At 36.3% G+C, this 72089-nt stretch overlaps 3 protein-coding genes and 1 long non-coding RNA gene across 6 annotated transcripts; 2 read left to right on the forward strand and 2 right to left on the reverse strand.

The window, feature by feature from the left end:
* The first annotated feature begins 9929 nt into the window (after positions 1–9929).
* LOC148847840 (agamous-like MADS-box protein MADS1) lies at positions 9930–29459 on the forward strand. Of its 3 annotated transcripts, XM_088950341.1 has the most exons (10): positions 10341–10770; positions 10879–10979; positions 11154–11387; positions 25365–25446; positions 27146–27207; positions 27285–27384; positions 27491–27532; positions 27660–27701; positions 27793–27953; positions 29157–29459. In XM_088950341.1, exons 3-10 carry the CDS (start codon positions 11206–11208, stop codon positions 29158–29160), a joined length of 675 nt encoding a protein of 224 aa, XP_088806467.1. In that variant the 5' UTR covers positions 10341–10770; positions 10879–10979; positions 11154–11205; the 3' UTR covers positions 29161–29459. The 3 variants fall into 3 exon arrangements, with proteins under 3 accessions (XP_088806466.1, XP_088806468.1, XP_088806467.1); XM_088950340.1 differs by having other exon boundaries at positions 9930–10979; XM_088950342.1 differs by lacking the exon at positions 29157–29459 and having other exon boundaries at positions 10339–10979; positions 27793–27957.
* A 6371-nt stretch (positions 29460–35830) lies between these two features.
* On the reverse strand, positions 35831–39761 carry LOC148847841 (GDSL esterase/lipase At5g45670-like). Its single transcript, XM_088950343.1, has 5 exons — positions 39145–39761; positions 37268–37392; positions 36906–37151; positions 36559–36814; positions 35831–36211 (listed from the first exon to the last, which is right to left on the reverse strand). The coding sequence occupies exons 1-5, from the start codon at positions 39392–39394 to the stop codon at positions 35988–35990; spliced, it is 1101 nt and encodes a 366-aa protein (XP_088806469.1). The 5' UTR covers positions 39395–39761; the 3' UTR covers positions 35831–35987.
* Positions 39762–54865: 15104 nt separating this feature from the next.
* On the reverse strand, positions 54866–65290 carry LOC148847842 ((-)-germacrene D synthase-like). Its single transcript, XM_088951287.1, has 4 exons — positions 65275–65290; positions 56359–56438; positions 55894–56142; positions 54866–55159 (listed from the first exon to the last, which is right to left on the reverse strand). Exons 1-4 carry the CDS (start codon positions 65288–65290, stop codon positions 54866–54868), a joined length of 639 nt encoding a protein of 212 aa, XP_088807413.1.
* A 2539-nt stretch (positions 65291–67829) lies between these two features.
* Positions 67830–71173, forward strand: LOC148847843 (uncharacterized). The gene is made up of 5 exons (XR_016101167.1): positions 67830–68159; positions 68544–69647; positions 69866–70057; positions 70607–70787; positions 70878–71173. It is a non-coding gene; the product is annotated as an uncharacterized LOC148847843 (long non-coding RNA).
* Positions 71174–72089: the final 916 nt, after the last annotated feature.

Raw genomic sequence — 72089 nt, forward strand, 5'->3', positions numbered from 1 at the left:
CAAGCTGCTCTCGAAAAATCAGGATCTCGTCGGGACCGTGTTCCCAAGGAAAGCTACCCGAAAGAATAAAATATGTGTACCCCCCAGGAAGATTATAAGACAGAAGTATGGATTGAAGCCCCTCAGGCATCATGGTCGAAGGGCCAAACCGGTCTAGCATCCGACCTCGGCGGGAGGTAGACGCCAAACTGCCCGAAGCGACTCGACCTACTGGTTCGTAGTCCTCAAACTCCACCTCAGGATCACTGAGGCAGTCTGGGGACACAGCTCGGTTGGTGGAACCTACATCGGCCCTACTCGAAGAATCGTCTGAGCTATCAAATCTAGACATTGGGGAAAGACGAATTCAAGAAAGTACTCACCGGAAAGTTTGAAGAAAAACCAAAGAACTGTGAACTGTATAAACAGCCTTGACGCGAGCTGGAAAAGACTTGGACGCAAGCTGAAAGTTTGGACGCGAACTCAGTAGACAAACCGCAGAAGTGACAACAACCGGGGTCCCCCACTATTTATAGCTACAGTAACCAAGAATCGACCGTGCAGACCGAAGATGATCCGACGACCCACGTTCTTACCGACCGCACAACCCTTAAGGTCGAGACGTGATTGGCGCACGTCTTTCCGAAAAAAGCAAAATGTCAGCGTGTCTTTTTGAAACCGACATCGCTTCGACACGCATCATTTTGAAACTGACGCGCTGCACGTCTCCCTGACTGTCGACCGCACACGTACAGTAGTGGCGTGCCTTTTTGAAATGACCCGCCGTCACGTCCTAGCGGCACGAATTGGTTTGAAATTTAAAACGCGCGATCACAACCACCAGCGTTCTTGAGTAAGCACGTTTCCAGCCTTCTCGGAAACCGAAAGAACCCTAGCAAAAGCGTCTCGAACAGTGAAGGTTCGAAGGACGGGACAAATCCACCAGCTACATCGCGAAAACTCCCCGCACCATGGCAAGACCCCCGGCGCAAGGAGTGGGGGGCAATTGATGAAGGAAGATTTGGCCCGACCTCTCTCATGTGACACGTGGCAGAAACAACAGCTCGGCAAAAGGGGCCAAGCCTAGGCAGGAACAAGGGGACACACTTCGCCGAACTGACCCTTGTAACAGCTCGGGATACACTTCACCGAACTGACCCACTTGTAACAGCTCGGGATACACTTCGCCGAACTGACCCACCTTGTAACAGGTCGGGATACACTTCGCTGAACTGACCCACCTTGTAACAGCTCGGTATACACTTCGCCGAACTGACCCACCTTGTAACAGTTCGGGATACACCTCGCCGAAACTGACCTGCCCTATAGATACCTCCGAGTTCAAGACCGCCTCGCTCAGCACTTCGCATCACCTTCTGGGCATCAAAGCCAAACAAGTCGTACCATGCCTGACACTAGGGAAGTCCGTGCCCGAGGGCGCCATGCCTGACTGACTTGGGATCTGACGTTTGGCAGCAGCACTATAAACGGCCACCTGCCACCACCACTGACGCTGCCATCTCCAGTTAGACGGTTAGGCAGTGACGGTTCTATCTCAGCAGAAAGGACGATGGCCGAATTGACAAGCACAAGGGTAATCATACCCGATCTGACAAGGGCCTCGGGACAAGTACACGAAGTGACTATAAGAGCCCCCTGCCCCCCGACAACGGAGGTATGCAAACTTTGCGCTATCTGGTATTACCTTGCTTTTGAAGGATTCTAACTTGAGCTTCGGAGCCTCTACACCGGGTTCCCCGCCGGAGCTTTCCCATCTCCTCCGTTTCAGGTTCCCTGCTACCCCGTTCGGAAGCAAGGCAGCGGACAGCTAAGACCAGCCGGATCGTGCTCCATCACTAAAGATGCAAGAGAAATTAAGCATGAATTAGACTTATTCTTACATGTACAAATTCTGTACATAATTAGAGTCTCGAATAAAAATACAAACATCAATATGTACTGTAAACGAGACACTAGAGTCATCATGCGAGTTACATGGCAGTTCCATATCCAAACCGGATACTACAGTAGATGTCTCCTATTCGAAGATTCCTTTGGTTGCAACTCAGTCACTATTACCTTGTGGATAGTTAGAATCCTATTTGATTCTAAGGCTGTGTTTGGTTATAATGCAAATTTATTTGTACTAGTAAATGCATGAGAATGCAAATGTAAAAATTGCATTCTTATTTAATTTTGTTTTGGATTTTACTTCATGTATTAATTTACTTTATTTGTACTGCAATCAAACAAAATAAATTAAAATTTGTACTGCATTGCAATCAAACACAGAAGGCTCAGTTTGGATGGAGTACATGCATATACAAATATGTAAACCTTGTATTTTGTATTATTTTGTATGTATTTATACTCTTTCCAAATTTAGCCTAAATTTATCTTACATCTCTAGGTAGAGAGAATAAAATAATAGCTTCCTGCTTCTGTGTTTTCTTTGTCATTTAAACCATGAAAATTTCCTAAAGTTCAAGTCTTCTTAGATATTTTTCAGTATCTTACAAATTTTGATTTTAGAGTATGGGCATCACTTGCCAGCATCCCTTTGTTTGTTCTTTCTTAAAGTCGTAAGTTCAACATCTCTAGCTTGGCATTTATTGAAAATATCTATATCTTGTCATCATCTTAGGCTAATCAATACTTTCATCAAGACAATTTGGAAAATCTCTATGACAAGATATTTTTCAATACTTTTGGAAGAGATTTTTTTTTCCATACTTCCATGCATTAAGATAATTTCATTATGATCAATTTTCCATTAGTTAGACCACTTAGTAACCATGATGCAATCCTGATGGCATTTGAGGAAACATTCTACATATTTTTCTCTAACTAAAAGTGTTGCTAGCTACCTATTTATTTTGGCTGTTCTCCAAAAGGATGTATTACAAATATCATTTTTCATGATTCTCCCAGAATATACTATAACTGGATCAAATGCTAGTCGATCAATGGTATTAAACAAATTGAATTTTAGTTATTTTTAAGTACTGAAGTGGATAGGGATTTGGGTTTGGAATCTCTAATACAGATGATCATTTTATCAAATATAAAGACAGACAAACACAACAACTTAATTTTGGGGTGGGGGCTAAAATCTTACCTAAAGAAAAGATAGGTAAAAGATATATATATATATATATATATATATATATATATTATATACAACCAAACAGCATAACCACCTAATGAGGGGCATAAAATGTTTACTTAAAGCAAAGGAAGCTTTAAATAAAATTAAGGGTGATGCAAGTTTGTTTATTTAAAGAAATAGGGCAGTTTCTTATTTGGCAGGAAGAGATAAGATAGATTACCCGAAATTCCTCATAGCTTATTCCTAGTTGTTGTTTTTTTTTTTTTTTTCTAAATAAGCCATTTGGTTCTTCTACATGTACATATTAATCTTGTATTGCCATACTCTACCAAACCATAACAAAATTAATCAAGAAGATATTCAATTTTACACATTCACAGTCAGTCTCCTATTGCTTCTTTTACCTTTTCTTGTTTTTATATAATCCACATATTTTATGGAAATTCTCGTACAAATGACCTTTATTTTCTGTCTTTAGAAGGAATTGGCTATTGATGAATAGACAGCCATCACCCCCCCTCATTGTTTTATATCACCTAGGGCTGTTCATAAGAAGACCCAACCCGACCAACCCGGACCAATCCAACCCGACCAACCTGGATCGATCCAACCCGAGTCAGCCGGGTTTTTTTTCAATACCAGTTAGTTTTTGGTTGTAAAAAATCATAAACCGATGATTCGGGTCGGTTCGGTTTTCATGTGTGAAAACCAAAACTGACCTGAATCGAACCGACTTAGTAGTTAGTTCCTAGTTGCAACCCAAACTTGCACCACACAGTTATTGGCCTGTTTTCTCTTAATTTATGTGCTTTCCTTGTTGGATGATGTTGTTAGCTACTTCTCTGACGCCCAATCTACCAATTTATTACCATGGTTGAACTTAGAGCCAAAACCGACCCAAACCAATCCAACCAGACTCAAACCAATCAGGTTGGTTTTGCTTAACATAGGGTCAATTTCAGTTTCAATTTCAGGTAACCCGACCAGGTCGGGTCAGTTGGGAAAATCTCAATAAACCAACCCAACCCGACCCGTGAACAACCCTAATATCACCTATATATGTTCGAACATGGAGAGCCATTAGTAGCCAATATAAACAAGTAATTGATGTGTGTGTTCTGAATAATCTACAAAGAATGGATTCCAAACATATATGCATGTGAACACAAAAATAATGCATCATGTGTTCATGGGCCTAGTAGACATGTGAATTGGTAACAAGGTCAGTTTGTATTCAAAAGATTCCAAGGATTATCTTGGAGAAAATTGAGAAACTTGTCATCCTTCTAATATTTGTGCTGGGATTTCTTTTGGTTCCTTGAACTTGTAAAAGAAAGTTATAATAAATAAGCTCCATTCATATAACACATTGATGACACTGGGGATTTCCTACCCACTCTCTACCCGCCGTGAATTGAAGCTATACATCTCTATTATGAATTAAGAGATGTATGGCTCCAATTCACAGCGGGTAGAGAGTGGGTAGAAAAAGTTTGTAGGAAATCTGGGCTCCATTGATGAGGTTTTGTATGTGTTTGGTCCTTTAAGCATGATCTCTTCATAAAGTTCATTTATTTCTTCCTAAAAATGCTCATATTCTAGATATTGACATGGGAAGGGGAGCAAAAGAGCAACAAGAACTAGAAAGAAGTTTGCAATCCTTCAATCATTGATCTCTATCTCTATTATGACTTGTAACTAATAGAAATCACTTAATTATTGACCATTTAATTACTTTCTTATGGGCTTTCACCATTGAAAGATGAGCATTGATTGTCCATTTCTAGGTAAAAATGATTCTTTTCTTTCATCAGTCTCTCTAACCTAATTAGGTTTCCATTAGAGACATCTAACTCTTTTTAGTTAGTAATTGACTTTGAGAAAGCAATACATTTTCCTGATCAGTTTGGATTTAGATTAATAAAATGGAAGTAAGACATCAACAAAATTGTTATAGAACTTGGGGGTTTTGAGAACATCTTTTTCTCTACTCAAATTAAGAAATAATTGAAGATAACTTATCCATGATTGAGCAACGTACCATATAATCTCTCCTCATAAGCATTATTCTAGATGATGGATTAATCTTATAGCTTCATGGCTTCGAGACCACATCTCGGCCCCACAACGTCCCGTCCCTACCATGTCCCACAGCACATCCCCGCCATATATTGGGAACATTTCTCAAAGATGGTATCAAAACTGATGATATTATCATCGAGAGATGCTCTCAATACATAACGGGGATGTGCTGTACTGTGGGGCTGGATGTTGTGGGCCGGGGATGTAAACTCCATGGCACGGCTTCACCTAAAGTGTTTAGACTGTTTGACTTTGGAGTATGGAGCTTAAGACATCTCTTGGTTGAATGGAGAATAAGTGTTCCCATATGGATCAATCTTCCTTTTCTACCGGGGTTAATTTCTATTTGGAATTAAGGTTAGGTATTGTGGTCTACCAAGATCTTCGGGGGTGTTTGTAGAAAATTTAAATAAGGAAATTGATATCCTGCAGTCTGTTGAAGCACGTAAGGATTTAAATAAGGTGAATGCTGTAAATCCATCGTCTCTACATAAGCAAGGCAGTATGGTCAAAGATGATTTATTTATAGGTGACCATAACAAGCTATTTTGGGACCTAGATTCCTATTCTGGTAAAATGGCTAATTCAGCCCCACCAACTAAAGAGCTTTGGAAGCGAGAGTTAGCCCCACATTTTAATTGGCAAGTTTGATCAGTGGAAGAATTGTATTCTAGTGAGGCCCCAATTCCTAAGAAAATATATTTAACCCTTGTGGTTTTTCAATTAGTTAGAAGAAAGGATGACCAGGCAACTACCATTAATTCGATTCTTAGTCCATCCAAAGGAGGGTTTGGCATAGACCAAGATAAGGAAGATCCTCAGGTGACATAGGAAAACCATCTTTGTTCTAATCTGGTTAATAGAGAAAAGTTGACTATGGTTGTATCAAATGTTGTTCAAGATGATGAATTTCAATCAGAGGAAGAAAGACTAGACATCATGGAACTTAAAGGTTCAGTGCTATGTTTATATTTTCAGAGGATATGCTCTCTTGTTTTGCTTGGGGTAAGGTTTATGTTACAACCCCCCCCCACCCCTATTATGATTAATAATTTCCTCCCTCTTTATATAAAAAAAAACAAAAAAAAATGTTCAAAAGTTGGAAACAAAGAGTTCATCAAAACCATTACCACTTTACTTGGCCCAAGGTAAAAATAAAATACTTAACAAGAACTATAAATAGTGACACTATCATGCATGCTTATATCTATGTTAGGACAGTAACATACATCAGAGAAGAAATTGCATGTATTCTATACTACAATAAGTTGTAGTCATTTTCATCTTGATGGAGTGTTTCCACTAATTAAAAGTTCAGATAACTTGTAGGAGTACTGAAGAACAAAAATTTCATGGAACTCGATACAAGAATGTGCCGTAATATGTGTGTGTGTGAGAGAGAGATGGAAATAATCTTAGACACTTCATGTGGTAATTATAAATTTAGATGGAAATTAGTAAGTAGGACCGTTGCCTCTTTTGGGTGAAGAAAAAAAAAAACAAAACTATTCTGAAACTACTTCTATATATGTAGAAATACTAATTGAATGGGTGCTAATATAATTCAAATTTTGCTCAACTAATAATTATCTTTCCTCTACAAACAACAATAGCTTTGTTCTTTTTTTTTTTTTTTCCTTTAAATCTTTAATTTCTTTTTGCTCTTTTTGAAAACAACAACGGAAAGGATGGTGTGGTTGTGAGTTGTGACGGTTATGCTGTATTTATGGAATTAGGTATTGCATTAAATACCACAGTTTGGCATCTTTTGAAAGTCCAAGAAACACTTTATGCTGCATGTGTTCCCTTTACATTGAATTATTGGATTGCATTATGAACCCCATACAATTGGGTTGGTTTCTTTTCATTCTCAAATTTGAAATGAAGTAACAGTCTCTGAACCGAATGCCCTTCATTTTTTATCAAACCAAACACAACCTAGTTATTGAATTTTTTAATGTTGAATTTTGGAAAGTGATGGATGGTACAGCCAGATTCAAAATGTATGGGTGAAACCAACACTATTCCAAAAGAACTCACATTATTTAATGAATTATTTTACCACTCAACCAAGCAGAGAATTGGCTTCCATCAACCACTGACAAGATAAGAGAACCTTAGTTTACAGAAAAATGAAAAGATCATTATTCAAATATGAATCCTTATGTGGGTCAAAAGAGCACTATGAAGAAATAAAAAAAAAGGGTTTGTTTTTGTTAGGACGATTTCTTAAAATCTGATTCCAATACTTTAATTCAGGAAAGAATAAAGGAAAGTAGAATCAGAAACATTCTCTTAGGTTGCATTTGGTACCATTGTTGTTTCTTTCAGCAACGTTTTGATCAATACAAATTGGTGAGAAACATGTGTTGTGACATATGCTTTTTTGAAGATAAAAGAAAAACTTTAAATTAATGAAAAGAGGAGTGAAGATATAAGAATAAAAAGAGCTCCGCGAAACCATAAAAACTTTCTAGGCCCAAGGGCATGTACTCCATGTACAAAAGGAACCTAAGAGAACTGCATATGCATATGTGGGACTGATTACTTCAGCTACATGACTCTGTTGTCACATTACATATGAGAGTCATTTCAACTAGAAAAATGCATGTGTATGATTGATCATTGACGACTGTAGTTCAAATTTCAATTTTAACATTAAATATCTCTCTCACAAATTTGTATTGATCAACTCAAAAAACGTTTCATGTAGAAATAGCGATGATACCAAACATAACTTTAATCATAATCATATGACAGAATGCCCAGTTCTAGACAAATAAGCTGATGGATGGAGCTAGGCCGGGATTAGTGGAGCAAACGAATGATCTTTTCATATGGCTGTTTCACATTTTTTTCTTTTCTTTTTTCCCTATATTTTTCTTATAACCATTACTAAATCTTCCATAGATTTTAATTATTCAAAAGAGAAAATCAGTTTTGAACAGTTAATAAACCCATGATGTAACCATGGTCCAAATTAGTTCAAACATGGGTTCAGTACACATTGAATTAATCTAGAGTTGAGTCATCCCCTTCCCCGCTAAGCTACTTGATTCCAATTTTTGAACATGGGTTCTGCTCATCTGCCCAACTTGGTGCAGTTGGATCGACACAATATACAGAAAACAAAGCTTCCAATGTTTGAACATGGTCCCTGCCCATCTGCCCAACTTAATTCAGTTGGCATGACCCAATATACAGAAATAAACAAGGCCCTTCAATATTGTTTTTTTTTTTCTTTCTTTTACTTAATGATAATCAGATTTAACAAGTTTCTTCCTTGTCTTTCCATTAACAAGACCCTTCAGTGATGTTTAGTTTCTTCCTTTTGTATTCCTTGCATGAATTATCCATATTAAACAAGTTTAGTGAACTATCTGTTGACTGATAAGGCCTCCTAACCATTTTCAATGTGGAATTATAGCAAGGAATTAGTACTTGGTACCACCTATGTGGTCCTCACTCATCACTAGAGTACTCTAAATACTGGAAGATCAATCTCCCTGAAAGAGTTCTCACCTCTGTAAGCATTAATTATTGAATACTAGATGGAGACTTCTTTGTGTCTGAAAACATTAGCTGAAGTTGCATTGAAGATTCAATTCTTTGTGTCTTCATTGCCTCTGATCTTGATCTCCCAAGAGAGAATCAAATGTAACATGAAAACTTTGTTTTTCCTTTTGTTTGGAATATTGGGTTTTGATTAATGTTTCACATGCATACATAGAGAGATGATGGTGATGATGATGACTAGCACTAGCACTCACAGGACCACCATAGATGATGAACTTGATTAGTCCAACCCATAAGATAGCATAGCATTCTAGTTCATTGATCCTGTTGGACTTGTGGTCCAGGTCTTGAGTTGAATGGGCCTAAGCACCAAACTGTAGACATCTATGATGCATTGGACCATTTTTCATGGATTCAACTAATCTTCACTTAGCATCAGATTAATTAGAAGGTTAGGTTTCTGTTTTGATCATTGGGTGATCACTTCACTTGCCCATGATTCACACATTTCTGTTACAGGAGGCAGTGGGGCCATAGTCACAGCCTTCAATTCTGCTGAGGAGCATCATGTATTTTCTCACTGATCAATGACTTGTCATAGTCAACTTGGTGAGTATAAGAATACAATATTTCCTTATATTTACAGTATAAACCAAAAGGAGGTCCACGGACCCAATAATTGCTGAGGCGTTCATAGTCACAGAATCACTTCCTAGGGAGTTTAGGTAGTCCTAGGTTTTGATCATAATGAAACATAGCAACTTTCCGGGTCGGTCAAACCCATATACCATACAACTAAGGTTGTCAGTGGGTCGGTTCGGTTCGGGTCCATGTGTACCTGAATCCTATCATATTCATTGGATCTTGTCAGGTTGTGATCCATTTATGATACGGGCGGTTCTATACCCAGACTTGTCTTCAGTACTCGATTTCAAGGTCGATACACTTATTGGGTCTTCAAAAATCAGTTACAGGTTGGACCCAATTCCTAATTGGTCTTAAATCTATGGACCAGCTGAGTTGGACCTGGTTATACTGAAACCAAATCTCAGGGGCTGGGATGTGGACTATCCACGTAATTGGGTATTCTTTCCACCCTTACCAGAGCTGTTAATGGGTCGGATCAGTTCGGGTATGCTGGTATAAGAGCAAATAGAAACAGGTTCATCGGAATCCAATACGAAAGTCAAAGAAGGTTGGAATTCAAGAACACTAAAACAAGTATAAAAGTAGACGGGCTTGCTTGTTGGGTAGAGACTAGAGACTAGAGAGAGAGAGAGAGAACCCACAGAAAAGACCACAAGTGAGACGATGTGGTATGGCAGAGTCAATAGTCTCATAATTAGGTATGGGAGAGTTGCTACCTTGCTAGGCGTACAACAAGCAAGTGGGGTTTGGACCCGGGTCTTTGTAGGATCCGAATCCAAAGAATGACTATCCTGAGGTTCTGGAATAGGAGGGTAAGTGCCCTTTCTCAGCTTCTCTTGTTACCCCAAATGAATCAGAACGTCACACGGGAGTCATCTTCAGCTGTGTCATAAACATAGTAGATACAAAGATCAATAATTTACCGACGTCGGATCTAGTCCCAACACAAGGTCCCAACAACCGGTCCCAATGGCTATAATATATCAGAGAGAGAGAGAGAGAGTACGTCACAGTCTAATGAATTTATCAACTTACAGCTACAAATGAGAGATCAGAAATGAAATCTTGAAAAAAAATAATTTCAAAAAATCCAACAGAAAAAGAAAGGAGAAAAAGGAAAAGAAAAGGAGAGAGAGAGCTCCAGTTTTGTTTTTCTCTCAACTCTGCTCTTGGAATTAAGTATTAAGTTGGGTGCAACTTAACCCGGATGTCTTATTCAACCCATTAATAAATCGCTTTCCAGAAGTCCCTTTCCTTTCTCTCTCTTCCATTGCGCTCCTCCATCACACACACAAACATACACACGAAAATGGATGGTTATAGAGTCTGTTGAGTGAATCTGAAGACCCTAGCTCCATAGCTTTCTTTCTGCTCATTCATCATTAAAAACCATTAGAAAAACAACACAAAGAGAGGGAGAGAAAGGAGAGAAGAGGGTAAGTGGTTGTATTAATGATGATGAGTGGTGGAGAGTTGATTTCAAGCCTATAAATATCCATCTGTTAAAACAACCACCTTCCATTTTCTGCATCTCTCTTGTGCAGAGCTGTAGTCACTGGTGAAGAAAGGAGGAGGAGATTTTCCAGAGAAGAAGGCTTTGTTTCTGTCCTTTGTTATATCTTCTCCCTTCCGTTTCCTCCACAGGGTCAGTAAGCAAAAACATGAAACATTATCTTCAGATAACATGTCTATATTCTGTTGCCTCTTTCGGGTCCATCAAGTTTTCAGCTTCAATCCCAATTCAGGCCTATATGAGTCTTTTATTCTAACAGAATCATCAATATCTTGTTTTGTGCTTTTTGGGTTTTGCTTGTTTCAGCTTCACCACGGATTTTCCAAATCAAGCAACGGAAGACTCTCCCAGAAAAAAAATGGGAAGAGGAAAAATAGAGATCAAACGAATCGAAAACACCACAAACCGGCAGGTCACCTTCTGTAAGCGTCGCAATGGCTTGCTCAAGAAGGCCTACGAACTCTCTGTCCTCTGCGACGCCGAGGTTGCTCTCATCGTCTTCTCCAGCCGCGGCCGCCTCTATGAATATGCTAACAATAGGTACTACAGTACTCTTCTTCTTCTTCTTTCTTCTTAGAGCCTTTCTTTCACTACTGTATGTTCTCTCTCTTTTTTTTTTCTTCTTTACTTAGCTCTGTTGATGAATTTTGAGCCTTTTCTCTTTTTTTGATTTTCTGGGTTTTTGCCTTATAGGTTAAGGATCAATTTAGTCAGACTTGTACATGCTTCTGTGCTTTGATTGAGCCTGTGTTAGATTTTGTGAAGGGATTTAATAGTAAGAGCTTAATCATTTTGTGATGTTAGAGATCTTAGTTCTCTCTAACAAAGATTCACTTGTCTTTTTTTTCTTCCCTTTTCCTTTTGTTTTTTTTTTCCTGTATTAGCTTATCTTTTTTATGCTTCTTTTCTTGTTCTTTGCTGGATTGGTAGATAGATCCGTTGTAATTAGATAGAAATAGAAGTGTTGTAGACTTATACTTTTGTGGTAGCAGCAGAAGCAAAGTAGGGTTGGGAAGGTGTATGTAGGCTAGGAAATCAGCCTCCTTCCACCATTTCCATTGTTTTCTTTTTTTCTTTTATCTTTTGCTATTTCCTCTCTTTTCTTCATTTATTCCTCCTGTTCTCTCTCTCATCATCTCTATCCCCTCTCATCTCTCTCTCTCTCTCAGACTAAAGAAAGCCTGCATCAAAGCTGTCAAGCTCTCATTAGCCCATTTTCTCCTCGCTCTTGACTCTTCCTTAATAACACGTCAGTTCAATAAATTTCATTAAAAAAAGCTTCAACATTTCTCATATATCAGATGGGTTTCTCTCAAATCACAGCAAGATTCCAAACCCAAGTGGGTACCCTCAACAGACGTTCACAAGTGTTCTCCAGCCAATCAAAACACAGATAGGGTTTCTTCTGCTTCTCTTTCTGAACTTACATCATTTCAAAGACCATTTTACCCTCGTGGATGAATATCATTGGGTTGATCAGTCTGGTTAGGTTTGAAGACACAGAGATTAGGTTTGCCGATGTTGTGTTGTCTTCTTGTTGAGTCTTATTTACGAATCTTTGGTCACGTCACACGCGATTTTTTGTGTTCTTGAGTTCTGACAGGAGAGTGGCATCATGATTTCTATACTGGGGTTTCCTCCATTGTTTCCCCAACTCAAATTTCACTTCCAGATTGAAACTTTTTTCTGGGTTTCTCCTTTTACCCCATCTCACTTTCTTGACAAAGCATCTGCAACAGCTGAAGCTAAACGATGCATCTCAGACAGCTCTGCGCACACCCAGAGAGATCTCAGGCTCTCAGCGCTGAGAAAGGGAGATGAACACATGACGGATGCATGAAATTGATAATCATAAATATCACTAATCCGTCACCCCACAGTAGACATCAGAAGGGAGGTTGCACTTGGCGGAGAACTATTGTGGATTAGACATGCTTCAACAGATATTCATTGAAATATCAGAAGAGAGAGAGAGAGAGAGAGAGAGAGAGAGAGTTGTGGTGAAGGGATGAGAAGAGAGAAAGGTACGACCCAATGGGAGGTCTGTACTTGGGTCTCTCTGCATGCAAGATGCATGGGGAGCGTGCAATATTGGCTGCTATACGGATCACTTCTATACGATGCAGCCAGAAACACAGTCTTACAGAGTACGACGGACACAGACCCAAGAGTTATTTTAATTAAATCAGCTAGGAAAACAACAGAGCCTCTGCAACTAAAACCTGGAAACCCTAAAAAGTTCTTTAGCCAATGGCGATTTCGGGATTCTGTAAACTTCTCAAACTGGGTAGAAGTAATACACAGTGGTCTCATGGAGTTGCACTGGATGTATTTAGGTGCCCCATCACGTGGCACGAATCTGGAAGTATAGATCCTTCATCCAATCATGGTGTCGGATCTCCTGCCAGCGTGGCAGAGACAGCCAATCGTGTTCGAGGAAATTAAGGTAACAAAATGTTACGAGAAATGCTGTCTTGTCATCTTATTGTTCTACTTATTAATAATATCAGATCCTGTCCCATAAATCGTCACATTGAAAACTGTCTCTCAGAGCTCTGAACTCTGAAGCTCAGAACTTCTTTTATTTTTCTTTTCGATATTTTTTTGGGTTCTTTCCTCTTTTCTTTATTATTATATTAATTAATGTTGTAGAGGCTAATCTTAGGCTATCTAGGTTTTATATATTTAGAGGTTCAATATTCAAATGGATAAAATTTGGAGACTTTGGAAGATTGAATAAGGATATTACCACATTTGATCTTGGGCAAACATAAATAGTCCTGACCGTCTGTTCAAAGTAACATGATTTTTTTTTTCATTTTTTTGGGTAATCTGTACTTTACTAATTTAATGTACAGGAAAAAAGAGCCTTACGATGGTTGCAGAGATTGACTAGAACTCTTCCACATGTGAACCCACTTAATAATTTTCCATTTTTATTCTTTTTTTATTCTTTTCTTTTGGGAATTTCCTATATTTTGTGAAGTCTGAATTTTGGAGCCCTAAGGTATTCAGCATTCATTTAGTTTATCATAATTTGTTTGTTTTCCTAATATTAATCCCTTAGGCTATGTTTGGTTTGAAGGAAAAAGTAGGGAAATGTAAGGAAACCTTTACAAACCTTGTATAGGTTTCCCTTCCTTTCCCTACTTTTTCCTTTAAACCAAACACAGCTTTATCGAACGCTTTTCCATGTTGACGATGACAATTGATATGCATACATTACACATATACATACATAATATAACATAACATAACAAGGATAATAGATTATTAATTAGTAGAGAGTTAATAAAGGATATCTCCGTTAGATCTTTAGAATAACCAAAGTGATCATGGGTCATTTTTGAGGTGTAGATAATATAGGTAGCTAGTAATACTTGTAGTTATACTACAGATCTTGGTGTATCATACCAACCCCTACACATGTACAATTAAACCAACATAAGTACAACATATTTTTTCTTTACAAATTAAAAAAAAAAATCATATTCTTTTCTTTCTTTTTGATATAAATAGTGAAAGTCTAAGATCTCTTGACTAGCAAAACAAATGTCAGTAGATACCAATTCAAAGAGTCTGATGACTTGTCCAAATTGTAGCTTAGGAACAACTGCGATTGGAGAGTGTAAGGACTCTAATAACTTGCAGAAGAGTTATGGGCCGTGAATCCTATTTATATAATCTCCTTTTGTGGGAATGTTGGGCCACATAATTGACCCCAACGTCTTTTATGTCAGTCCTTGACTCTATCCAAGCCAAGCTAACCTCTACTAGCTTGGCAATAGTCTCCAATCAAACCTTTTTCTCCATGCGACTGAGTCAAAACACGTACACATAAAATAAAAACAATTTTATTTTAAACAAAAGTAATGGAAAAATCATTTTTATGAGATACGTGTGTGTACATAGAGAAACCAATCCAATGGTGGAGGTTATACATTGGCCAAAAGACTTGTACATCCAACCACAGATCACAAGGGCCTATAGCCACTCATTCCTTCATATCCCACATTCCCACTTAGCCATCAAGGCCCAAGATGATCAAGGTGCCAACAGCTCCATTGGGAAGAGTGCAAGTACAAAACCTTGTATTTGCACCGTACATATTTGCATTTGTACTCTTTCCAAACTGAGCCTTCACTCCAGTGGGCTTCATCAGTGGGTCGACAACCATATCCTTTATGGGCACATTCTCTACTACGATCTCTTTCCATTGGCAGACATCTAACAAATATCTGTATTGCAATTCAATATGCTTCCCTTTGAGTTCTATTTCACCATTCTTGATGGTCTGAATTGTTGTTTGATTATCATTGAATATTATGACTGGTCCTTGTGATGCACCATCTATTCTTAGGCTTTCTATGAACTTCTTAATCCAAATTGCTTTAGTTGTTGTAGTGTTACAAGCAATGTATTTGGCCTCCATTTTGTATTTTTCATCGCAGCCTTGTTTCTTAGTACCCCAAGAGATTGCTCTTCCTCTTAATAAGAATATAGATCCAGTAGTAGGCTACCCCATGCAAGAAAAGGTCTCAAATCCTTGTACTCATGCTAGACAGCCTTCCTTTCTCCTATTCGAATCTCAACTAGTCTATTTTTAGACTGATCTACAAAATAACAAGTAAAAATGCTAAAACATCAATAGACCTCACTTTTCTCTCTACTTCTCACCAGACAAAGCTTTAAAACATGGATATAGTTAGAGTTTCTACGAACAGGAAATCAAAAAATCCTAGTCCAAACGCTATGAGAAACAATACAAAATAGAGTAAGGAGGACAAAATCACTTAATTTCTTCTCTATTGAAGTCATTCTCTGTAGATTAATGGAGAAGGCGATCAAATTTGGAGGATGGAGGTCAGAGCCAGTTGTTGATTTGCTCTCCTTCCCTTTCTCTTTTCTTATTCTTTTGTTATGAGCATTGGTTCAATGTAGAATGCAACAACATAAACTGTACCTATTCTGAGACCATTGAAAATCCATGAAGATCCGGGCTGTTTAACTTGCAAGATGGTTAGTAGGTGCTAATCCAATGAATGTGAAAATCTCCTATATCCTATTCAGATAACTTGTCAACAAGGGTAGGGTCTTTCACATTCATTGGATTAGCATCTACTAACCATCTTGCAGGTTGAACAGCTCGAATCTTCATGGATTTTCAAATAATCCCACTTACTTTTCATAGAGTGGCTGTATTGGTAGTCCGTTTTGAATGTTTTCCTTGAATGGAAAATTTGACTAAAGTAGCAATAGTAAAATATGGTGATGATAACATTACTTTTCTTATACTGTTTCCCAGAATTTTCCCTTGCAACCAATTACTTAAATCCCCAAAATTTGTATGTATTCTTCTCTGTTGGTAATAAAACTTAGGAGTTGTTTGTCAATATACATGATTTTGTTTTTTACCACAAAGACAACTTCACATGCTTTCTTCAAGAATAGGTCACCAAAATGTTCCTGCTTGACTACCTTTTTCTACATTTAATAAGACCAACATATTACAAGATAGAAACTTCCGGTAGAATAAGCAATTTAAGTATGTTATCATGTAAATACATAGTACAATTTCACAAGGATTTCTTTTTCCTTCATATATGTTATCATGTAAATACTACTTGAAGGTTGTTTTCCTCAACTTAGCTATTGGAAAAAAAAAAAAGAATTTAGTAGAGAGTAGAAACAAAATGAATTCTTTCAAAAATTACATGTAGTTTATTCAATCAACTGTTATAAGCTAAAAATATAACCACATACTAGAAACATGCTGATAAGAAGATAAACTAGGAACACACTAAGCTACTCTTACTTAAGAAGAGGAGGAAGATCTCATCTTTCTCTTTCCCGCTCCCTTCCCTTTTCTTTCTTTTTTTCTATTTTTCTTTCTTTTGTTTTTTTCTTGAGGGGTGCATGAGATGTACACCTCTAGCACGCCTCATGTGGCATATGTCTCATATGCCTCTTGCACCTGAGGCACATGCCTCAAAGGCATCAGTGCCTCTGGCATACACCTTAGGCGTTTTGGGGGTGCCTCGCTTTAAGGCATGTTTCCAGGCATATGCCTCCTACACCTTCTAAAACACTAGTTAGGTGTGGCGTTGTTTTTGAATTCAAACTCAAACGAAGAAGTCCATGTCAACTAGAGAAGAGGAAGATGAGGAAAAGGGAGAATTTCTGCTTCGAGCAAAGATGTGCTTAGGGGTACTTCTTGGTTGAAGTAAGTTTTGGTGTTCATTTCTTTTGGTTTTTGTGATTGGGGTTGGATTGGTGAGCTGGTCATTTTTGGTGTGGTAGTTTTGTCTATGGTTGGCTCGTTGTGTTGTGGATCCTTTTTGTGGTGCTTCTTAGTTGGGTGACGTTGGGGTTGTTGGGATAAATGAAGGATTAGCCTTTTTTGTTTTTTCGGTGGTTGATTTTTCTTGTATTCAAAAAGTTGTATCTTCTTTCTTTTTATTACAATTTTTGTTTTTACCTTCAAAAAAGACTTCGTTATAAGTATAAAGTAGAGTGTTAGACAATCAAGAAACATGTCTAGAAAATGAGTGCTACAGAAATGTAAATCCTAAGATGGATGAGTGGGAAAATCGAAAAACTAAAAAATGATAAGAATAGGAATGAAATAATCTATAGGAACCTAGGAGTAGCTCCAATAGGTGATAAAATGAGAGAGAGTAGAATAAGATGGTTTGGTCACATACATAGAAAACCTCCCATAGCTCCAATTAGAAGAAGAAAAGGGGATAGAGGAGTTAAGTGTAGACCAAAAAGGACATTGATAGAAATAGTAAGAAATGATTTAGGCACTAATTATTTAGTTGCATATATGACTTTAAATAGAAGGTTGCAGTTGTAATTCTATAATTCTCATAATTAATGAAAGTTATGTTTTCCTATAAAAAATGACATTAAATAGAATTCATGTAGCCAACCCCATATAGTTGGGACGAGGCATGGGTGATGATAATGATGATGATGATGAAAAAAAAAAAGAATTAGTTCTACATGCCAATCTTAACCCAAAGATTTGGCCATTAGGTTTCTATCTCCATAAAGAGTCTTCTAATTCACGATAAAAAGGATCATTACCCAATGTTGGTCCTAGCTACCTAACCTTTGACAACCTCTCATTCCTTTACAACCACAACTTTGAAGCCAAAGCATTATGAAAAGATGATGTCAATTTTGAAGAATTTGACCTTGTTTTAGGTATTTCATATTTTCCATCTTGCTTAAAAGTTATCTTCTCAAATTTTTTAGTTTAAAAGTTACCCAACAATATTTTTGTCAGATTCTGGTCCCAAAATTTTCATTTGATTTGATAGAATTGTTCTATGTATTCTTCATTGTTTTTTTTTTTTATCAGCCTGTGTATTCTTCATTATCCCAAATTGAGAATAATCAATCTTATCCACCTGTCTTGTATTAACAATATCTAACTTGTATTTGGGTCAGAGATCCTATAATTTTTTTTTAATATTGGCTGTTATTCTATTTGTAACATTTCAACACCCTGAAAACTAGAAAAAAATAAGTTATTTTCACATTGGAAATAGTTTAGCATTATATGTTCTCATTGTACCTGTTCGCTCTTCAACTCTAATTAAATTTAATGACCTTATTCACCTTTTTGCTACTTTGAAATGTCTCATGCACACTACATATTTCAATTACTAGCACCCTTATAATTAATATCTTATGAGTTAATAACTCCTATGAACTAATAATATTAGGGTGGACCGACTAAGTTCCACAATTCTCTTGTATCTACTAACTAATAATTTTTAACAAGTATCCTATACAATATTGGATATTACGATGTATTTTTTTGTATGTATAACATATAAATATCTTTTATAATGTGAAAAAGAAATATATATAAATAATAAAACACTCTTAGATAGCATATGCAAAGCCTAATAGTATAATATTATTTGCTTTGCATATGACAACTATAACATTAAAGTAAATAGAATAAATATTTAAAGAATGACATTATAGTGGTTCTTTATATAAAAATTCATTTCCCTTTGTTTTTCTTAAAATTATTCATTATTAAATAGTAAGAAAAGTTGGTAAGACAATAAATCTCTCCTATCCCTACCTCCACACAATCTCATCCTCTTATCTTTCTACCCTAAATTTCATATGGAATTTAGTTCAAGGCCTTGAGTTGCAATTTATATAGATAATTCTTGTTTTCTTAATCTATCAATTTGTACATTAAAATTTCATTTTATAATCCAATGACCAAGCTTCTTTCCCCTTTTATTCTATCTCCCATTTTGAACTTAATAGCAATGCTTTGGAGATTGAAAGTAGGTTGTTTTATTTCAATAATGGATATAAAACTATAAATTCATTATTGAGTTGTCATTGTTTGGTGTAATGGTAAAATCTTAGGTTGTTAAGCATGAAATTGCAGGTTAAAGTCTTAGAGTAGAGTAGCCACTTTGCATAAAAGGAAAAGGTATTAAAGGCTAGGTTTGTATCTAGTTCACCCCTCCCAAGACCACACATAGCTAGGACCAAAATTGGGTAATGGCCTTTTTATATGGATTCATTATGGGAAACAAACTTAACTCTTTTTTTTTGCAAAAATTTTAGCCTTGGAAATGTATTCCTAATGTTGGAATTTGTTGACAGGAGTATACTTGTCCTTTTCTTGTTGCTATTTTCTCTCTTATATTTGTTTTACTTATCTAGGGACATTGTTGTATTTTCAGCTATTAGTGAATGATAATTCATACTAGGTCGATAGTGAGGAGAATTAGTTCGATATCTCCTTGTTGGTCTTCCTTTCACTTACACTTTTTTGAAGTTAGCACATGGTATTAGAGCATTAAAGTTGATTGTTACTATTCATGTCTCTCTTCTTTGTAGTCTAGAAATAGAGAAAACTCTTCACTTTGGACAAGAGACTTTAATGCCTCAAGTTGCAGTCTTGTGTGAGTTGGTGGTGCTTTTCTAAGGTCCCTCCACTCAATAGTTCGAAGATGGAAGCTTTGTGATGCTTCAATTTGTGTGGTGATTTTGTTGTGTTTGTGGTGTGGTGCCATCTTGTGGTAAGTGTGATGCTTTCCTAGTTTTCTCAAATAGAAATGTAGTGATTTTTTTAGTGTTTTTCCTAACTGAAAAGAGTGCTACAATAGATGTATACCAATTGTTTGATAGTTTACCTAAGTGAAAAATTAGTATTTTCTTTTTGCACTCATGGCTTCATCAAGTGGTAACACTAAACCCACTGTAATTGTTGCAATCTGATCTCATGAATTCATAGTTAACCACAATGAAACTTAATAGTACTAATTATATACCATGGGCTAAGTCGGTTGAAGTATCTCTCATCTCAAGAGGTAAGTAGAAGTATGGAGAACCATATTAATGTGAATCTCATTTTTCTAGACATGGCCAAGGAGATTTGGGACCGTGCCAAGTATTCATATTCCAGACAAGATAATGTTAGAAGAATATATTAATTATACCAAAACTTTTTTTCCCTTTATCAAGGGGATAAAAATGTTAAAGAATATTTTGCTTCCTTGAAAAGCTTAAGGAATGAACTTAATGTTTATCAATCCCTATCCATTGCTCTGAAGACACAACAAGAACAAAGAGAATTTGAACTGGTGTGGGCCTAAATCTTAGGTAGTGGTGATGTTCTATCCTCGTTTGAGGCTTTCTCCTACATAAGGAGATCCTTATCTCCACATAGTGATCACGTCCCATCTTTAGAGCAATTAGGTATGGTAGCTTCTAGAGGAGGTTTTACTAGAAGAGGAATGCATGGTAAATGTGGAAGAGATGGTGGTGGTCATAGTGGTCGTTAACATAGTTCATCTCATGAGTGCTCACATAGTGAAAAAGATGGTCACATAGTCAACATTTGTTATGATCTTTATGGTCCTCCATCTTCTTGGGTTAACCATGTTGTGGTGAATGGTGATTTTTAAAGCCTTAGTGTGATTGAAGATATTCCTACTTCTAGTGTTGGCAAGGATAAAGACAATCTCTGTCTCACGCAAGGAGTATGAAAGGCTTTCCTAGTTTTCTTCTTCTAGTAATGCCACTGCTACACTTATGAAGTTAGGTACTGCCTACTTTGTTTCTAGTTCTACACATTCACCATGGGCCATTTATTTTGGAGCCTTAAACCATATTACTAGCTCCATAGATATGTTTGTATCTTTGTCTCCTCCATCTCAAATTGCCACTTTAGCTTATGTCACTTCCTCCATTATTGGTACCGGTAATGCCTCTTGGCTATTTTTTTATATTCCCAACTTTCCCTCTAGTCTCTTGTTTATAAGTAAACCTGCTCAAGCCCTTCATTTTCTGGTAGCCTTTTATCCGCCTTATTGTGTCTTTCAAGATCTCAAGATAAGAAAGAAAATTAGTGGTCGCCGTGAAGTTGGAAAATTATACTACTTGGATGACCATGGCTCACAAAAGGCTTTTCACTCCTCTCTTATGCGACATCAATGGCATTGTCATCTTGATAATCCTTCTCTGTGTATTTTGAAGAAGTTAGTTCCAACTTTAGAGTTTGTAATCAGTTAGATTATGAGTCATGTCAATTAAGAAAACATCATAAAGTGTATTTTGTTCCCAAAGAAGATAACAGAGTCCTTAGTCCTTTTGCTTTAATTCACTCAAATGTTTGGGAACCAAGTCATGTGTCATCTTATGATGGATTCAGGTATTTTATAACATTTATCGATGACTTATTCAAGAATGACACAGATCTACTTAATGAAGAAGTGTTCAGAATTGTTCTCTATTTTTCTCTTTTCATGCTAAGATAATGAAACAATTTGATGTATGTATTAAAGCATTTTGTTTTATCAATGCTAAAGAACATTTTTATAATAGTTTTCAATCTTACTTTAACTCTCATGGTTCTCCTGTTCACATACTGTTTAGCAAAATGGTGTGGTTCAGAGGAAGAATCATCAAGTGATTAAAACCATTCATGCTTTGTTGATTCAGATGCAGTTCCTAAAATTTATTAGAGTGATGCATTTATCACCTCTTGTTTTTTCATAAACTATATGCCATCCTTAGTTTTAGATGGTTAGTCTCCATTTTCTATCTTGTTTCCTTCTTTTTCTCTTCATCTTCGTGTGTTTGGTAGTGTGTGTTTTGTTCACAAATTGGGTTTGGGTCATGATAAACTTGACTCTAGAGCTATCATATGTGTTTTCCTCAGTCACTCTCATACTAAAAAAGGATACAAGTATTATGATCCTGTTCTACAAAAAGCTTTTGATGCTTTAGGTGTTAACTTCTTTGGTAATCTACCCTATATTTATAGGTGTGATTCATCCCCTTCTATCCCTCTTCCTTCTAACTTCGGTGATGTAATTTTGTCCCTTACCCACTATCAATTCACAGAGTGTACTCTAAACATTATCGACAACCAAAATCATCATCAGTTGTTGACCCAACTTTAGCTTTTGACCTACCACCAAAGTCTTTATTGTTGACAGATCCACCATCTTCAAATCTTGATCTTCTTATTGCTTTTTGTAAAGGTAAGCATGCATGCACAAAGCACACCCTTTCTCAGTATGTCTCTTTTCTTCACTTGTCTCCTTTATATCAGTAGTTCATTTCCCTTTTATCCTTTGTTTCTCTTTCATGTTTTGTATAGCAAGCCCTCTCATCTCCTAACTAGAAGGCAATGGATAAAAAATCTCATTCTCTTCAATCCAACAATACTTGGGATTTTACTTCCTTACATTCTAAGAACTAGCTTGTTGGTTGTTAGTGGGTTTATACAGTTAAGCGTTGTCAAGATGAAAGTATTAAATGGTTCAAAGCTCAACCTATTGCCAAGGGATACACATAAATTTATGGTGTGGATTATTTAAAGACCTTATTACTAGTGGCTAAAATAGGCTTTATATGGGTATTCATTTCCTTAGCCACCCAATTTGATTGGCCCTTGTTTCAACTTGATGCCAAAAATTCTTTCTTTCCATGGTGATCTTTAGGAAGAGGTGTATATGCAGCAACATCCTGGACATGTTGCTTAGAGGGTGTCAAGGAAGGTATACCAATTGAGGAAGGCTATCTATGGGATGAAGCAATCACCACGAACATGGTTTAGTCACTTTAGCAATGTGGTGCAAGATTATGGTTTGAAACAATGCATTGTTAATGATTTTGTGTTTAGTAGGGATTTTACATTTGGGAAAATCATACTAACAATTTATTTTAATGATATTGTTCGTATTAGTAGTGATGTAAAATGGAAGTAGTGAGTTGAATTAGTTATTACAACAACATTTTCAAATTAAGGATTTATGAACTTTAAAATACTTTCTGGGAATTGAGGTAGCACAATCAAAGTGGAAAACTCTTTGTCTCAATGAAAGTATGTTTTGAACATGTTAGATGAAATCAGGTTGTTGGGATCTAAGCCGGTGAAAACTTCTATGGTGTGAAGATGACTGATAGTCAAGGGGAGTCATTAGAAGATCCTGTAAGATATCAGAGGCTGGTAGGAAAGCTGATCTATCTCACTATCACTAGGCCTGGGATATCCTTTAGTGTTAAAGTCCTCAGTCAATTCATGTAGAACCTTACAATTACTTATTGGAATGTTGTTATGAGGGTGTTGAAGTATCTTAAGGATGCTCCTGGTCATGGGTTATTGTACAAGAAAGGAGGAGACTTGTCCCTAGAAGGGTAACAAATGCAGATTAAGTAGGGTTTCCAAACGACAAGAAGTCTACTATAGGGTATTGTACCTTATTGTGTAGAGACCTTGTTACTTGCAAGAGCAAAAAGCATAGAGTAGTGTTGAAGTTATTGATAAAAAAAGAGTAGTGTTGAAGTTGAACATAGGGCAATTGCCCATAAAAACTATGATTTAGTTTGGTTGAAGCATCTTCTTCAGGAGATGACTATCATAATTAGTCAACCCATTAAATTGTTTTGTTACAACCATAGTTTTTAAGGCACCAAGGCGAGGCTAGGTGATTAATTAAACCCTAACAAATAAGAAAATAATAAAAAAAAATAGTACATAAACACATAAAATGAGTATTCTATTTTAATAATGCATATTTTATAATTATAATGTAAAAAAATCAAAAATATAAGTATTTTATAACATAGTGCACAAAACTACTTGGCGACTAGGCGAGGCAAGGCTCCAAGGGCACCTTGTCGCCTAGGCATCGCCTTGACAACTATGGTTACAACCAAGCCACAACACATATTGCCTCTAAGTCCCCAACATAGTGTTTCATGAAAGAACTAAATATATGAAAGTTAATTGTGATTTTGTGAGAGAGAAAGTGACAAGTGGATATATTATTACTCCTTATGTTAAGTCAGAAAACCAATTAGTTGATATCTTTACTAAAAGCATTGGTCGTTCAAGGATGAATTATATTTATAACAAGCTGGAAATTTTATATATATATATATATATATATATATGTATAGGGGGGGGAGTGTTATAATTAGTCAAAAGGGACATACTTGTTTTTTTCTAATTGTGTTTTCTTACTTATATCTGTTTTACTTATCTATGGGCACTGTTGTAATTTTGGCTATTAGTGAATGATAATTCAACTTGGTTGATAAGTGAGGAGAGCTAGTTCGACTTCTCCTTGCTGGACTTCCCTTTCTTCTTCTTCTTCTTCTTTCCATCTCTTTTATATGTTCTCTACTTTTCTTCTTTGCTTCCTTTTTATTTTCCTTTCACTTTACTTAAACTTTTTAGAAGTTAGCATACCTAAAATAAAAGATTTAAGTGAAAGTATTATGTTTTGCAAAGGAAAAGCATTAAAAAAATTGGCAATTATTTGTAATTAATATTCTCTAATAACTAATAAAATATCTCTTCAACATGACTATTAGTTATAGTGACTAATACTCTAATAGTTATTAGAGGTTCCTACTTACCGAAAAATTTTTATTATCCTTACACTCATGAACTTGACAAAACTAATCCTTTATCCAAAGAGTTCCCAAATGTGACTGTCTATGTTTTTTGTTTGTATATATCCAAGTATATCGACAATTATTATTCAAAAAGTTCAATTATCTTTCTTGTATTTATGCATTCATATAATGATTCAGACCTGTATACACTCTTACCTACATAAGATATTTCCTTATAGTTGCTTGCATTCTTAGGTTATTTTGTCATTGTTATGATGCATCCTTCATAATCCTGGGTATAACTCTCACTATGTAGCAAAAATGTCCGGTTTGCTATTTGTCTTAAGGTTAAAACTAAAAATGGCTGTTTTGGGCATTTCTATTACCATGGCTAATTCTTAACACATTAAAGTTGTAGAGTGCAACTTTAATCAGGCTGGGTTTCACATTCGTTAAATTTTGAGTTGGCCTGAGCCTGAACCCAAGCCTAATGTACTTAAAATTCTTTGAATCAGGGAAACTGAACTATACTCCTAATAAGTTGCTCAATTGGGTGATCCATTAAAACTACAATAATTTTGCAAAATTCATATGGTTCTATGTTAATGGGTGCAGTGTCAAGACAACAATTGAGAGGTACAAGAAGGCCTCCGCAGATTCTTCCAATTCTGGATCTGTTTCAGAAGCCAATGCCCAGGTAAGTTTCATTCTTTCTACTTTTTAAACGAGTCTTTTAACCTAGATCTGTGCAAGCTATGAAGATTCACATTAATATTTTTTGGATCAAAATAAATTCATTGTTAGATATTATTGATCAACCATTAATAGTACTTAGAATGTTTAGAATTTTTATTATTAGTCATTGGTCTTCAAGTCGTTTTCTGGTTGAAAAATAGAACTTGAGTAAATAATAATGCATGGCATGCATTAACTACATTTTCACCTTGAAATTTCTCTCTCTCTCTCTCTCTCTCTCTCTCTCTCTCTCTCTCTCTCTCTCTCTCTCTCTCTTCTCTCTCATACACAAATAGTTTTGTGTTGAAACAGGATTGTAAGGATTGATAGTAACAGGAAATAGAGAAAAAACATGGTAGAAAAGAACATCCAAGAACATAATGATTTTATGCGGTTTACAAAACTACATTCGTGCATGAATAAAAGTTCCACTAACAAAGGATCAAATGGGAAAGAAAAGAAACTCGCTACCTCACAAGTGAAATACCTTTCTCATTCAAGCCAAACTCTACTATGAAAAGCACACATCTCCAACTCCAAAGATTAATGCCGAAACCCCCAAAAGAAAACCAAATTAGCAACATGGGAAAAAACCAATAAAAAACAATTTCCACGGTTCCACCTTTTTCACCAAACCAATGGCATCAGATTGAACAATTGATCTCAACAAGCCTTATTCGATATAAAAGTTAACTGGCAAGAGGGGAAGTTAATCCATACCCACAAAAATTGAAGGTTCCCAACCAGATTCAAACTCTGGAACCCATTTGAAAAGCCAGAACAAAAAAAAAATAAAAAATAAAAAAAATATATCTTAAATACCTCCCTCAACCACACCTTCAAATAATCTTCCTCTGTGGAAAACCTAACAAATATATGTTTAGCATCCAAAGTGATAGCCCATATATCCTTCTTCAAGAAATTCAATGAAAAAGTGGTAGCATCAAATTAAGGAGTTTAAGCTTGCCTGTTCGAACCAGGCAACAAATTCAATGACAAGGATGTCCACAAGACTTTTAAATAAACTAGTGGTCAAATTTATCCACAGAATACACAAACATGCAAAAATTAGTGTTTAAAATCATTTTTATTCGTAAGAGGAACATCTCAGGTTTGATCAGAGATCCATTTGTTAATCATGATACTTCATCATTCAATCTCCAAGACTTACTTAGAAACAGTTAAATAGGCCGCTTGCATGTTCAGTCCAATGCAGTAACAGTTCAAACAGGTCAATAATATAGCCTGGCCCAGGAAGCCAAAGTTTCAATTTTGGAGATTAATCCCCTTATCAATCTTTTTGAGCATATCGTTTCCATGTTTAGTTGTAAGGTCTGTTCGTTGTACACATTCTCCTGTGTAGGAGAGCTCTCTGATTTCTCAATAAAGAACAAGTAATAAATGTATCATATACTGCATGTATTTAAATGGGTAAATATTTCATAGATATATATGTAATTGATGCCATGCCAGCAAGCAGAGATTAGACTATTTCCCATAAACTCTCTCTCTCTCTCTCTCTCTCTCTCTCTCTCTCTCTCTCTCTCTGTATATATATATATATCAACCATTTCCAACATCTTTATATTAATCATCATCCTTTCCGCATTTTCTAACTGAAACATTCCAACTCTTCTGTGCTCTATCAACAATCATATTAGTTCTACCAGCAAGAAGCCAATAAGCTGCGACAACAAATAGGCATTTTACAAAACTCAAACAGGTAAGTCTATCAATCTTTGTTAAGCTCAACCTGCGAGAGTTGTACAGTTATAATTTCGTCTACAATGCCATTTGCAGGCATTTGATGGGAGAGGCTCTAAGTACTATGACCGTTAAAGAACTCAAACAGCTTGAGAGTAGATTGGAGAAAGGCATTAGCAGAATTCGATCTAAGAAGGTATTTGATCTGATACCCATCAGTATTTCTTAAGCTGTACCCAATAAATGTCCTTTAGTTTGTTATAAGCTCATGTATGTCTTGCTAACATGTTGAAACCTCACAGAATGAGTTGTTGTATGCCGAAATCCAGTATATGCAGAAAAGGGTAATTACTACTAGGCTTACATTCATGTTTCTCTTTCAAGTAACTCTTTTCTCCATTTTTCATATTGTGTCACTTAACAACTTCTTCAGCTTTGAATGTCACTGATTATACATTGTATCTTATGCAGGAGATTGAGTTACAAAATGATAACATGTATCTTCGTGCTAAGGTCTCTCTCTCTCTCCTGCATTATATTCTTCTGTATGAATGTATATTTAGATGCTTATGATAATAATATAAATGAGCTTTCTGATGGTTAGATAGCTGAGAACGAGAGGGCACAGCAGCACATGAGCATGATGTCTGCATCTGAATATGAGGTGATGCCTCAGACATTCGACTCCCGGAACTTCCTCCAAGTAAATCTACTGGAACCCAACCACCATTACTCCCGCCAAGAACAAACAGCACTCCAGCTAGGGTAAACTTTTCTACCACCATTTACATAGTAGTATGATACAAATGAACTTGCACATATATCAGATGAAATTGGTGCAACGTCTGCATGCTCATTAAGTATGAATTTATGAGATAAATTATATACCTATGCATAAAGCTACAGCATATATCATATAACCTTATCAACCTTTTGTCAAAGGGTTTGGATCCCATTGAATGCTACCATGTAAAAAAGCTTTGGAAGATTCTTTGGATCAGAAAGCAGTAACGCCTTTCTCATAAATTCATATTTGAACCTCTATCTCATAACAAATAATGGATGTACCTGAATAAGTATGCTGATACCATAGTCCTTAATTATGGTAAGGCTGTAATAGTAAATTACTAGTACCTCCACCTCCACTAGGTTGGAGACCGGATCTCCTCTGCTCCTCACACCAATTTCACTGGCACATCCCACTGTATAGGGAATATCTTCCGTACTTATGTGTTATCAATTTATGAGAGATGTTCCCAATGTACGGTGGGGTGTGCGTGAGATCATCGTGAGGTGCCCTATGTGAGGAGCAGATCCCAATTCCTAGGTTGAAGAAATAAAATAAACAGTGTCAACTTTTTACCTTTCAATTAACCGGGAGCGGATTAGCTGGAGACAAAATCATGCACACCAGGATGAATTACCTATCACAGTTGAATACGTCGGTATTCAGTACAGCTGGGTTTCATATGAGGCCCACAATGAGCACTGGTGTGTTCAACCGTGATAGGTAGTTTAGCCGTGTATGATTTTGTCTGCAGCTCATTCGGACTGCTATCAACCAGCTTCACTGATTTTTGTGGCCAAAGGGTGTGTAAGTTATAAGGTAAAGTCGAAAATGTAAGTATTTGACTGAAGCCTCAAGGGTGTAAGTATTTGGTGTTAGTAATTATACCATTAGCGATCAAATTCGAACTCTTAACTTATTAACTATGATATGGTTTGCTTGATGCAATGGTAAAATCTTGGTTTTTCAAGTGTGAGATTAGCCACTTTGAGCTAAAATGCCACAGGTTAGCTAGGTCCCAATCTAATACCCCACCCTTTCCAGTATCCTGGAAGCCTGAAGCATTAGAACATAGCCTTTTTTTTACCATAACTGATAACCCCATCAGTGAGACACATTACTACAATTATGTCTCAACATAACTTAATCTAATTATGTTCTTTGTTTTGTCTTGCTTGCAGTTAGTATGCTCAAGGGACATATTTCTGGAGTTCCTTTTCTTTCTCTCTTAATTCCCTTCCTTCTATTGTCTTTCTTTCTTTCTTCGAAGCAGTATCCTTCCTGGGTGATATGCGTACCAAGAGAATGCTAAGAACCAGAGGTGAAAATAACAGAAATGAGGATCTTAGCATTCTTTCTACATGGGTTCTTCATAAATTTCACAATCAATCTTATGTTGGAGACAGACTTGCTGTAGACTGTGTATTTAGCTGAACCAAATATTAATTGGATCCTACTATATATAAAAGAAGCAGTTTAATGTAGTTCTTATTCCTGTGTGACTTCTTCCCTTTCTTCTAATGATAATCTGCATATCTGTCTCCATGGATTTCTTTATAACATGCTGTGAGCCTATAGTGATACAGGTAGCATCTTTTGTATATCAGTGTTCTATCCTGTGTGTGGTAAATGGATCTTAATAATTGATATGATTTGTATAATGTAATCGAAATTATCTTATCACATACTTGTTTATCAACTGAATCTTTGTAAAGAAAAAAAAAATGGAGTAAAAATACTAACCAAAAAGTTGGTAGGGAAGAACTAAATTCTAATTGGAAAATAAAAACCTTTAAAGCCACAAAACGTTTCTGATTACTGAAAAAATAAAAGGATTAATTATTTAAATATACCTTGTGTACTGAAAAAATAGTTTGACTAAATCACTGGTACAAATATACCTTATATGATGGCTCCACTTTACACAAATAGGCCTTCGAAACGTTCAGTGCTGTTTATACATGATGCCACATGCCTTCCCCTACCATGTCTTTCCAGTTTCATAGATTTTCCCTATCAAATTAGATGATCAACCATGGTGTGTTTATATCAAATTAAATCAACAGTAGTGGTGTGCCCATATCAAAATAGATCAACTGTGAGGTTGTGCGCATATCAAATTAGATCAACCGTGGTGGTCTACTCGTATCAAATTAGATCAACCATAGTCTGCCCATATCAGATTAGATCAACCGTGATGGTGTGCTCATAGCAAATTAGATCAACTTTGTTTTTGGTAAAATAAATTAGATCAACTTGGTGTGGTGTGGCTGGCATCTTTATTCTTTATTTAGTGATAATTCTTGAAGTATAATTAGAAAAAAAAAAGTTTAAATGAATCGGATCAATCAATTAATATCTGAATTTGAATCCATTAGGCTCAGTTTGGAATGATTACAGTTTTACAAATACAAAGTTTTACAAATACAAATATGTAAAATGAAAAACCTTTTATTTTATATTATTTTATATGTATTTGTGCTGTATATATTTGAATTTTTATTCCTTCCAGCCTTAATAAATAGATCGCTGGATTTCCGATGGTTCTTCCCTCCGAAAAATGGTTTGTTTTAATTCATTATTGGTGAAGATAGGATCTAGAGTTCATAACTCTAGGTTAGAAGAATATATACGATAAAGAAAGAATAGGTAGATCCATAAAGTAAAGAAGACCCATTGCTTGAATAAAACATATACGATTCGATCTTAGGAGGCTGAATGTTGTTAATACAAGATGGGTAAATCATAATAATGAACTAATGATGTTTACTGGGTCCCAATATACTACCACCCCAGTAGGGGTGGGGTGTCAATTGGACTGGATTTGGTCCAATCCAATCTGGTCCAAATGTCTAATAGGAATTCATTATAAATGGGCCAGGTTCAATCTAATCTGATGAATACTCTGGACCATTGGACCAGTTCAATTCAATGTCTGAATTATTCAATCTGTTCAAATTGGTTTCAATCCAAATTGGCCGATTGGCACTGTTCAAATCTGTTCAAATTGGTTTCAATCCGACGTAATCTAGTATAAATCCATTATCGGATAGGTAGGGTCCAATCCAATCCAATAAATACTTTACATGATTAGACCTCGACTGCTCCAATTGGTCTTTACCGAAGGCCCATCATGCCTAAGGCCCAGAAAAGTTGGCATCAGTGTTGTCCCTGCAGATAAATACAGATGCCATTTGAGTAGATAGGAACTTAGAGACCCTGCATGATGTTGGTATAGTGGTATTGCCTATCTCGTGAGGGACTCACCGGGGATCTTTGTTCCTATTGGACATAGCAACGATGCTGGAAAAGTTTCGGTTCATGTAGGTGAGGGCCCAAGCCCAATTCCAGATAACAATAAGAAGGGTTAATTACTTAAATATATTCTGAATTTTCTCTAAACTACTTAAATATACCCTATACATTAAAAAACTATTCAAATATATCTTGCTGGATGGTTCCACTTTACATGAATAACCATCCATTAGTGAGATGTTTTGGGCCACACTTTGATGGTCAAAATTGCCCTTTATCGACTGTTAAATTTTCAAAACATGTCATTAAAATTTTAGAACATGCTATAACTTTGTGTTCGGATGTTGAATTGGAATGGTCTTTTTTTATTTTAGGTAACTTTTAAGATTCAATTTTTCACTTGGAGGCCATAACCTTGCCCTACTATTTTTGCCGAAAAAAAAAAGCCTTTTTTGGTCTCTAATCTTAATTTTTAATATAAAAATTTGAAACAAAAATAAAAAAAAAATATATTTGTTATAGCAAAACATAATTATATATTTGAATATATGTATATAATTAATAATAATATTATTATTATGTATATATCAATGTTTTTAAAATCAGACCAGACCAGACGATCCGACCAGAAAAATCGGGAATTGGTCAGATCTCCAGTTCCGGTTATACTATAAACCAATTTTTTTCAAAAAAAATGTTGAAAAGGTTAGAGAACCACTGACCCGGACAGTCAAACCGTTCAACCCGGTCAATGGTTTGCATGTTACATACTTTATTTTTTCTGTATTAAAGAATAAAAAAATCCACCTATGTCCCCATCGAATTGGTAATTGGGGGTTAGGATTCGAACTAAAATCAATTCCGTTCTTCTCTTCTTAGCAGCTCACTTAGTTTGACCTTCAATGACCTATGGCAAGCCATAACGACCTACTGCGATCGACGATTGGCGGTTGAGGATCCACCTACAACAAACACAAGGTTTGCATTTCGTAGTTCTCACTCTGAGTCTGAATCTTCATTGAGCGCATGGTTTTGCAGTGGTGACCGGTGGTTAAATCAGTGGCGACCACCATTTACAAACTACCAGCAACCAGTGGCGACCCCCGATTTCATTAGTGATTTACAGCAGTTTTGCAACAACAGTTTCTTCTCCTCTGCCGACGAGTCTATAGTCGCAATGGCGATTTTAATCACTGGCGACCACACTACAATCCATCGGCAGCGATTTTCCCCTTCTCTCTATGACCCCAACATCACCACACCTCCATTATTGGCGGCAATTTTTTTTTTTTGTAATTTATTTAATTTTATAATATTTTTTATTATTTATAAATATTGTTATTGTCAATTTATTTATGATGTCATAGGTTGAACCATTTGACTTGGATGGTTGAACCGTCAAACTGGAAAACGATGCCTTGATCAGTTCTGTTTCCGGGTCAATTTTCAAAACCTTGATAGATATACACATTTGGGCATATCTCTAATATTATATACCCATCATATTAAAAAAACATAAGTGTGGCAAATAAAATTTATTTCTGTACACATAAATATAAAAATAAATGTAGAAAATTTTGGACATGCATCTTTACTAAAATTACCTTGTGCAAAGCATATGTACACTTGCTGGTACCTCAAATAAAGGATCTAAGGAGAGAGAATGAAAGCTTAACACCTTCTTGAAACAAAATTGAATGAAGTGAAAAGTAATAGCACTTTAAATTTCATTTTTTGTCATCACCATTAGAGATAGACCTAATTCAAAAGTAAGGGTGCTTGAGTAAAACTCCATAAAAATCATTTATTTAATGTATCTTACATATAGGATTTAATGAGAGGGAATGGGAGTTAATTTCTTGAATAAAAGACTTAATGAGAGGAACAAAATGAATTTAACAAAAGTATTATTTAAAATTATGTTTTTCCCCTCCAAATAGAGGTACTAATTTCAAAATAAGGGTATTTTAGTTAAGAAAAGTCTAGAAGTTAGACTCTTAGAGTTCATTCCCACTTTTAATAGTAATATAGATATGCCTAGGCCTGGGCCCAGGTGTTGTGGCCCAACAAGCTGGCCCAACTAGCCAGTCATCATGCATCCTCCCAATTAATCCATTAAAAACATTTAGACTGTGTTTGGTTTGAAAGAAAAGGTAGGGAATGGTAGGGAAATCTGTACAAAACCTTGTAAAGGGAATGGTAGGGAAACCTGTATGCTATGTTTGGATTGATAATGAAAATAGGAGAAGCAGATGTTGAGACAACCGTTAGGCTATGTTTGGTTTGAAGGAAAAGGTAGGGAAAGGAAGGGAAAGACAGGGTAACCTATACAAGGTTTGTAAAGGTTTCCTTAGTTTTCCTTTCCTTTCCTTTCCCTGCATTTTCCTTCAAACCAAACATAACCTTAAGGTTTTATTTTCCTTTCCCTCAACTTTTTTGTTTCTCTATTGAGTCTGGACCTAATAGTTACAGCATTGTAATGTTCAATGAGCACTAAATAAATATTCTGACCATTGTATCAAAAGTTATTTTTAATCTTTTTTAAGGGTAGGCTGGGGGTATTTTAAGGGATAGGTGTCAAAAAATTTTCCAAGTGGTTACCCAATGTGCTCACCATGTCTGCCTACCTGACCTGGACTTTCGAGACAGAAATCTGAAAAGCAATGTTTCGTGAAAATTACAGAGAGCCAGAGCAAGTGTGGACTGTTCAGCCACTTCAAGAACTCCCACCTCAAGCTTCCTTTTGTAGCTCTAGCCAGTTCTCCATGTTAGTTTATAGTATTCTCTTTAACTCTTTTCAGTAAGCCTCTATTTGTTTGTGATGCAAATCTGAGCCAAATACAAATTTTAGACTTGGTTCGATTTTGCATCATTTGTTTGTAACTATGATTTTCACTTCTGCCTGATACAAAATTTATACTTTATCTGTCATTTGTGCAAATTTTGCATCCCAAAAACTGATGTAAAATTTGCATTGCCTTCATCCTACATCAATCTCTCTCATATGGTGTTGAGATTACATCACCTTACTACCTACCTTATTTCCATGACCGATCTAGTAGGCACAACAAAATAAGCACGTTAAATGAGCATTTGATAAATATTTTGACAACTGTCAAAAGTGGATATTAATTTTTTTTCAAGAATAGGGTGGGGGAATTTTAAGAGACAGGTGTCAAAAAAATTTCTAAGTGCTCATTTACCGTACTTACAATGTTGTGCCTACCTGATCGGAACTTCTCACTTCCAAATAACCATCCTCTTACCTCCACTTGTTCTCATATAAAGTGGAGATGACTTCATTTTACCTCCTATTTTACTTTTTGAAAACAAAATAAGGCAGCCAAATCAAAAGTAAATCAGTTTTCACACTCACCCAATTTGCAGCTTCGTATATTTAACCAATACAAATGAAGAATTCGGATTAGCTGAATGCGATGACTGTTAGGCTTATTATGAAACCAATGATGAAGTACCATATCAGTAATAAATCCATGGGCTCCACTGTGAAAGATGTGAACTCTGTATTTTACGACTGATGCAAAACTTTATCATCGGTTCCACAGGGTGCTAAACCATCGTTCAGCCAAACCTTACTCACAAACGAAATAACAATTGCTCCCTGGAGCTGATTTAACGATTGGTTGACTCTTTCCAGCTGACAGCTGTTATTGTTATGCAACTCAACTTAGTGCCTATGTATTTGGGAGGGGTTTTAGTGACATCCCATAATAAATGTTTGGTTAAAAACCAGAAAGCCCAAACGTGCTGTGACTCAGCAAGAAAAAAAAAAGGCTTTCTACTTAACAAAGTTTCATTTAGTAACTTCTTCATCCTAAATGAAAACAACTGAATCAAAGCGTCAGCCCTCCCAAACGAACCCTAAGCCCTCGGAAAAGGGCCCATCATCTACTCTGTCTGAGTAGCTTGAGAGTTGAGCATATACCATTAATGCAGTTGATTTGGATTGTCAGAATAGCTTGGATATTCAATATAGTTGTTTTTAAATGAAACCGTGGGCTCCCACACAACTAGCATTATAAGGCTAAGGAAACTCTTGCGTTGTTGACATTCATGAATGTTGGATTATGTCATTCAGAATATTTCTGATATATAGCTTCCTCGGAAAAAAAAAAAAGAATAATACAGATATTAGCTGACCCATATTAATTACAATGGACCCATTAAGCTTTTCTTAGGAAACTAAATTACTCTCCTATAACCAACTCATAAAGCAACCCCTTTATGGTGAAACTACCTCCTTAAAAAAAAAAAAAAAAAAAAAAAAAAAAAAAGTGAAACTACCTTTAATGGGCCCAGTTGATTTAAAACGGGCCCGTATGACTTGCCAATGTTCCCACATCTGGACTACACGATTGATTGAGCACTAATTGGGTTGATAGATAGCCCACTTCCTTTTTAATAATAATGGCATAAGTGTGAACCAAACAAAGGCTTCAACCCTCGGTATAATTAGAACTTTTATTAAGTTGATATTAATTTATATCTTTTGAGGGGTCAGGTTATTTCCCTCCTCCAAGTACTCGTTAGTCATTAATAGCAATTTCATCTTGCTTGAAATAAAGATAAAGAAACAAGCTGTATCAACCTTCTACACATATTATTGAAACACAATTACTAATACAAGATCACTACTCTTACAACTTGGAGATATATACCAGCAGTCACAAGAGTACTAGTATAAAAGATTAATCATCATAAGTTTCATTTCATTAGAAACCATAGCATCTCCATCTTTAGATTGCAGCTAAGCGACGAATATCAATGGGGTAAGCATCAGAGGAAGACTGGGCGCTGTAAGACCTCCTTGCGACGACCACATTTGCAGCTTCAGTTGGATGAAAGGCATCCCAGAACAGATACTGATCCCTATTTTGGCATGGAATTTCAAGAGGAAGGCATGTAATCTGACCATTGTTCCTCCCCACACCACAGCATCCACTGTTTGTCACAGTAAACCCTGAAATTGAAGCATTGAAATATCATTAATGCAATCCCTTATTATATGCTTCTAAGATTAAGTACTTAATTAATCTGATCCCCTCCCAATTCTAATCAGATGGATCATAACCACCATCCAATTGGATGGAACAAATTGATGAGTGGCCTTGATCATTGCACCTTGTTCATGTTCATTAAGGTACACATGCAGAAGAAACCTGATCATCATGTTGGTATCCATAAATGGTTTCCATGTGGGCTGCTTTGTAACTGATGCAAATTTGTCTACCTGCCTTTCCCAACTACATATATAAAAAGAAGCAAAACAAAGATCAAGGGACTAGTTATGTGCATAAGATTATGTACCATAGGCTGAAGGATTCTTCATCATGTCCTCAAAAATCCCATAGGCATTTATGTAGGTGAAATGGGCACCATCTAGATTGCTGTTCAGATCATCAACTAGAGCTTTAAGCTTCTCATTGAATATTTGATTTGCAGAGTTGATTCTGCCAACACAAGTCACTCCATTGGGGCTGTTTTGAGCCAATTCGTTTGGGCTGCAACCAATCTGACCAATTCCTATCACTGCTACCTTCCTTGCTCCATAATCATACAATGCCTGTTTCATAAACAGCAGAAAGAATGTGCTAGTCCCAGGTTTATTTATTCCTGATCAATTTCAATTAGGTTAAATTAAACACTATACTGACCCTTAATTGCCCAGAGTACTCTTGAATTAGAACATTTGCATATTCTTCTGGGCTGAACTGCTGGCCTGTTGTGTAATACAAAGGCATGAAGTAGTTATTGAGGTAGTCATTACTGCCCATTCCAACTGTAAAGATGCATTTGCTTAGGTGGTCGGCTGCCGAATCCTCGTCGCCAAGTATTTCGACCAATTGAGCCACAGCAGTTTGATAATTTCTTACTTGTCCATTCATACTGATCCGTTCACCCTGTGAAAAGAAAATTTTAAGTTGTTTCATAAAGCTACTGTGGTATTACTGCTTAAAGCTCTACTCTTAATTTAACAAACTGACATGGGAAAGAAAAGAATTAGGAAAAGCATTACCAATTGCCTTCCCGTTTCATCTCTTATTCCTGCAGCTGCTGAAGCAAAATTTGCCCCTCTAAGGAGCTCTTGGCCTCTTATACTTGCATATGGTGGAATAAAATCATCAAACCCCAAGAGTTGAGCTGCATTCCATGAGCATAATTACAAAAGTTGTGGTTATGTGATGAGCGTATGACATTTATTTAGGCCTGCTTTATCTGCAGTGGAATTTCTTTTGCACTGGTGCAAAAGCATGGGAGTGCAAATTCTGATTTATTTGCATATCAATGTTTACCTCATTTTGTTTGTCTGAACTCTGAAAGTAAAACAAAACGTGAAGCAAAGTAAAATAAACCTAATTGAAAACTTATGTATTAAATGCCACATGAAACTAGGCCCAGAGAATGCTTTTGATTTCATTGGTTTTTGGGAATCAAAAAATTTATTAGTGTGTTCTTTAATGTGGATTGATTCACATTTTCTCAAGCAGGTCTGACACGTTATATCAGCAAAAGAGAGTGGTAATGGACCCACACAGTGATTCCAGTACTCACTTGTTAGAAACGGATTTCCTGATCTCAGAAGTCTCTGAAATCAAAACCATACCAGTCACATTAAGACTACCTAAGCAGGTGTTTGTCAAAATCAACTACTAACGAGTCATGAAAGCTACAGTAGTAGTCAATTCAATTGGGTCGAATTGTGTCCCTCTCTCTCATTCTCGGTGATAGAGATCATATATGGGGCTTAAGGGCATTGAATAGAACAGCAACGAATGACCCTAAACCCGCCAAACCCACGAGGTTGGCCGTGATTCTCGACCCATATATTTACTAGGTCTGCATCAAATTCAATGCGACATCACATTAGGCACAATTATTTCAAACCGCTAGCTTGGGATGTGGACTTGCGATCCATCATGCATTTATGGTATACGTTTAGTCCCCTAAAGCATCGTGGGCCAAGTTTATCAGGTGGTCGGCGAATGGGCCCATCTGTGTTTTTAACCCATCGTTGACCTGGCCGAACCAATGATGAAAAACTCTAAGAACACAGTCTTGGGCATAAACCATCCACCCAATCCGGATTTTTATTATTATTATTATTATTATTATTATTATTATTATTATTATTATTATTATTATTATTATAAAAAGTTAGAATGTGTGAAAATTAGCATACCAATTGTCCATGATTTAGCAAAAGAAAAGACCTGCCCAGCCTCTAAGTCTCTAATCAGTCAGGTTCAACCGATCTGATCAGAGACCGGATCTGCTCCTCACAAAAGGCGCCTCACAGGTGCCTTACACGCACATTCAACTATGCATTGGGAACATCTCCCATACTTATTAATTGTTATTTATGGGATATGTTCCCAATGCATGGTGGATATGCATGTGAGGCGCCCATTTGTGAGGAGCAGATCCTGTCTCATCTGATTATCGCTTTGCCTACTAACCAATCTTTATATGCTTAAATCAAGCACATTGTTACTCTTCAAACTGTTCTACAAATCTGAAGTTCATTTCCTAATTATAGTTCACTTGCAATGTAAAGCACTTGAAGCTGTGTTAAGGGATGTTTAACCAAAAATAATGCCCCAAGTCAGCCATCAAGTGTACATGCCCCACACATTAAACTCTCACTTTGCATGTGCGTAACTGGTGTGGGGCATTATTATTGGTTAAGCAGCCCCTCACACAGCCATTAGGCAATGTTTGAAAGGAGTACAAATATAAATGTGTACAATACAAATATATACAAAATACAAGGTTTTGCACTCTACATATTTGTATTTGTATTCCTTCTAAACTGAGATTTAAGTGCAACTAATCCAGTTTCAGTTTATTATGTTATAATTAAGCTTATTTATAGGAAGAGAGGGTATAGCTCACCAATAACATCAGTAGTAGTTCTACCATTGCAAAACCTTCCGGTCGGTCCGGCAGGGAAATCAATCCCATAGGGCTGATAATCGGCTCTAGCCAACGACGAAAGTAAATTGTTGTTTCCATTATCAACCAATGAATCACCAAATATGAAGTAACAAGGAACCTGTGGATCGGCTCGGAACGTAGGCGACAGATTCGTCAGTGCCACCAGGAACACACACATCATATACATTTTCTTGAATTCCCACGCCATCAAGAAGGAAAGGAAAGAAGCAAGAACGAAAATGGCAAAGATAAAGAGGAAGATGGAGTTGGAGAAAGAAAATGAGTGATGTGTGTAAACAAATTGAAAGGCCAAGCAGAGGAATATATATATATAGGAAAGGTGGGAAGAAGGAAGTGATGAGAGTAATTAAGCATGCATAAAATAAATCTCGAGGCCACGTTTTTTGCTTTTACGGTTGAGAGAGTTGGTCGTTGCATTAATTTTGGGCGGACATTGAACTGTGCTGTGAACAGTGATGTATCTCAATTCTCAACTTGATCAGTTCCTGAGTTGCTCAGATTGGAATGCATTCCAATACTAAGCAGATTAGATAGAAAGGGTTCGTGTCTTTGATAAGAAAATATGCGTAACTGGTGTAACTCATTTATTTGCGTTGAATGATAAGAGTTGGAGGCGTTATGAATTGCTGCAAGTGTCCTTGAATGCCAAAGTTGGATTGTCTTGTGGTGTAATGGATCAAGAAGACAGCCACCATTAATGGGAGTCCCTGCTCTTAGTTTTGGGTAAATCACAAGGACCCGAACCCCCCCCCCCCCTTCGTTTACTTAATTTGGAGGTGTGACTCATGGTCCCTTATATTAATTTTTTCGAAACTTACCCCATTAATGTCAAATGGGTCCTGAAGGTGTTAATTAACAGTGGGTGGGTTATTAATAAAATTAGGTTGCCTTTGGATAAGCTTCACAATTTGTGCTTTTAAAGCATAAAGCCCCAACTTTAGGCTTAGAAGAAATGTTTTGGATTTAGATTATTATGCTTTTAAAGGCAACTTTTATCAAGCACTCATAGAAAAAGCAATAGCTTATCCAAATGCAGCATTACTCATAAGTTTTTAATGCTTTTTAAAAGAAAAAGATGGAGCTGCTTAGAGGAGAGAAGGGTTGGTGGTGGCATTGAATATGGTGTGCAGTGGAGGTGGAGAATATGAAGATGAGGATGAAGAAGATAAAGTGCTTTTTGTGGTGGTGGCGGCAAAGAGATAAACTAAGCAAGTGGTGATGGTTAAAGAGAATTTGGTCCTGAAGGCAAGTAAACTGGTAGTAATTAAACTAGTAGAGATCTTGGTGTTATCATTTGGATGGTTGAGTAATCTATCAAATAGGTTACTACTTACTATACATGGCTTTAATTTTCTTTAAGAGACCACTTTGATGCCCTAGATCATTGGGTTGATTAGGTATATCATTTGGATGGGATAGATTAGATGAAATCTTAGTACATCATTCAGATGGTTGAAAATTTGAAATCCATTTGATTGATCTTCAGAACCCATTTTGACTTTCCAGGTTTTGGTTATTATTTGATATATCACTTTATATGGCCCACATTTTCTTAGAATTAATTTCTTGTGTACAATTTGAATGGCCAAGATTAGTTCAGATCTTTTGTTACATTACCTGGATGGCCAAGATTAATTTATTGCTCCTAAAGAGACCACTTTGATATAAAGGAATTTTGTGGGAGTATATATTTATCATCTACTATTCTACTTTTATGGTGCACATTAATTGACCTATAAAGGTTTTAAAAATGTCTGACAATGCATGTACAATGGACATGTGTCACAATCATGCTCATCAATTCGGCATGTATCGAATGCCACATGGTGCCTATGCTTGGCACCTTGACCCATAGGCATATACCATATCTCCTCAATATGGTAATGGAAAAGAAATCGGCTTCAGCGCTCACAAGACTATCCTCACACATTCGCACAGCCTTTTCACAAGACTGTGCAAACAGTGTAAGCACTGAAGCCCATTTCAATACAAGGGTTATGTGATAATTATAAAAAATAGTACCAAAGTACAATGTCCCAAAATTGATACTTTGCTCTTTTGAGCTTAGTATGAAAGGTATTGATATTTTGATATAGAAGTGTACAATTATAATGTTTATTTTCATTCTTGACTTAAAAGTATATTACCATGATCACCCATTAACATCTTTTATATATACCATCTTGGCTTCATAGGCAAAGCACATTGAATGTTGTATTTATAAGGTTCTACATTTTGGAAAATTTGGCCATTTTGGACCCTCAATCTGAAATGGAATTATTTGAAATGTTAGTATTTTGAATTAAATTTTATATATTTTAAATCATACTTTTGCATTGTATTATAATGTTTAAAATCAATAAACTCCACATGCCCCCCAGAGGCCCACACTATGTTGGTCTTTCACTTAATAATTAATTAAACTTCCGTTTGAGTTAGATTTCCCACTAAATTATCACAAATTAGCTAAATAAACACGGAAAATGGACAGAAAATGCCCCTGTACTAATCGTGTGATTGATGTATTAGACGTTTTTGAATGTCCAAATTATCATTCTGGACGGTTTACCCTTCTCTTCATTTCATATTTTAAGACAAGAAAAGGCATTTTTCCTTGAACAAGGTAAATAATTTTGTCGGAGTGAGTTTAGCATTAAATTTAGAAGGGTAATTTGGGTATTTGAAATTATCTAGATGGATTTTCCTGACAGAATGTTAACAGAGGTACTTATCTGCTTAACTTATAGTTTTGAGGGGAATTTGACACAATGGAATTTAGGTAGTTAGTTGAAACACCCCATACTACTTTTTTTTAATAAGTAAAACACCCCCATAGTAAGGTGGTATATGGAGTTTACTCATATTAATATTATTTAACTATTTGCATCATGTTAAAATTGGAGGCAAAATAAATGACCCAAATCCCAAATTCTCAGGAAAAAAATCAAAGTTGGTTGATACATCTGAAGCTGAAATATAGCAGTCATTTAAAACTATGTATAGAGACATCGATTACATAATTCCTTCCTGTAAGTATGTTTAGGTCTTCTTCTAACCCATTTGAACATCTCTCACCATTTAAGGGATTAGAGAGTCGAGATCAGAAAAACTAAATAATAATGATGATGATGATGATAATAAGGTATTTTAGTACCTTCTCTTCTTCTTTTACACCTGATCGACAAGGTGTTGATTGATGATGATTGAAGTGGTTGATATAAATGGCTTATTAATTTATTTTTTAATGAATAAAATAATTAATTAAATATAATAATAATAAAAAAATCAAGCTTCAGTTTGAGCTATTAAAAAGCTCACGATGAATAAGAATTTCATGCCCTAAGCATAATAAATTTTACATCTTAGAAGTGAGTCACATTGTCTTTCAGTTCCTCTACCCCCAACATTCAATGAAATTTAGGCCCTAATTAATGCTTTTCTAGCATTAGATGCGAGTCAACTTAGCACCAATTCTTTGAAAATATTGATGGAAGACATGAGAAGCTTAGGAGCAACTATATAAGCTCTTTCTTCAAGGTGAGAATGAGAGCTAGCTATGATCAGACAGGTAAGCTCACACTATAAAAGCCACGCAATGCTCATAGTTCATTTGTTAATTTGTAATGTAGGTAAATTTTGAACCAATCAGTGGAAGGACATATTAGGGATTACATGACTCTTGACTAGGGGTGACTACAAGCCGAATTTTTTATCAGTTATTTGAGCTTGTCTTAGTTCGATTTAAATCGAGCTTCGAGCCAATCTTTAGCTTGATACATAGACTCATTTGCTAATCAAGCAGAGCTCAAGCCTTATGAAGCTTGTCTCTTGAGGCTGACGAGCCTAATATGATAAATAAATATTTTTTTATTATATACATACATACATACATATATAAATACATACATACATGCATATATACATACATACATATAAATATAAATATATATAAAATAAAAATTATATATAATTATTATTTTTTAGAAAAAACTTGGCTTATAATCGAGCTAGATTCAAATTGAACTCAAAATTATAAACTTTAAACCAAACCGAACTCGAATTCAAATCTCTAGCTAATTGGAGCCTAAGACAATTTCAACAAGCTGAACTTGAATAGTTGACATATTTTGGTATTTGAGATTGCTGATACATTGTATTTGGGGGCCTACCCCAAGAGATGTCTCGCAATGTAAAGACAGAATCAAAGCCACAACAGGCTCATCATTCATCTGCTAATTTGTTAACTTAAACAACATTTGAGCCAACCAGTCAAGAGAACATTTGGGGTTACATGGTTCATCATGAGTGGAGGCTGCATGTTCTAGGTCAAAATCATTTAATTGACAGCTTTGATCCTTGAGATTAATTAATGATGCTTTGTATTGGGGCCTATCCCAAGAGATGCTTATTGCAACAGGTTGACAAGTGTGACGACAAAGTGGGCTTGAGTTATGAAAGCAACTCATCTGTGCAAAAGAAAATGACCCTTCTATGGGTTACTACTAAAAAATGATCAATTAATTTGTAGAAAAAGAAGAGGCAGTGTCCATAAAAAATTGCACCCCAAAGTAGTTATATATCGTGGGAACCTTATTAGGGTTCTTGTAAATTCTAGAATTATATGGGATGTGCAAGCAAAATATCCTCTTGGAATTCTACTGGCACAAAATTTATAACTGAGATGTGTAGAAGCTGAAACCAAGAATATGACGGACAATAAATTACAGATATAAATTAACTATTAATTCAAATTTCCTCTATGAAGTTTCCATTCCAGCACACCTGAAAGATAAACCATATAGAATGGAAATCTTGAAACCCTAGAAATTATACTTATTAGGAGAATACTACTGAAATTTGAGTGATCACACTCCCACCCCCCACTTAAGGCACTACTATGTCAATATACCTAATAAAAGAACAATTCACCATAGCCAATTTGGTAAATACGGGTCGGTATACATGGAAGGGAGGTACTAGACTTCTGAGGCTGTAGGTCGAATTGCCTGATTTGAAGAATTTCAACTGCATTGTGCTCAGGTTAGGGTTTATGTACTGAAAATTTTACAAATTTGCAACCCAAATTGCACTCTTGCCTGGAGCCAGACCTATCCTGTTATTTTCTGGCACAAAGTAGCTGCAGTGAGACTCAAACCAGCATATATATTGATATATGTTGCATGTGTTTATTAATTGTTAAAAACCAATATCAAGTGTTACTAGTGGAGCAACAAATCTATTGAAATTTATAAATTTAGGGCTGACATTAACAATGTGTAACCATCAACCCTTGAGGAGCAGATCCAGGCCCCAAGGGTAGGGCTGCAAATGGATCGGATCTATCTACATCCATGTTTGCGATCTGATACAGAACCTTTGGACCCAAATTCGATATATTAGACTCAGATTGAATTCAGATTTAATCTGCATCCGATTTATTGTAGTTAAAATAACAAAAATAAAAGGTCTTAAAAAATAATTACTTTTAATTTATACATGTATATGAAAAATATATATAAATATAAAATATTAAATTTATCAATTATAAATTCTATATAATTGTATATAATATCTATATACCTATAGACATAATTATACTATATATTATAATATTTTTTTTATTAAACTCAAATTTTAATTAAACCAGATGGAATTAAATCTTCAACCAATCCGATTATTAACTGATTACAATTTCTAGCAGGTGACAACCCTACCCAAGAGCAGAGAAAACTTTGGTTATCATGTTCAACAGCCTCTTTCTGTGTAGACGGCTCTCTCCATGTGACGTGTTAGTCCATACAATAATCATTCTCTTCGGCACAGTTACTGTTCATGAACCCAACTTATTTCCAATAACTAATAACAATAATTATTAATTAATTATAGTAATTAATAATGCAATAATATGCACCCACTTCCAGTAATTAATTACTAATTAATTATTAATTAATAACAATAATAATTACTGATTATGTTACTAATTAATAGTGTAATTATATTACTAATTAATAACAATAATCACTAATTAATTAAAGTAAGTAATAGTGTAATTATATAATTACTGTAATAATAATTACTGATTATGTTGCTAATTATATAATTACTGTAATTATTATTACAGTAGATTCCATTTCCTGAGTGCATAGAGCACCCATTTCCTTTTAATATATATAGTGTAACTATATATATACTGTAATAATAATTACTGATTATTACAATAATTTAATAAATATAAAATTAGTGATTATAAATAATAATTACTGTTATTATAAATATTGTTATTAAAAAATACTGTTAATAAATTTAATAACGCAATTTTAATAATTACTGATTATTACAGTAACTTAGTAAGTATATAATTAGTTATTATAATTAATAATTACTGTTATTATAAATATTGTTAATAAATAGATATTTACTTAAATTTTACTTTAAAATAATATTGTAAATACTGTTATTAATAAATACTGTTAATAAATATAGTAATTATTGTTATATTCAAAATAATTAAAAGTATTGTTATTGATTATTTAATAAAACATTATAATTACTAACTATTACTAATAAATACTGTTAATTTAATTTAATTTTGGTAATTATTAATTTAATGAATATTGTTAAAAATCCTATTCATAAATTTAATAATTATTGTTATATTAAAAATAACTAAATAATATTATTAAAACTATCATTAATGATTTTTTAATTAAATAGTATAATTACTTACTATTATTGATAAATGTTGTTAATAACATTCTGACAACCGATTCTTCAACCGTTTAGTTCGAACGGATGGCCCATTCTAACAACAAAAATTCCAAGCAAAAAATTACGGAACCATTCTGGCCACCGGTTTCCGGGTCGACAATTCAATCATCCAATTTGAACGGATAGTCCGTTCTGGCAAAAAAATTATAGGCAAAAAATTGAGTTTGTGGGTCCATCATACGTGTTATGTTATTTGAGTATGTGACTCATACGACCGAAAATGGAACAGTTTTGGCCACCGGTTTTTGGATCGACGATTTGGCCATTCGGTTCGAACGGACAGCCCATTCTAACAACAAAAAATTATTCACAAAACTGTTTTGTCCACCAGTTTTCAGGTCAATGGTTCGATCGTCCGGTTCAAACAGATAGTCTATTCTGACAACAAAAATTATAGGCAAAAAATTGAGCGTGTGAGTTCCATTGAGCAGCACCATACATGTTATGTCATTCAAGCGGGTGACTCATACGACCCAAAAATGGAACCATTCTGGCCACTGGTTTTTGGGTCGATGATTCGACCGTTCGGTTCGAATGGATGACCCGTTCTGACAACAAAAATTAAAAAAATAAAACAATCAAAACCATTAAACGAATCAATGGATTGACGATTTGACCACTTAGGTCAATGGGCCATTGACCGATTCAATGGCTTTTGGCCAGGGACTAGGATTGGGGGTAAAATGGAACTGATTATCTAGATAGTTTCCAATTAAAAAAAAATGGACAACCCATTCTAACAAAAAATATTACATGCAAAAAATTGAGTGTGTGAGGTCCCTTGAGCATTACCATACGTGTTATGTCATTTGAGCGTGTGACTTATACAACCTGAAAGCGGAACCGTTCTGGCCACTGGTTTTTGGGTCAACGGTTCGATTGTTCAGTTCGAATGGATGGCCCGTTCTAATAATAAAAAAAAAAAAAACCAAAAACCATTAAACGGGTCAACAGTTCAACCGCCCAGGTCAATAAATCATTGATTGATTCAACGATTTTTTGCTACGAGCCAAGATTAGGATAAAACGGAACCAGTTGTCTAGATGATCGATTAAAAAAATAAAAAACAACAAAAAACTATTGAATAGATGAACGAATTAATAATTCGACTGCTTAGATCAATGAAATTCAATAATTTTTTACCAATCGAGTCAATGGATCGACAGGTCGAGGATTCCATTCAATTCGTAGGTCCCTCCGCTAGTTAGTTTGTGTTATTTAATGCGATTGGTGAGCAAATTAAATCTGACTTTTAATATGTGGGGTCAGAAATTTGACTACATGAAACTTATACAAGCTATAGGTGTTATCTTAAAGTTAGAAATTCAGTTATTCCTTTTTCTTAAAAAGCTAATTAAGGGGATGCATAGCTTGCTGTTTCTAGAAAGCCCTTCATGAAGCTAATTAAGCAGATTTGATCAGTTTTTTTTTTTTTTTCAATTCCTCAAAAAGTCTTAAGCTTTGTGGTATGTTTGGAAAGCTGCACCAAGTCCCCAACAATTAATGGCAGTAGACTGCCACATTAATCGAGTGATCTTCGACCAAGACTACTGTCCATTGAGTGGTTAGGGAACAGGTTCAGCACCAAAATGCATGGTTCTGTCATCATCTTCTCAGCTGTTGAGCTATGGCTGGGGCTGAGGTCAGCTGTAACAGTGGTTAGGGTCAACCCATGTCCAACCTCTCTTTAATAAAGGAAAGGTTTACCAATTGTCAAACCCATTAAATCTCTTGTATGGAGAAAGGAATGGTTTAACTCAAACTGATCAGCAGCTGTGGGCCTGTGGCCAAAACCCTGCTATTCTCAACTAGGCTAATATGAAAAAGGAAGTTAGTTGTAATCCAATGGCATAAGCCGTATGCCCAACGGTAAGGGTGTCAATGGACTGGTTTTGGATTTGACTCCGTCCAGTCCAAAATCAAGTTAGACGGATTAGTCGGACTAACAAGACATATTGGATTAAAGTAATTCAGTCCAAAATATTTATTAGATTGAATTGGACCTAGTTCGTACATAATAAATTTATATTAGATTGGGTTGGATTGATACAATATCTGATCCATTGATATAAGATAAGATTATGTGTCAATGGACCAGGTTTGGATTGAAACCAATTTAAATCAAAATGAATTTGAACAAATTGAACAGGAACAAATTGGTCCAAAACATTCATTGGATTGGATTCGACCTGATCCATTTATAATGGACTCACATTGAACTAGATCGGATTGGACCAAATCCAGTCCAATTGACACCCCTACCCAATGGGGCTATTTGATCATGTTAAAATGAATGAATTGATTAACTCATTTTCAGTGAATAAATCATTAAATAGGTGACTGTACATATTTGTACTTGTACTATTACCAAACTAAATTAAGCCTAAAAGACACCAATAAGCCATTCAGTTACACTTATTTAACTCTCTTATTTGCCTTAATGAATTGTTATCCACCCATGCCTTGATTTGATTCAACTCAATAACATTTAGTGAAGAGAAAGAATAAAGAGCCATGTGTACAGAGGCTGTGCAAAAGAGTATTGACAATCTATTGTGTCGGAGTAGTCATGGTGAATTTGTCTTCGTTCTTGGAATCTACTAAATAGTGCAGGACAATAGAAATCGGTTATTCGGTTTCAAATTAAATAAATCAAATTTTTGAAACTGAAACTGTAAAAGGGGGAACCAGAAGGTACACCGTTTCCCTCTCTCAATTTCAAGTGTTTCTCTATCTGGGTTTCTAGAGTTTTCCTCTCTTTCTCTCTAAAAGGGGGAACCAGAAGGTCTTCTTTGGTTACTTATCTTTGTCTACCCTCCACCATTATTCTTCCATTTTCGGCCGTTTTTGGGGTGATTCCCCTCAGGGAGTTACCCCTATCCCATTTCTTTTCTTCTCTTTCCCCCTCTCTTCTCTGCTTCCCCCTTCTCTTCACTCCTCTCTCTCTTGATTTTCTTGTTTCACTTTTCGGTCTTTCTTCTTGCTCATTCTTCTCCTTTATCTTTTGTTTTTTCTTCATATTCTTTTATGCAAGGATTTTGATACAAGACGCTAACTCTTTCTTGAAGATTTTGGTGCTAGGCGGTGGCCTTCATCGCTCCTTTGGCTTTCACTGTCAATGGCTGTTCTCCAGAGTGTATTTCACTGGCAGTTATAGTTCTAGATGATTATAGTTCCAATGGTTACAATTCCGGCAGTTACAGTCCCGGATGGTTCTAGTTTCTTGGCGTGAGTCGCTGCTGTCTTTATACCTCACTTTCGATGGTTGGAGATGCATTCAATTATTTCTTATGTTGGTGGTTCTGCCTCACCTTATGTCGGTTGCAGAAGTTCTTTTTTGTTCTCCTTTATCCACAGTTTATATTTTGTTCTTTTTAAGGATTTGTATTTGCACTTTTTGCTTGGTACTGTCATTACTTCCTTGTATTCATACAGGTTTTTTAGTTTGAATGAAATATGATTTTTACCTTAAAAAAATGTAAAACGGAAAATCAAACTAAAACCGAATTTAATTTTTAAAAATCAAAATATAATCGAAACCATAATTTTTTATTCGATTAACTCAGTTTTTTAGTTAATCAAATTTTCAATCCTAAAATCCAAAACCAAAATTCTCAATAACCAAATTAACCAAACCAAAAAAAATGAACCAAATTTTTTAATCTGATTTTTTGGTTTTAACTAAATAAACGCAGACTCCTGTATGAATTAATTCATGACCCATGAGTGATTTTCAATGCTGGCTAAACAAGAACACATGAACCCATGAGTGACTTTAAATTCTCCATATCCCTTTACAAAGTTTACAATAATGTTGTCAACCTCATTGGATGAAAAATCGATTTGGTCACTGGTCATAGATTGAATGATCTGATTGTTGGGTTCAACAATTTAATTCTTTAAATAAAAACGTTAAATAAAAAAAATAAAAAAATATAGTCAATGGTTTCCCATTAAAATTAGCTTAAAATAATTGATATATATTATAAGCTATATTAGACACTAATACATGCATTTAGAATAGTTTCGACCATAGTTTTCAAAACCGGACCGGACTAGACGATTGGACCAGAAAAATCAGATATTTGCAAAAAAAAAAAGTGTTGATTTAGTCAGCAAACCGCTGATCCGGGCTTTCGAACCGTTCAACGGTTTTGACTGTTTTTTTATTTTTTATTTTTTATTTTTTTTTGTTACAACGGGCCAACCATTCGGTTCAAATGGTCAAACCCTTCAACCCAAGAACCGGACCCCTGACCGGTTCGTTCTCCGGTTTAATTTTAAAAACCTTGGTTTCAACAAAGCTAATAACTTTTGAAGATTAGGCAACCAAAAAGTGGGTACGTGTTTGGCAATGTTTATGGTTTTGCTTTTCAAAGCAAAAACAACTACCACATAACAAAATCATTGCCTAGTTAACCAGGGTATATCAGAATAGAATAGTTTATTACTCTTATTGATGGCATGAATGGAAGATCAAATTAAAATTAAATAATAGCAAAATACATTAGGCTCAGTTTGGAAAGAATACAAATAGAAATTTGTAGAGTGTAAAACCTTATATTTTGTATGATTTGGTATGTATTTGCACCGTATACATTTATATTTATATTCTTTCCAAACTGAAAATATTACAAGTATTCTAAGAGTGGTGATCCGATGAATGTGCTGTCATTGAATAAGTCATGAGATGAGCACCCTGTTAGCTTGTCATTCCCCGGCTGCTTGAATATAGAGAAATACAAAATTATTTTGATTGTAGAATTTTTTTTATACAATGAGAATGATGAACATAATCCGATGCTCATAACAGTTTTAAACTTAAGGCTCAGTTTGGAAGGAATATAAATATAAATATGTATAATATAAATACATACAAAATATAAGATTTTATACTCTACATATTTGTCTTTGTACTCCTAAATTGAGCTTAAAGATACAGCAATTTTTCCGTTCTTGTTTTCGGTTTTTCTTATTTCTATTATATATTAAATATTTATTTATATTATAAATCAAAATATATTTAAAATAGTGTTTATATTTAAAAATATATTTTAAATAAATATATTTTCCAAAAAAATAATTAAAAAATTTAAGGGCTTCGATTGCCCAACAAGAAACCTATATCCACCGAACCTGCCCCGGCAAAGATTGGGGTGGGGATGGGGAGTACGCCCAAACCTGCCCTGTTGCCATGACCAGAATCCTTAATCTAAGGCTTCCTTCGATTTGAATGTTAAATATGAATCCGATAAAAATTTTGCATCCGTTTAGCTTTAGCCATTTGCTTGTGACTGTAAATCGTATTTATTACCTGCTGCAAAATTTGCACCTTTTTCTCTTACCTCAATTCTCTCTCATATAAAGAATACAGCATTTTGCCTCCTATCTTATTCCTTGCAACAAATAAGAATACAACATTTTGCCTCCTATCCTCTTATCTTACTTTATATTTTACTTCTTACAAACAAACAAGACAAGGTGAAATCCAAAGTAAAAGCAAATCAGAATTTACATGCACTCTATTTGCAGCGGAAACAAATTAAACTGAACCATTTTGTTTGTCTGCCACCTTCATCATAGCCTCATTAAATATTTATTTATTTCGTGAGAAATTCTTGCAAGTTCTCAGTATTATAAATATCAAACACCGTTAGAAGCAGCTGCTGCTACGTACTGGTTTTGCTGTTGCTTCTGAGTGGCAGTTCATATGGTAATGGTAGCCCACTGCCAAATGTAGAACCATTTTCTTGATCAAACCAGTGGTGTCAGGTGAATGTCCAACAGGTGTCCAGGCAATCGAAATCGAAAGGCTTTCTTATCACAGAAAGAGAAAGAGAGAGAGCATCTTGATTCGTGTGGAGAAGAGGCTCAACGACCCTCATTGAATGCCGCATGAAGAAGAAGATGAGGATGGTAATGGAATTGAGATATTGAAGTAGCATTTATTCGATCAGGGTATCTACCATTTCATTTCCCACCATACAAACAAGGCTTTATATAGTTTACAGAAAACAAAAAAGTTCAGACATTTGAAAAAAAATTATTCTAATAAGAAATCACCTCTGTTAAGAAAATTTGCATGGTTCCTCAAAAACCCAGTGGAGGAATCAGTCTTCCACGAATTGGAAGGAGGGGGTAATTCTTCAAGCAATTTCTGACGTGGCAATGACAAGTTGAAGTCAAAACTCTCAATACGATGAATACACTCCCTTCAATTCTATACAAAGACAATGGGTACTAGAAGAACCATGCCCTCTTTTTCTTCTGACTTAAGATAAAAAGGTGTTTGTTGGAAACCTGTCCCAACGATTAATGGCAGTCGGCTGCCACTTTAATTGCTTGGGTGCCCTATACCCTAATCAACTAAGGTCTATGCTTCAGAGGAGTTGGGATAAATCATGCTTGGGCCTATATATACTCTTTAGAGGTACAAATAGGGCAGGTTCAACCCAAACCCAGGAGTCCGGATTTCCTCATAATACATGATCACACCCACCTCACAGCATGTAGCATTCTGATGTTCCCAATGCACAGTCCAAGTGCTATGAGGTGAGTGTGAAGAAGATTCTATGAGGAGTAAAAACCCAAACCTCCAAACCCGGATGAACCCAACCCAATCATTTACACTGGTTGGCGACGCTAGGCCTAAAAGATCGAGCATTTGTGTTATTCGGGTCAGGCTTTTGGATTATTCGAGCAGAACATAGATACCTCATAACTATTACAATTTACAAAGGTTACGCTGGATGTTCATTGTCTAATTGCTATATTAATTCACTTCTTTGAGCTGTATATAACAAAAGTGAGAGAAATTAAGAGAATAAGGTACATGTGATAATAATGGAGAACACAGGGGGACTTTTAGAAGATAAAAACCACAAAACCAATGGAAAAAAAAAAAAGAAGATTGAAATTCCTTATTGAAGGCAAAAATTTGGATAATCTAAATATTTAATGAAAACATATGAGATTGGGTTAGATTGGATTCAACAAATTGAAGATGCCCTGGCACACCGAGATAGGGCTGCAAACAGTATCCAATTGGAATTTGAATTTAATCCCATTAAAGGTTATCAGAATATCGATTTATAATTGGACGATCCGCTCCTATCCAATCCAATCTAATCTGATTCAATTATACACACATTGTGCTTTTACTAGATTGGTATAAGTATCATTTAAATCATTTTTACTTTATTTTGTTTAGTAAATATAATATTAAAGTTATTTTATTTCACTTTGCTAATAATATATTAAAACTCGACCATTTTTAGTAAATATAATATCAAAGTTTGATTGTCTGAGAGAAGAAAATATCAAAATAATGAAAATAAACTTGTTACAGCAAGTTATTTCTTATTATTGCATTTTTAAGTAGCTTCTTGTATTTGTAGTGTTTTTTTGGTATTTTCCTAATTTTTATATTTCTCTCTTTCTTTGTTGTATTTTCTGCAATTGTTTGTTGTTATACATTGTGTTGTATTTTCGTATTTTCTTCTTCTTCTTTTTTTTTTTTTTTTTTGCATTTCCTCTGTTTTCTACATATTCCTACTTTTCCTTTATTTTCTATTTTTTATTGTTTTTGTCAATTTGCTACAAATATAATAGCAGTTTGGCGTTTTATAACTTTAATGTTTAAATACACACATGACAGTCGCATGAAAATCTTATCTATGTTTGGTTTGAAGGAAAATGCAGGGAAAGATAAGAAATATTTACAAACCGTGTATAAGTTTCCCTGTCTCCCTTCAAAACCAAGCATAGTCTTAGGGTAAGGGTATCTTTAAATCAATTTCTTAAAACGCAGAATATGTTTGAGTCTTTTACCCATAAATTTATGCATCCAAATCTATTACTGATTTAGATAATTAGTGCCTTTGAATCAAATTCTTTAATTTTAAAGAGAATAGTATGGCTTTGGAAAGTGAAATACACCACCACACAGCCATATCTTTTCAATGATCTTTACACTTGGGGGGTGTTCTTTTTCTGGATTTTGAAAGGGGGGAAAATTGGTCAATGGGATTTTGATTCCCATTGACCAAAAATCCCATGCTCTTTTTTCAGATTTATGTGGGGACCAGGGAAAGTTTATTTTCCTAAGTATCACTTACCTCCTACGTCCATAAATAACTTTCGGAAAGTTGTCAATACTCGGATAAGACAAAAATACCCCTTGTAATAATGGACTTTTATGGTTAAAATAATCATTGTCTTATTTGCATGGAAAATAAAAGAACATGGATAAGTAACTTACCAAAAAACCAACGAGGCCTTGGTACTGTTTGAAATGATCTCTTGTTCCATGAATAGCCTCAAACACACCATGCTGTGTGAAATTAAAGGGGTTGGACCTTTTCTTTTAGATGATATGCTGGCATCACAATAGGTCACATTGGCGCCCCACATGCACATCTCGCCATGTATTGAAAACATATCCGTATACATCACGAGGAGATGCTCTCAATATACATACGAGAGGTGCTGTGGGGCATTTGTAGGGAACATCTCCCGTACTTATTACTTATCATGGGAAGATGCTTTCAATACACATGTGAGAGTTGCTGTGTGGCACTTGTAAGGCATCCCTTAGGGGGCGCCGATCTGATCAATATTTACACAATTGGAAAGGGCATGTGCGATGCACATGAGCGTACCCTCCATTTCATCTAAAAGTACCATTACAACTTTTATGAACAACAAAATTACAATAATATCTTTCAAAGTATCATGGTGGAACCCTGAAAATTATTCTTATTTAACTATATAACCTGGACATGAGGCCAGGTAAATATGGTGATGCATAATATAGCTAATGGCATATATATATATATATATATATAGAGAGAGAGAGAGAGAGATAGATAGATAGATAGATAGAACAAGTCTAAATTGGTACGTGATTAACTAGCAAAGATACAATGTGATCTTTCAACACTTTGTAGGCATTGGTGTATCCATCTTCATGCTTGTAGACCACATCTATCACCCGTGTAAGGTTAACAACACGCAGTAGGAGAGGCATTGCTATGGCAACCGGTCTGAGGCACTCCTTGTTCATGTCCTTCCACCCATCTGTGATTTTTTTATGGAATTCTTCGGTTACCTCTTGTCTTGACATACCATATTGCTTCATGTAGCATTCAAAGCCAGAACAAACATGCCCTCTCTGTTGCTCGAACTTCAGAAATAAAAAACACTATTGTTAGAAGTGATATGGCTGGCCTGTTTGGTTTGCAGGAATATAATACGGGTTTGGAGTCGGAGTTAAAAATATGAGTCATTCTGATTCCAACTATTTGGTTGAGCAGAATCATAACCATATTTTCATTCTTAGTGGAATGGCATTCTTCCATTTGAGGGAATGATCATTCCCTCCCCCTTGAAAATGAAATCCCATTCCAGCTGATTCCAATTCCTATCTGAACCAAATAGAATATGGGAATAGACCATATCAATTCCGATTTTGAGGGGTTGCGATTATGATTCCAATTCCCAATTCTGATTTTGGTTATCAATCAAAGGGACACTTAATTCACTTTACTTGTAGATTTGCGTTAAATTAACAAGTCTATAGTATGCCAAATATGCTAAGATCGATGTTTCAAATAAATCATACTATCAAGGAACCATACAACCTAAAAGCTTAAGCTATAAGGTGAAGCTATTAGGTGAGGTCCCTATATAGGTTTTATTTTCTAAGAAACCCCATTATGAAAAAGCCTATCAAGCTTGAAGTGTGGATAAACACTGGCCCATTCATACCTTGTGTTGAAATTTATCTACTTGTAACAAGGATCGAACACTAAACCATTTGATTAAATTGGCACTAATAGCATACCAAAGAATTGTTCAATCTAAAAGCTTAAGCTGTTAGGTGAAGCCCCTAAATAAGTTTTATTCTCTAACACATACCTCATTAGTCACGATATCATCCATAATACGACAGATTATGCATGAACTCTTAACAATATTGGGCATGTTCGACATCCACTCCATGGCCTCTTTTGTTGCAATTTCTCCCATTCCGACGAAAGATGTAACTGCCAAAATAGAATGAGTAGCGCTAACTACGGCGTTCTCCATATATTCTTCAAATATGGGAATCTGCCCCTTAGAGAACCATTTGGCTTCAACAAAGTAGGCTCTAACCAAATTTTTCATCTGTGAAAAGATCAAAATTGAAGTTATATACCTTTAAGCAGCAGTGAACTTATGTTTTTGAAATAAGCTAACCACATCCTTAACTTCTTCCATCCCTAATCTCAAGATGCATGAAACTAATCACAGAGGTAGAGCCCATGTATGACTTCTTCTTTTGTATAAAAGACAATATGATCTTCCTTCCTTTCTCATCTGTTCCTCAATTTCATTGTAAACACCTAAGAGTGCAAGATATACCACTTTCATGTATTCTGGTAGCTGATCAATTTCACCAATATCCCACCAAAATACATGAACTTATATATAGAATGATCAGAAGGGACACCAATATCCCACCTAAATACATGAACTTATATATAGAATGATCAGAAAGGAAGAGAATAGAAACTCTGCGCTAACAATTTACAAATCCATCCAGTATGTATTCACTTGAAATTAAATTCAACTTGTTACTTAAAATTTCAAACAGTAGTCAATAGATATTAGGGCGTGTTTGGTTTTTGGGAATAAGGGTCCGGAATTGAAATCGGAATTATCCGTTCTGTTCTTGTTTCTGATAGAATGACATTCCCCATTTGAGGGAATGGCCATTTCCTCCCCCTCTCCTGGGAATGAGAATCCATTCCAATTAATTCTGATTTCAGGTCCGATGATTCCTGATGTAACCGTTTTCAGCCACGTACCAATGTTTTGTGATGTAAAATTTTTTTGGCTAAGTACCTCGTTATTTGACCCGGTGGTGACGTGCCTTATTGATGAGTTACTTGGTGGCGAACTGCCTAGTGGCGAATTGCCTGGTGGAGAACTGCCTGGGGGCGAACTGCCTTGTGGCAAACTGCTTGGTAGCGAACTCCCCGGTGGCGAACTGCTTGGTGGCGAACTCCCCGGTGGTGAACTGCCTGGTGGAGAGCTACCTAGTGGCAAACTACCTACTAAGCAGCCTGTGACTTAATGGTGGAGCTTCTGGTGCAGCACAACCCGACTGCCCTCAGCATGAGGTGGTCTTCTTTCCTTTGTAGGCAGTGGGAGCTGAGGGACCTGCGAGAACTCCATCTTTTCCTCCTCTTTGTAGGTGGCGGGAGCAGAGGGACCTGCAGAACTCCATCTTTTCCTCCTCTTTGTAGGCAGCAGAAGCTGAGGGACCTGCGAGAACTCCATCTTTTCCTCCTCTTTGTATGCAGCGGGAGCTGGGGGACCTGCGAGAACTGAATCAGAGGACCCGGGGGTATTTTCCCAACGGGGGCTCTCCGACGCTTAAATTAGCACTCTGATTGTAGAGAGCTTTTAGGATAATATTGGAGAAACGAGAAAGCTAGAGCAGGGATTACCTCCACCTTTTTTCCCTCCCTCTCCCCTTTGGGGGGTGAGGTCTTTATATACCGGAGTCCTCGCGGGTTAGGTGGGTGAAAAGCTTCCAAACGGTAAGACTCGTCACATCCCGTCAGAACCGGGGTACGGTGGTGAACTCCTCGAGGTCGTCAGGCCGGCGCTTGTGTCAGGCGGCTAGGTCGGCACCTGGACCAGGTTGTTAGGGCGGCGCCTGCGTCAGTCGGCCGGGTCAGTGTCTGGGCAAGGTTGTTAGGTCGGCGCCCATGTCAATCGGCAGGTCAGTGTCTGGACCAGGTCATCGAGCAAGAGATCTTCCTGTGATACGCCAAACTACTCCTGTACCGAGCTTCTCTACAAGTGACGAGTTGCCTATGGCGAGCTGCCTGTGGCGAGTTGCTTATGGCGAGCTGCCCATGGCGAGCTACCTATGGCGAGCTGTTGCCTATGCCTGTGGCAAGCTGCCTGTGGCGAGCTGCCTATGGCGAGCTACTGCCTATGCCTGTGGCAAGCTGCCTATGGTGAGCTGCCTGTGGCAAGCTGCCTATGGCGAGCTGCCTATGGCGAGCTACCTATGCCAAGTTGCTGCCTGTGCCTGTGGTGAGCTGCCTATGGCGAGCTGCTGCCTATGGCGAGCTACTGCCTATGCCTTTGGCGAGCTGCCTGTGGCGAGCTGCCTGTGGCGAGTTGCCTGTGGCGAGCTGCCTATGGCGAGCTGCCTATGGGAAGCTGCTTGTGGCGAGCTACCTGTGGCGAGCTGCCTATGGCGAGCTGCCTGGAGGCCATACTTAGTTGGCACGAGGTGCCACATGTCACAATTCCACTGGAGGGCCAAATCTTCCCTCATCAATCGCCCCCCACTCCAGAGCTAAGAGTAACTCAGCGAAGGGAGTAGATTTCTCTTGGCCCGTAAGTCGACGAGCTAGTAAGTGCTGGTCCAATTCCTAGTGTGGTTCGTAGGCTTTGGGAGTGACTCGTAGTCTAATCTTCTTTGACTTTTGCCCGTGCCAGAGAGGCGACTGGGTCTTAAGCGGTAGTGTGGCCCGTAGGCTTTGGGAGTGACTCGTAGTCTACTCTTTTTCAAGTGCTTAGGCTCAGTTTGGAAGGAGTACAAATACAAATTTGTAGAGTACAAAACCTTATATTTTATATTATTTTATATATATTTGTACTGTACATATTTGTTTGTATTTCTTCTAAACTAAGCCTTATTTTAAAAAATAAGTACTTATTTTGTATTGGGTGTTTGGTAGTTTTTCTCTAATAAGTATTTGTGACTATTTTGTCCTTCATTTTTTTTCAAATTTTCAAAATATTCCATTTGAAAACACTTTTACAATAGCACTTTTAAGAAAGTATCCTTACGAAAGTACTTTTATGAAAGCACTTTATAAAAATATACTTTCATAAAAGTGCTTTTGTAAGTGTTTTCATAAAAGTACTTTTATAAAAGTGCTTTCATATAAGTACTTTTAAAAAAATCAACTAGCTAGGGATAATTTTATAAGTGGTATTTTAAAAAATCAACTAAGGATAATTTTGAAAAAAAAAAATTGAATAAGTTCTTATTGTATAAGCACTTAAAAAAAGCTGAAATTTTGGACTTAAAAAATAAATACTTATTTTTAAAATAATCACTTATTTCAGTCTTATTTCTCAAATACCAATAAGTGCTTAATGACCCAAATAAACACTAATTTTTAAACGCTCCCAAACATGGCCTAAGAATAACTTAAGTCGCAATACATGAAAATGGTGGTAGGGGTATTGGTCAATGTGAATGTTTTGTCTTGGAAAATAAAACAGTCATTGTCCTCAAAAGGCAGATGTATTTTTATTGGGCCTCATAGACTCTTGTACATTAGGTTTGAAAGAATCAAAGAATCACGATGAGTGATCACACTAATTAATAGAAGGCTATAAATGCTACCTGATAGCTTGAATGATGATTGTTATCCACCACTAAAACAACACTCTCAAACGAAGTGAAGTCAACTCATTATAGAGGTTAAGCCATAACCTGGCCTAGGGATGTGTCCATCCAGAGTCCAGACCAATAAACCATATGAACCAGTATGACTCAAAATGGCCTCTTTGCAAGTTGGGCTGGTTCGAGCTGCACTAATATTGGGTGCCCATTGACCGAAAACCTCTATTGAAGTCATAGGACATATTTGGGCTGTGAGTATCCGTCCTCAATCTTAGGCCTAGCCCAAGCCCATTTATCAACTTATGTTGGTTATGGTCTTATGGAGTATTATGGAGTAGGAAAAAACACCTGACCAAGTTCAGCCCATATAATTCTATCAAAAAAAGTCAGGCCCATATATATGTTTTGAAATCTAACTTCAGTAGTGCCTTGCAGCATAAATCAGAGCTTGGGGAGGGAACTTACATTTTCTGGTAGATTGAATTTTTGGACTAGTGAACTTTTTTGCTTCTGCAAGGTTCTAATGTGCATAGGAAATTAAATCAAACAGCTCTTAGGGTAGCCTCTCCCAAGAGGCAGAGGTGTTTTGGATATACTCGGGATGGGTGTATAAGAGTTCATATCTGCTGTGATCATGGTCGCAGCACTCTCTTGCAATCCACCATTGAAACACAGACATACAAGCAGTTTATGTCATGTCTTTGACTTTTTAGGCTTTTTTAAGCATGTCATGAATTAATTTTCCTTGCAATCCACCAATAAAATACAGACATGGCAATCATAAGGAAGGTGCTGCAACCTCGGTAGCAGCAGATATGCTCTGAGTGGCTTTTGGTTGTACGCTTTATATTTTGATGGTGAAGATGTTTCTTGGTAATGGTTATTTCCCTACCCCAGAAAAAACTTGAGATTTCACTGTTTGGAATAATGTTTTCAAACCGTCGTTGATCCGAACGGTCACTGTTTGGACTATATATCGTTCAAGCGATTGGTTCCGTTTTATCTCAAACCCAGTCTCTGGTCAAAAACCATTGATTTAGTCAACGAATCATTGATCCAGATGGTTAGAACATTGAATCGTTCAACCTGAAGAATGGTTTGCGGTTTATTACCTTGTAACAACAAAATGAAAAGTGATGGAGCGCAATCCGGCCGGTCTTAGCTGTCAACGAATTCGCCTCTGAGCTGGAGCGACGGGGAGCCTGAAATGGAAAAGATGAGGGAACTCCGGGGGGAACCTGGTGAGATAACTCCGAAGCTCAAGTTAGTAATCTCTCAAAGGCAAAGTATAGACCAGATGACGCAAAGTTCACATACCTTGTTGTTGGGGGTAGGGGGCCTTTTATAATCACTTCGCACACTCGCTCCGAAGCCCTTGTCAGGTCGGGTATGATTACCCTTGCATCTGTCAGTTCAGGTGTCGTCCTTTCTGCTAGGAAAGAACTGTCACTGCCTTTTGTCGGAGCCATCTCTATAACTGGAGATGGCGGTGGCAGGTGGCCGTTTGGAGTGCAGCCGTCAAGCGTCAGATCCCAAGTCAACCGGGTGCGTCACCCTTAGGTACGGACTTCCTCGGTGTCAGGCATAGTACGGTTTGTTTGGTTTTGGTGCCCCGAGGGCGATGTGGTGGAGTGGTGAGCGAGGCGAAGTCTTGAGCTCGGAGATATGTTCTGTTCTGCTAAGGTAGGCCAATTCGGTGAGGTGTGTCCTGAACTGCTTCAAGGCCGGCCAGTTCGATGAGGTGTGTTCCGAACTGCTTCAAGGCAGGCTAGTTCGTGAGGTGTGTCGAACTGCTTCAAGGCAGGCCAGTTCGGTGAGGTGTGTCCCAAACTGCTTCAAGGCAGGCCAGTTCAATGAGGTGTGTCCCGAACTGTTACATGCAGGCCAGTTTGGATTACTGTCTGGTTTGGGGCCAAGGGTGAGTTCGGGCCCCTAGTAGGGAGTTCGGACCGCTGGTTTCTCCCCTTGGTGCTCGCGTTTTAGGCATGTTTTTGTGCCGAGTTGTTGCCTTTGCCACGTGTTGCATAACTGTGAGGTCGGGCCAAATCTTCCTTCATCAAAAAGGGAAGAAGATATCAGAGATCTGAAATCTCTCATATTTGAGATCTATTAAGAGAGATGTGTGAGATAGTGAGAGAGATCTCACATTTAGAGATTTGGGAGAGAAGTTTAGAGTCTTTAGACTCTAGATGACAGGTCTGCGAGAAAGAGAGAGAGAGAAAGAGACAGACAGACAGACAGACATCTGAACAAAGAAATCTCATATCTACTCCCGCTTTTCACCATCGCCGTCACTACTGTAAGTCACCACCACCATCGCCGCCTTGAAGCCCTCCTCCTCCTTCTTCTAAACTCTTTCAGCCAACAACTTCTCAAATACCTCTCATTCCATCTTTATTCTCTTTTAATTTATATGCATCTTACCCCAATATTTCAATCTAATGGGTAAAATGACATATCACTGTTAAAATACTCAAATCATCTGAACCGTTTGACGTGAATAGTCAAACTGTTGATCAGAAAACCGGTGCCTAGAGCGGTTCCATTTCTAGGTCAGTTTTTAAAATCTTGGTTTGGAATGTTCTTACTTTTCATGTCCTTTTCTAGCCTTACTAAAATAAGGATTTTTCTTAATTGCCCCAAAATGTAGCTCCATGAAAATTTCATAACCATGATGAAGATGAAGAAAAAAAAAAGAAAGAAAAGATAAGAATGGTAAAGAAACGAAATAAGGATTTTCCAAAAACAAAAGTAGTAAATCTTTAGAGAATCATTATCTGCCAATTGATAATTTCCATTTCATAAGGGACCCATTTAATAGTTTCTCCCAATCTAAATCTTTAGAGAATCATTATCTGTCATTTGATAATTTCCATTTCATAAGGGACCCATTTAATAGTTTCTCCCAATCTAAACCTATTGTGTCATATTTATTTAGTGGAGCAATAATTAAGATGAAAGAATTCTGCTGCAAGTCGAAGAGTCTACAAAGATTAGATTAGAAGTAGACCAAAAACCACCTGGGTTAAAGTAGCCGACCCCATATAATTGGGATAAGGCTTGGATGATGAAAATGGGATTAAGATGAAAAGATGATTTGGTCAACCTCCTATTCGAATTTGGATTAGTTGAACAGTTTAGTTGTTCATCGGACTGTGTAACCAATGATGAGTTTTCATGTCATTAATAAATTTGTGGGCCCTATTTTAAAGATACGGGATTCATGTATTTAAATACTGATATGAAAATTTATTATTAATTTCAAAGCCCATTGAACAACTAAAACATTCAATTAAACCTTGTTATTCCAATTCAACTTTTACAGAATTTAATTTTCTTACTTTGGCAAGTGAATAGTCAAAATGGTCTATACCATACCTACAGAACGCCACCGTAAATGTAGACTGTTTCAATCCATACAATTTGCCAATGGTTCAAAATAACTATAGAATGTAATGTAGTGTGGATTAATCCATGTCACAAGGATTAATGTGGTCCATACCCACCAATTTCTCATTTATACTACAAAATAACTCTGAATTTGTAAAATACTGATTGTATTTGAAATTGCAGCTGAGTGAAGAAGCTCAGTACAGGCACGAGCTACCCCTGGTTGGCTAACGCAGCTCTTTCCGTTTCAAAGGCTCGTTTGATCTTAACAAGCTTACGGGATCCTTGCTGTTATTTGTATAGAGATTAGTGGGGCGTCCTATTTTGTCATTTGTCCAGGTTAAAAAAAAAAAATCTAAAAATCCTAAAAGAGAAAAATAAATTGCAAAAGGATTTGATGCGATCCGACCCAATCAATCAATCATTTTACAGCTCTTATAATGATATGGATCTTTTCCGTTACCAATAGAGAAATATTATTAAATCGATCGACCTGTGCTGTACTTGGGAACGGATGCGAGTGAGAAATATTATAATGATATGGATCTATATTGTACAGTTCGGCTTCCATCAGGGCAAGGCAAACCTGTGCCCATGGATTAAATTAATTAATATAATTAAGGGCTAATTCTCTGTGCCATCATGATTCATTCCCAGTTCTCCATGCATGAGGAATTCCAAGCGTTGCCACGCGGGGTCTAAATTTGAGCGTCGCCAGCCATGGAATCATCATTCATATTTATATGTCAACTGAAGACTAGACGTCGCTTATGACCTTATGAGAGGAGAGGCAAGGCACCGATTCATTCGGTAATAAATACCTCTGCAGCCGTTTCGACCAGGTAGAGCGAAGAAGAAACTCAAGAAAATATGGACCGAGCAAGGGGAGCAGAGCTGGTATCTGTGAATTCTCGGAGACGAAGGGAATGGGCGAGAGTGTTGCCACCATAGATCGACTCAGCAGTTTGCCTGATCAAGTGCTTCAAAATATCTTGTCCTTTCTGAGGACCCAACATGCCGTTAGAACCTCCGTCTTGTCGACAAGGTGGAGGTATCTCTGGACTTCCGTCCCGGCCTTGACTTCGACGACTCGCAGTTCTCATCATTGGATAGCTTTCAGCAATTTGTGGAAACGGTATTGATTATCCGTGACACCTCCGATCTCCTTCGCTTCTCATGCAAAACTCTCATGAACTGCCCAAGTCGTTTGGAAATGTATATCTGTTACGCTGCTCAAAGAAATGTAAAAGAGGTTGAGCTTGATTTTAGTCGACATTTCGAGAAACAAAACCGTCGTAAGCAGTTTAAAATTCCACGGTTGTTCCTCGAATGTGCATCACTAAGGAGCCTTATACTGATTTCAAACTGGAGATATTCTAAATTCAAATTTAGTGCAACTATGAACTTCTCAAGACTCAAAAAACTGAGTCTTTGTGGTGTTGAAATTTCACAGGAAGAAGACTTCTCCGGCTGTCCGGTACCGGAAATTTTGATATTAGAAGAGTGCAGATTTATGCCCAAAAATGTTAGTAGTATTTCTTATTCAATAAAATTGTGTTAGAGAATAAAACCTATTCAAGACCTCACTTAACAGCTTAAGCTTTTAGGTTGAGTGTTTCTTTAGAGCCACTTTGATCAAGTGGACTGGTGTTCGATTCTCGTTATCCCATTATAATTAATTAAGTTTCAGCACAAGGTCTGGGTGGGTCTTTGCTTCTTAACAGTTTAAGCTTTTAGGTTGAGTGCTTCTTTGAGAAGGTGGATATTTGAATGGTTTTCTTGTTTGATGAATGACAAAAGTGCAAAAAAACTAATGGAAATGCTCTGCAAGGATGTCACATTATCTATTAGAAATCCTTAAGGCTATGTTTGGTTTGAAGGAAAAGGTAGGTTTATATATGGCAACACTCATCTTAGCTACTCCTACAGAATGTCTCGTATGGCTAATTGACAATCTAACAATTACTTCAATTAAGAAGCATTTCGCTCTGTTCTGCTTAATACAAGTTCTGTTTATACATAGTTTGTTATTAGTCCTGACAGTAAGTAGAGCAACTCTCAACTGACGATCTCTTTTACCTTCATGAGAACACACTTTTATAGCTTCAAACTGCCGCAATTTATACCTTGGTACAGATTTTGTTTTTGAACCCTGGTAGAGATTATTTAGAGATAAATTGAGTACACACATTTATATCTCCTCCATCATACTTAATGAGAACACAATAAGTCATATCAAGTTTCATATTTTCCTCAGACTGATATTTGTTTGTTTCTATGCTTTTATGTCAAGGTTCTCTCAACTGTTCTTAAATTAGAACTTGAGCCTTCTCCATTTTGTAAGTTGAAACATTTGAGGTTGAGATCACAGAATGGACAAACCGATATAAACTTGTCATACAAAGCCATAAGCTATTTACTCGAGAGTTCTCCCAATTGTAAAACTGTCACGCTGGAATTTCCCAAGAAATAAGATACGTACTTACCAGCAGCTCCTTTCATCTGTTAATCATTCTGTGCCTTTCTCTAAATGCTCCAACTCAAGTAAATTTATTGGTTTTTAGTATGTGGTCATTATATCTGGTGTGGTGTATGTAATTCCAAATTTTTGCATGACAGAGGTGAGCATAAAGTATTTAGTGATGGTTTGCAACATCCAGAGCAAAGCTTCAGTGAGTTAATCAAAGGACTGACGATTGAAGCAAAGTTATGACTATATTTTGAAAAACAGTGTAGTCCCAGAGAAGACATAGCAGGAGGTCATGTTCAAAAATAGAAAGGTGCTGAATTAGCAGTCTAGGGTTTTTTTTTTTTTTTTTGAATTTCACACATTAAAAACTTGGTTTAAGAAAGACCTAGATTGCAAATTTTGAACTTATCTTTAGAAGATTATCTAAAACTGCTAAATTTTTTCTGTTTTTTCCTATTTTCTCATGTCTTTTCAATCAATCCTTTATGATTATTTACCATATATTGAGTGAGGATATGAGGTCAATCTCGGAATCGACATTGTTGCATAAACACAGACATGGATATCAGGATCAAGCATAGGTCTGGGAGTTTGACTTTGCAGGACTTAACAAGGACTCACAGAACAGAAGCATCCATGGACAAGTATAAATTATTTGATATATTGTTGAATTTTAACATTGTAATCCTTTGGCTCTGTTTATTTTCCGTGCATATTCATTTGCACTAAGAAATTAGTGAGAGTGCAAATATTCTGATTCATATTCTGGTGGTATTTAACCCTCCCTGCATGCAGCACAAGTTTTCTGGCGTGATGAAATCATCTTCTATTTTGCCTTACTGTGTAAAAACAATTCAGCTTCAGCATTCGCACTGGGCAAGAGCATAGTCTATTTATGGCAGAGAGATATAATAATAAGAAGTCAGCGCTATTTAATCAATGGGTTGCGGGCGCCATTCCAAATTCCAAATCGTGTAAGAGAAAGCAAGTTAAAATTGTTGTGATGAAAATGAAAGAAAATTTAAAAGCTAGCTTACTTGGGCGATGGCAAGCGATGCACTCAGCGAACTGATAAACCGAAGCCACAGCCATCTTGTTTTCTATAACCAGGAATAAAACGGTTAAGAAGGTTGAGCAAAGATCGGATAGAGTAAGCACATTATGTAATCAGGTCTATAACAATTCCAGTACTAATGAATGATTTTTATGCTTCTGATTGCCAAAGGAACAGCATAGGCTGTTGGCCCCACACAGGGTGAACACATTGATTAAGTGCATACCCATCTTGCTGACATCAGTCCCAAAAGTCGTAGATTTCAGAGGACGGGTCAACACAATGACCATGTGATTGACAAAACGGTCAAACTGTCGACTCGAACCCAATGGCCATAATGGTTCTGTTCCGGGTCATTTTTTAAAATGTTGGTATAGATCATTCGTAAATGTATATGAGATACATGGAATCAAAAAGTGTGGTGTGGACTAATCTACACCACGCCTACAAAACGTCATTATGAGTGTGGACTATTATAGTCTATATAATTTGTCCATAGTTCATAACAACTACGGACTATGGTGTAGTGTGGATTGATCCCTGCCACAGGGTGTGATGTGGACCAGTCCACACCAAGGTTCAAAATATCACAACGTATTAGGCCGTAGCGATCAATATGTATCATTCTGATAAGAACCCGATATGCTTATATCGGCCAATACGGGCCCGAAACAGTCCAATATATCATTAAATTTGTTAATCCATATTTAATACCGAATATCTCATTAATGTCATTTATTTAAGTTTAATTTCTCTTTCATTAATTAGTCAATTACTCCAAGGCAAATTTAAATTTGAATTTGAATTTTAGTGCCTAATTCAAATTCTCCCATTAATTCCTTTAATTAATGATCCCCTCTCATTAATTTCATTTTGTTAGTGCAAAACTTCAAATTTTAGAATTAATAAGATTTAAACCTTAGTTACTTGTTTTTAATAAACATAAGCTCGCCAATGAGCCATACATATTTGTTTGCTATGGTTATATATAATTTTTATTTTAAATAAATTTTCACTTTTCTTAATGAGTGAAGTGTTTATTAATAAATATTAGAATTAATTATTAAAATTTATATACTAATAAATATTAAGATTAATTATATTGGTTTTTGAAAATTGACATTCGTATTTTTTGTTTATTTTTCATTTTAGTTATTTCATCATTTTTAAACGGTTACTAATTGTGTCCTGATATGTCATACTTTATATAAACCCCTAAATTATAGTTTTTTACATTTAAATGACTTATTTATAATCATATAGAATCTGTAAATATAGTTAGTAATATATTTTTTAGGATTTATTTGTATTTTCTACCATATTTATGCATATCTTAATTTTTCGTCCATATCTATACGTATCCAAAGCGTACCTCGATACGCCTCTTAAAATTGCCTTTCGGATACACCTTGCGTTTCAAATACTTTGACCCTTGGTCCACGCCTACCAATTTTTCATCCACACTATAGAATACCATCCCTTGAGTTTATAAGGCTTAATTTGGTTTGTAGGATGGGGATGAGAAAAAGGAAATATTCCAAAAATATTCTCTTTTCTCATATTTGTCTTGAGGGAAAGAGGGCGATGGGGTGAGAAAAAGGTAGGATGTGAGATCCCAAAATCGAAGATTCGAGATTGGACCAAAACCGTGTGACATTGGTAGAAAAACTCGAGAAAACTCAAGATCATCTTTATCCTCATCGCTACGGTTAATCGCCACTACTAGTAATCGCCACCACAGCTGCCAGTAATCGTTGCTACCCTTCTACCTTCTGTCGCCACCATCGTTGCTGGTAAAGCATCTGCCGCTATTGGTTTCATCTTCATCCTCCCTCATGCATATGCTGGTAATCGTCGCTGCCGGTAATAAATCTATTGCTGCTAGTTTTGTCCTCTACCTTCTGCCCTTCTACCTTTACTAGATCTGCCGCTACTGGTTTCGTCTTTTACCTTGTGCCCTTCTACCTTTACTAGATCTACCGCTGCCAGTAACAGATCTGCCACTGTTGGTAACACCGTTGATGACGACGGTAGGCATTCACCGGCAATGAGGCAGATTGATCTCTGCGGATTGAACCTCCGAGATCTCTGTTTTGTCATGGATAGTTTTTCACTATTTTTCCACGTAAAATCACACACTGAAAAATTAAACTTTTACGCTTTCCCATCCCACCCAAATCTTCTCACAAACCAAACTTAGCCCGAATGACCGCTTAAATTTGAAATTGCAGCTGAATGAAGAGGCTAAATACAGGCACGTTAGCAAATGCAGCTCTTTCCCTTTCAAAGGCTCGTTTGATATTAACAACCTTACGGGATCCTAGCTGTTTATTTGTATAGAGATTAGTGGGACGTGATATGTCTTGTCACTTGAATAGACCAAAAAAAAAAAGAAGTCTAAAAAACCCAAAAAAAGGATTTGATTCGATCCGACCCAATCAACCAATCATTTTACAGCCCTTGTAATGATATCGATCTGTTCCGTTACCAATGGAGAAATATTATTTAACCGATCGAACTGTACAGTTCGGCTTCCATCAGGGCAAGGCAAACCTGTGCCAATGGATTAAATTAATTAATATAATTAACTCTCTGTGCCATCATGATTCATTTCCACTTCTCCACGCATGAGGAATTCCAAGCGTTGCCGCGCGAGGACTAAATTTGAGCGTCGCCAGCCGTGGACTCATCATTCATATATATGTCAACTGAAGACGAGACGTCGCTTATGAGACGAGAGCCAAAGCACTGATTCATTCGGTAATAAACACCTCTGCAGCCGTTTCGACTAGATAGAGCGAAGAAGAAACTCAAGAAAAATATGGCTCGAGCAAGGGGAGTGAATTCTCAGAGCCGAAGGGAAGTGGGAAGGAGTGTTGCCACCATAGATCGACTCAGCAGTTTAACTGATCAAGTGATTCAAAATATCTTGTCCTTTCTGAGGACCCAACATGCCGTTAGAACCTCCGTCTTGTCGACAAGGTGGAGGTATCTCTGGACTTCCGTCCCCAGCCTTGACTTCGACGACTCCCAGTTCTCATCCTTGCGTAGCTTTCAGCAATTTGTGGAAATGGTATCGATATTCCGTGACAACTCCGATCTCCAGAAGTTTCGCTTCTCATGCAAAACTCGTAACTGCCCAAGTCGTTAGGAAATGTATCTCTGTTATGCTGTTCAAAGAAATGTACAAGAGGTTGAGGTTGATTTTAGTCGGCATTCCGAGAACACAAGCCATCTTAAGGAGTTTAAAATTCCACGGTTGTTCCTCGAATGAGCATCACTAAGGAGCCTTGTACTGATTTCAAACTCCAATTCTAAATTCATATTGAGTACAGGTATGAGCTTCTCAAGACTTAAAAAAATGAGTCTCTGTGGTGTTGAAATTTCACAGGAAGAAGACTTCTCCGGCTGTCCGGTACTGGAAATTTTGGAATTAAAAAATAGCAGATTTATGCCCCAAAATGATTGTAGTATTTCTTCACCTCAGCTTAAAGACTTGTCAATAGAATTGATTTCACCGCCATCTGGTAACTTCCATATTTCTGCACCACAGCTCATATCCTTGAAGATAAGAAGTATAAAGCCTGTTCACGTATCTCTGGGAAACTCTTGTTCTATAGATAAAGTAGATATTGAATGGTTTACAAGTTTGAAGAATTACACAACAAGTGCCAAAGAACTAATGGGAATACTTAGAGGGTTTCAAACTGCCAAGGATGTCACATTAGCTATCGGAATCCTTGAGGTATATATATGGCAACATTCATCTGAGCTACTCCTACAGAATGTCGTCTCGTATGGCTAATTGACTATCTAACAATTACTTCAATTCAGAAGCATTTCGCTCTGTTCTGCTTCTTAATACAAATTCTGTTTATTCATAGTTTGTTATTAGTCTTGACAGTAAGTAGAGCAACTGTTAACTGACGTTCTCTTTTAATTACCTTCATGAGAACCTATCTATTAGTTTGTCTCTGAAAGTGATTCTCATAAAAATTTCACTAATCTGTATTTCAATTAGAGATTCTATAAGGAGTTTATTAGTTCTACAAGTAGAGCGACAAATGCAAATTAAACCAGATGAGTTTTTGAACCCTGGTAGAGATTTTGTTTTCTGCCATGCCGCATTTTATAACTTGGTAGAGATTATATATTTAGAGATAAATTGAGAACACACTTTTATATCTCCTCCATCATACAGTCATACTTGATGAGAACACAATAAGTCATATCAAGTTTCAAATTTTCCTCATCAGACTGATATTTGTTTGTTTCCATGCTTTTTTATGTCAAGGTTCTCTCAACTGTGCCTAAATTAGAACTTGAGCCTTCTCCATTTTGTAAGTTGAAACATTTGAGGTTGAGACGACGGTATGGACAAACCGATATAAACTTGTCATACAAAGCCATAAGCTATTTACTCAAGAGTTCTCCCAATTTCCAAACTATCACGGTGGAACTTCACAAGAAATAAGGTACGTACTTACCAGCAGTTCCTTTCATCTGTTAATCATTTTGTGCCTCTCTCTAAATGCTCCAACTCAAGGAGATTTATTGGTTTTTAGTATGTGGTCGTTATATCTGGTGTGGTGTATGTAATTCAAGACCTGTACTCAGCAAAGCTCCAGTATGTCAATCATGGGACAATTGAAGCAAAGTTATGACTATATTTTGAAGAACAATATAGACCTCGAGAAGACAATTAGCAGGAGGTCACATTCAAGAATAGAAAGGTGCTGAATTAGCGGTCTAGGGTTTTTTGAATTTCATACATTAAAAACTTGGTTGAACAAAGACTTAGATTGCAATTTTTTAACTTATTTTAAGAAGATTATCTAAAACTGCTACATTTTTCCGTTTTTTCCCATTCTCTCATGTCTTTTCAATCAATCCTTTATGATTATTCACTATATATTGAGTGAGAATATGAGGTCAATCTCGGAATCAACATTGTTGCATAGACACAGACATGGATATCAGAATCAAGCATAGGTCTAGGAGTTTGACTTTGCAGGACTTAACAAGGACTCACAGAACAGAAGCATCCATGGACAAGTATAAATTATTTGATATATTGTTGAATTTTAACATTGTAATCCTTGGGCTCTGTTTGTTTGCAGTGCGTATTCGTTTGAACTAAGAAATTAATGAGAGTGCAAATGAGAATAATGCATATTCTGATTCATAGTTGTTTTAGGTTTTACTTTGCTTCAATTTTTTCTTTACTTCATTTGAAATGCAAACAAATAAAACAAAATTAAATCTGAAACAAAAATAAATCAGAATCTCCTCTGAACTCATTTGCACTCTCATTCTTTTGCACCAATGCAAATTAAATTGCTCTGTAAACCAAGGTATGGGTAAACTTTAGCTTACCTTTTGTTATAGTTCACATTTAGGATGAAGTAATCTCATTGAACCAGTAACAATTTTACCAGTACAAATTTGCATGCATTTGATTTATTGTTTGTTATTGTCCATTGGAGTCAATGCTACTCCGGCTGCGTTTGGAAACGATGCAATTAAGTGTGAATACAAAACGGTTGATATAAATTACAAAATTAGGTTAGCTGTAATGGATATGTTTTTTTTTTTTATTAAAAGCCCATTTTAATGCAAATTTACTTTTTTTTTTTATGGATGTACTTTTACATCTTATTATCTATGTAAATATACATTGGTCTGTCATATGTCAATGCATAAAGGTAATGTTGCCAAATACAAGAAAAAGTGAACAAGAGTGCAAATTTATCCTAAATTGAGATTTACACTTCATT

This window comes from Nelumbo lutea, chromosome 6, assembly GCF_056320005.1.
Source record: "Nelumbo lutea isolate HS-2025 chromosome 6, American lotus-T2T, whole genome shotgun sequence".
Classification (NCBI taxonomy): domain Eukaryota; kingdom Viridiplantae; phylum Streptophyta; class Magnoliopsida; order Proteales; family Nelumbonaceae; genus Nelumbo; species Nelumbo lutea.

Excerpts from the sequence above, each read along its gene's own strand:
- LOC148847842 (XM_088951287.1), bottom strand. Across the intron at positions 56,143-56,358 it reads TATATCTTGCACTCTTAGGT|ATGAAAAATTTGGTTAGAGC; the intron begins GTTTACAATGAA and ends ATCTTTTCACAG. Across the intron at positions 55,160-55,893 it reads ATGATATCGTGACTAATGAG|TTCGAGCAACAGAGAGGGCA; the intron begins GTATGTGTTAGA and ends TTATTTCTGAAG.
- LOC148847840 (XM_088950340.1), top strand. The coding sequence starts at position 11,206 with ATGGGAAGAGGAAAAATAGAGATCAAACGAATCGAAAACACCACAAAC. Across the intron at positions 11,388-25,364 it reads TATGAATATGCTAACAATAG|TGTCAAGACAACAATTGAGA; the intron begins GTACTACAGTAC and ends TAATGGGTGCAG. Across the intron at positions 27,533-27,659 it reads TCCAGTATATGCAGAAAAGG|GAGATTGAGTTACAAAATGA; the intron begins GTAATTACTACT and ends TATCTTATGCAG.
- LOC148847841 (XM_088950343.1), bottom strand. The coding sequence starts at position 39,394 with ATGGCGTGGGAATTCAAGAAAATGTATATGATGTGTGTGTTCCTGGTG. Across the intron at positions 37,152-37,267 it reads ATGAAACGGGAAGGCAATTG|GGTGAACGGATCAGTATGAA; the intron begins GTAATGCTTTTC and ends TTCTTTTCACAG. Across the intron at positions 36,212-36,558 it reads GAAGAATCCTTCAGCCTATG|GGTTTACTGTGACAAACAGT; the intron begins GTACATAATCTT and ends CTTCAATTTCAG.